Source organism: Nicotiana tabacum, chromosome 5, assembly GCF_000715075.1.
Source record: "Nicotiana tabacum cultivar K326 chromosome 5, ASM71507v2, whole genome shotgun sequence".
In the NCBI taxonomy this organism is placed as follows: Eukaryota; Viridiplantae; Streptophyta; class Magnoliopsida; order Solanales; family Solanaceae; genus Nicotiana; species Nicotiana tabacum.
The window spans coordinates 14,026,310-14,098,398 of NC_134084.1; the positions used below are offsets into that span (position 1 = coordinate 14,026,310).

Here is a 72,089-nt window from a genome sequence, read left to right on the forward strand (position 1 = left end):
TTCCATCAAAACCCTAGATAACAAATTAGCTATTCATAATAGTATGTAAAAATAAAATACTAAAAGTCATAACAAACAATGAAAAATAGGAAGAGGAAGGAAAAAATCGTAGAAGAATTCCCCGCCTTGCTCCTATTGTGTCACTCCCTCCTTAGGTAGAATCTATGTCAAAAGTTAGTCTCCCCCCTCAAAATACCATTTTTCCATGTATATATACCAAGTAGGGTCGGACCCAAATAATTATACCTTCTCCTACGCGAAAAAGGACAAGTTTCCAGGCCTGGACATCCGCGGCGGTGATCTGGGCGCGGTACGGACGCGGTACTTTTCCTAGTGTACTGCCTCCGTCCGCGTCAGGTCTGCGGTCATGGTTTCGACCACATTGTTTACCCTGTTCCGTTTGGAATTTGGAAAAACGTAAAACATGAAAGTTGTAGCCATTGAGTTAGCTTTCCAGCCATATATTGTGGAGCCCAAACGGAGTTCTGAGTGAAAAGTTATGTGAATTTTACTAGACAGTGCGCAATATGCCTACTCGATTCTTCGTTTTGTTGCTCTATCATCCCTTAATCCTCGAATATGATCCTGGCTTATTTACTTGGGATTTTACTCAGACTTCAAATCTCCAAATCACTTGAATTCATTCCATAACATCTATATAGCTCGAAATCACCCCTACAAGGCATAAAACACACAATTAGTGCAAGATAGTAGCAATTAAAGCTCAAACTCAATTAAAGTGCAGTAAATTTGAGTGTAATAATCGACTAAAATACGTAATTATAGCCTATCATCAGTCCTGCTAATCAAGGGGTACTCAAGATGAACATATTGCCGGTCTCCATTGGAGGAGCAAGCACAAGTAAAACAAATTCCAATGATACCGTAACAACCAGGGTCTTAAGGGAGCAAAGCAATGAAACAATGATTATACGAGTTGAGAAAGAAAAGCAGAATCAGACAAGACCACCAATTTTGGAAGGTCATGAGCTAGTTTATTGCATGAGAATAAATTAGCTGCAAAATGAATGGATCTAAGATATGTACCACCGGTGATACAAGAGGGTGAGGTAGTAGTTCAAATTCTGGAGGAAGATATAGTTAAGGAGAAGCAGAAATGGAATCGAGCAATAATAATTTACGTAGTTGGAAATACTCCAACTATAGGAGCTATTGAACGATTTGTTGCTGCTCAATGGGAAAAAATCAGAAAGCCTAAAGTATTATTCCATAGTGATGAATATTTTACAATTCTGATGCATAGTTTTGAAGAAAGAGATGAGGTATTGATGAATGGGCCTTATACTCTGAACAATAGACCTATAATACTAAAAGCATAGGCCGAGGGGTTTGATTACAATGAAGAGGTTTTGAAAACTATTACGCTATGGGTAAAATTTCCAAAACTCCCATTGAACTACTAGAGTAACATGGCTCTTAGCAAAATTGAAAGTGGTCTAGGGAAGCCTTTGTATGCTGATGCTTGCACAACTGTGGCTGATAGGATTTTCTATGCTCGGATTCTTATAAAAATGGATATAATAAGGACTCTATTAGGGACAATTAAACTGATTGATCCTAATGGTAAAGTGATTGAGCAAATGGTACAATATGATTGGAAACCTCAATACTGTCAAACTTGTTGTCAAATTGGACACTCATGTCACAACCAGAAAATGCAGAATCAAGAGGTGGGACAACAAACATATGGTATGCAGAATCAGAAAAAGATATGGAAAGCTGTGAGGAAGTTAGACCCAAAGACTGATAAAATTGATACAAGAGGTAGATTCCTAGAGCAAAAGGAAGAGAGTAGTGAAGTGATCCAGAGTAACAATTCAAATGAAGAACAATGGCAATTGGCAAAAGGCAAGTCTACATCTAAGAAGAATGGAGATGGGAGAGGTGAGAAGGAAACCAACACTGGTAATGCTTTCAAAGCCTTGGTAGACATTGCACAAAGAATAGTTCAAATGATAGGGGAACATGACAAGGAGAGTGAACTGCCTAGAGATAGAGGCAGGGGTGGTAATATGAATCAAAGAACTATATACGGATAGATATCATAGTTTGGAATGTTAGAGGACTGAATAAGGTGTATAAGCAAAAATAACTAAAAAAATTTATTGGGGTTAATAAGGTGGTACTAATGCTTGTCTTAGAGAATAGAGTTAAAGAAGCAAAGGCCGAAGCTGTCATAAAGAAGGTGTTCAATAATTGGAGAAGGATAGCAAATTATACAAATGCTCCAGGTGGTAGAATATGGATTGTTTGGGATCAGACAAGGGTGGATTTTGAGTGCTATGAAGTGCATCAGCAATACATAATAGGGGGGTTACAGAGGTGCAAAGTGGTAATAAATTTAGGTTTTGTGCTATTTATGGTATGCATACTATGCAGGATAAGAAACTGTTATGGGAAGATATGGGAAAAACTATAGCTGGTATTACAGATACTTATGTGTTAATTGGGGACTACAATACCATCTTGACTAATGAAGATAGGGTACAAGGGACACCAGTACATGAATTTGAAGTGAAAGATTTAAAAGAGTTCATCTAGAGAAATGGATTAACTGAACTAAAAACAATTGGAAGGAAGTATACTTGGACTAGTAATCATGTCCACAATACAACTGATAGAATACTTTTCAATGCTGCATGGATCCAAAAATGGCCTGTAATGGAAGGGAGGGTATTGCAACCTAGATTTTCTGATCACTGGCCATTAAGTATAACAATGGAGTATGAGCAACGGAGTGGAGGGAGACCTTTTAATTTCTTTAATTGTATGGCACAACATAAAGAATTTGAGGATGTTGTGTATGAATGTTGGAGGCAAAGAGGTGGAGAAACAATAATGAACAAAGTATGGAGGAAACTCAAGATACTAAAGAACAAGCTGAAGCAGATGAATAGAAAAGAATTTAGCAACACTGTTCAAAGAATTCAAGCAACAAGAATAAAGTTGGAGGGGATTCAAGAGCAAATGGATGGACCTGGAAACAGTAATGAAAGAATAACACAAGAAAAAAAGGCAAAGAAGGAGTTAGCTAAATGGATTGGAATTGAGGAAAGCATAATGAAGCAAAAATCAAGGATCAAATGGCTCAAACTGGGAGATGCAAATACAATATATTTTCATGCTTGTGCTAAGAGTAGGCAAGCCACTAACCATATTGGTAGTTTGTTTAATAATGCATGTCAATTACTAAATACAGCTAAGGATGTAGAAGCTGAAATTCTAAAATTCTATTAGCAACTACTTAGAACAGCAGCAGTGCAATTGCCAGCAGTAAGTTCAGAAGTGATGAAGCAGGGGAACAACCTGAACAGGCAGCAACAATTAAGTCTAATAAGAGTAGTAACTGAAGAAGAAGTCAAGCAAGCACTTCAGGATATTGATGATAACAAAGCCCCAGGTTGTGATGGATACACTGCTTTTTTCTACAAGAAAGCATGTCATATTATAGGGAAGGAGGTGACTCAAGTTGTATTGGAATTCTTTGAGAACCCATAAATGTGTAAGAAAATCAATTGTAAAACTATAACACTAATTCCAAAAGTAAAAAACCCCTGTAATATTAAAGAGTTCCGACCTATATCATGTTGCACTGTTCTATATAAGATCATATCCAAAATTTTAACATCCAGATTGTAGGATGTTTTGCCAGAATTGATAGATAACTGCCAAACAACTTTTGTATCAGGCAGAGTGATCACTGATAACATTATAATGAGCCATGAATTTATCAAAGGTTATGGGAGGAAGAATACATCACCCAGATGTATGCTAAAGATTGACATGCAGCAGGCTTATGACTCAGTAGAATGGGTGTATGTGGAATAGGTAATGAGGTTGCTGGGATTGCTATAGAAGTATGTAAAATGGGTGATGGCCTGCATTAGCACTGTATCATACTCAATCATTGTCAATAGAAAGCCAATCAAGCCATTTGAACCAAAAATAGGACTAAGGAAGGGAGATTCACTCTCACCATTGTTGTTTGTCATTGCGATGGAGTATTTATGTAGACTACTGAAGCAACTAGAAAGCAGCAAAAAATTCAGGTTCCATCCAAGGTGTGGTAAAATGAATCTCATACAACTGGGATTTGCTGATGATCTACTGTTATTCTGCAAGGGTGAGGAAAAATTTGCGGTGGAAATACATAATCAGTTTCAAAGATTTTCTAAAGCTTCTGGACTAGTGGCAAATACAAGCAAAAGCAGTGTTTATTTTGGTGGTGTAGACAACAGGGTGCAACAAAGGATCCTGGAATTACTAAAGGTGATCTACGCTTTAGATATCTTGGTGTCCCCTTGAGTACAAAAAGATTATCAACAATCCAATGTGAGCCACTGATTGATAAAATGCTGAGTAGAGTGCAAAGCTAGACAGCCAAATTTCTATCCTATGTAGGGAGAGCAACTTTGATCAAAAGTGTATTGGGTACAATCCAAAATATCTGGGCACAATGTTCATCTTGCCAAAGAAAATTATACAGTTCATTGAGACAATATGCAGAAGGTTTTTATGGTTGGGGAATGTTGAGCCAACAAAAAAAGCATTAATACCTTGGGACAAGTTATGTGTACCTAAAGCAACAGGGGGACTAAACTTCACAAACATAGAGCTGTGGAACAAAGTAGCCATATGTAAGTTGCTATGGAACATATGTAAAAAGAAGGAGAAAATGTGGGTGCAGTGGGTTCATACGTACTATATAAAAGAGAACTGTATATGGGACACAGAGCCAAAGAATGCCTCCTGGGTAATTCAGAAGATATTCAAAGCAAAGACACAATTTCAAGAGGCAGGATATTCAGAGGAGGAAGTGAAGCAGATAGATAGTTTTTCTACCATAAAGCTGTACAAAAAACTACAAGGGGACTTCCAAAAGGTGCCATGGAGAGGTCTAGTATGCAACAATAAGGGAATGCCTAAATGGATCTTCATCCTAAGGCTGACAATTCTAGACAGATTAGCTACCAAAGATAGACTTGCAAGATGGGGGTAAGTTGATGAAACCTTATGCACAATATGTCAAAGGAGCAATGAAACAATACAACATCTATTCTTCGAGTGTGAAGTATCATGGGAAATATGGCAGAAATTGTTATACTGGCAAGGGATCATGAGAAGGAAGAAATAATGGCATGAAGAAGTGCAATGGGCAATGAAGAAAGCAGCAAGAAAGAGTGTTGGAGAAGAGCTATACAGAATGACTTTAGCTACAGTAGTTTACTACGCCTGCCAGGCTAGGAATAATAGTATATTTTAAAAGAAACAAATCAATGTATTGGGTATAGTGAAAATAATAGTACAGGAGATTCATATACGTGCTCAAAATTGTAAAACACTGAATGCCTATATAAGTACTATGAACTGGTATCCAGTATAATCTAGGAGGGGGTGTAGTTGATTTGGGGGTAGTGAAGAAATCTTATGGTGGGGCTTCATGTCCAACAAAGTGCAGAGTTTTCTTTTTTTGGTGTATGCTATAAATATTTAATTGGTAATAAAGTTCCTTAATTACCAAAAAAAATGATCGAATATTTGGCATTGTTGATACCGGGTCTGTACTTTGGTTCTGGAGCCCGGTATAGGTCCAATATAATATTTTTGACTTATTTGTGAAATTTGGTGGGAAACAATGTCGGTTTGACGTGATTCGGACGTCCGGTGGTAAAAATAGAGATTTCAAAGCTTTCTTGAAAATTTCATTTGATTTGGTGTCCAATTCATAGATCTAGGTGTTATTTTGGCGATTTGATCATGCGAGCTAGTTTGTATGATATTTTTAGACTGGTGTTCACTTTTGGTTTGGAGTCCCGAGGGGTTTGGGTGTATTTTTGAATCATTGGCTGAGAGACTAGTAAAGTGAAGAAATTTGGAAGTTTGACCATGGTTAATATCGGGTTAAGACGATCTCTTTCAGTGTTTTGAGTGAGCGAGTAGGTCCGTAGCGTATTTTATGATTGAAATTCATATATAGTTTGTGTTTGGGAGGTTCTGGATGAGTTTTGGTGTGGTTTCAGATCATTTCGGAGAAGTTTGAGTTTTGCTGGTTTTTGGTGCGACACCGTTCATTCGCAATTGCAAACCTTTTATGGCAATTGCGAAAATATTGTTCATTCGTAATTGCAAACCTTTTATGGAAATTGTGAAAACACTGTTCATCTGCAATTGCCAACCATTTATGGCAATTGCAAAAACACTGTTCATTCGCAAATGCGAAGTTTTGTTCGCCAATGCGACATCTGCAACCTGTTAAGTGCTGAGAATTCCGAGTTTTTGCTTCATTTTTTATATTTTTGAACCATAGCTTCGAGGTGAGGTGATTTTGAGCGGGGAGTTTTATGCCAAATTATTCGGTAAATATCTTTAATTAATTACCAACTATATTTTATAATTTTATACAAGATTTAACATCAAATTGATGGGAAAACTATGAAAAAATTTGGGGATTTTATCAAAGTTTTGAAAAATGAAATTTTGAGATATTAGAGTCGAATAAGACTCAGATTTGAAAACAAAACACATATTTGGACTCGTGGGGCTATGGGTAGTCAAGACCTACTTTTGGACATGGGTTTTGACCGGGCGGGCCTGGAGTTTGACTTTTGCTAACTTTTTAGAATTTGAATAAAAATCATAGCTTTATTAATTGAAATTATTTTCTCTTGCATTATGTGGTGTATTCAAGTTGTCATTGGCTAGATTGAGTCGAGCGGAGGCGAATTTGTAGAGGAAAAGGCTAAGTTGAGTGTTGAGTTAACCAGATCGAGGTAAATATTTTGCCTAACTTTGTTGAGAAATTTTTTCCTCCTATTTGTCATTGTTTGCTACATGCGGGGGTGATACATATATGAGGTGACGAGCATATATTTATGTGCCAGGGTTAATCATGTTCGGGGGTTGGATTATGTTACATTTATATTTGTAGAATTTCGTGACCTCTTGCATCATGCCTTACTTGACTATTAGATACCAAGAACATGATATTAAATGATAGAAATCAAGACTTAGCTTATTATAACTTGATCAAAATTGACGGAAATACTGAGAATTCATTGATTTGTCTAATTCAGTTATCTCCATGCTAAATCATTACTACATTACTACGGCCAATATTCTTGAGATACTAGACTATATAATTGTGTTGTGGATCATTAGTGAGATTTGTGGAAGTATTTGAATAATATAGTTCTTGAAGGTTGTTGAATCATTATTGACTTGGAAGGTTGTGATTGGGAATTGTTTGGAATATCTATTAAAACACTCTCCTTGATGTCATTTATTCTTCCCACCTTGTTTGTCATTGTTATACATATGCTTGGTAAGGAAGAGTGTAAAGCACGAAGGGTGATGCCATGACATTGTTTATACATTATCATGTGAGGGAGAGTGTAAAGCACGAAGGGTGATGCCATGCCACATTATTGAGCGTAAAAGCACGAAAGGTGATGTTGTGCCACGTTATTGAGAGTAAAAGCATGAAGGGTGATGCCGTGCCAAATTATTGAGAGTAAAAGCACGAAGGTTGATGTCGTGCCATATCATTTTAGAGTAAAAGCACGAAGGGTAATGTCATCATTTCATTCATATTGTTATGCTTGTATGTTATTGTGAGGTCATGGAACGAAGGGTGTTTCCGTGCAGGTGAAGGCGAGGGACATGCATTATGATGTGATATCTGTTTCCCGCATATACATTTGTTCCCTTACATTGAGCTGTTATTGTCGCAATTAAATATTTTGAGTGATATGTTGTTATTGTCCCGTACTTGACCTCTATCTCAATTGATGTTGTGTTGTCCATGTCTTTTACTTGCTTATCTTGCATATGCTATGCCTCTTTCCTGTGTTGAAATTATACTCATGTCATACCTATTCTGTCGCAACCTAGTTTAATCATTCCATCATGCCAGTCATTCATGCCCTTACTTGTTAAATTGTAAAGATCATGTGTTTCCTTCTTATTTGTCATATTTGTACTTAGGGCTCCAATATACTAGTTAATTAACGTTGATACCCCCTTGCTTTTCAATTGTTGTTATTACTCACGTGCTTTCGGTTTAGTCGTTTACTGTTGTCCACATGTATATCCTGGTCCACTGTTGTTACTTATGTATTTTCTACTTTAAAATTCCTATTATTATGTTTATGTGATATGGTTGGTTCTGTTATACGTTTATTTGGAAGGATGAGTTGAACGCATGAAGGGTGTTGCCGTGCTAATTGAATTGTACATAAATTTATTTATACATGGTGAGGATGAGATAAAAGTACGAAGGGTGTTACCATGACATGTGATTTGATATTTTGGATATACTTCTCATACTAGGAAAGATCGTAAATCTTCTACTGTGGTTCCTTTTAGTAATTGTTGACTATCTCACCGAGTTGTATATAATACCTTTATATATTAAGCTTTGAACTGCTTTTACTGTTAATCTAATGTACATGTTACAACAATAAGCATCTTTTAACTAAAAGCCTCATCACTACTTCGACGAGGTTAGACAAAATACTTACCAGTACATGAGGTCGGTTGTACTGATATTGCACTTCTGCACATTGTATACAGATTTTGGATCGGAGCTGCTTGTGACGTCGGGTGCTGGTTCGGAAGATGTTTGTGCATTTGAATATAGCTGACACTTGTCCTTGGTAGTTTAGGTTATTGCTAATCTGTTTATGTAACCTTCAAACAGAACGTCTTTTTATTTGTATCAGTTTTGAAATATCAATTCTTAGAAGCTCGTGATACGTACTACCAATTCTTGGGTAAATTTGTAAATGTTCAGTTATCTATTTTCTATTCTCTTATAATCTCAGTTGAGTTGTATTTTCTGTTAGTTGGCTTACCTAGCAGGGTGAGATAGGTGCCATCACGACTTGTGGTTTTTGGGTCGTGACAAGGTGGTATCATAGATCTAGGTTCATAGGTTCTACGAGTCATGAGCAAGTGTCTAGTAGAGTCCTGCAGATCGGTATGATGACGTCAATACCTATTTTGTGGAAGTTACAGGACATTTAAGAAAAAAATTTCCCTTTCTTCTTTCCTTATCGTGCGGCCTTGTTTCAGCTTGAAATTTACGATTTTGACTCTTCCCAATCGCTCATTTATGATGTTGTGCGCTCAGTAATTTCTATGTGCCAACGATCGGTAATGTTGTAGATGGATTATGACGAGCTATGGATTCTTAATTATCATCGTGATGCATTGTCTAGCCGCTGAAGCAGATGTAGTGTTAAATCTCGTAGTCGTTCATTTGTGGTGCGAGGCGGGTTTATATGCCCGGTTGGTAAGCACAGATTTTTCGATTTCAGTACAACCAGTGGGCCATCTTTTGCATGATGAGTTTGGATTGTGTGTCTCGTATGAGGTTTCCATTCACTAGAGTGCACATGTTATCATTTAAGAGAATTTGGGGAGGTTGTTTGACTATTGCAATGATGGGTAAGTATTTGTCAGAGTCTTCGGGGTGTTCTATGATAAGCATTTCATGAGTTTTGAAGTATTAAGCTAAATAGTCGTGTAGTATCGGGGCATGCTGCGAAGATATGGTACTTTGGGTTGCTGATGAGGTGTTCTACGGCTTCGAGCTAAGTGATGGAGACTGCTAATGACGATCGGATTGTAGGATCATGGACCGTATCAGTTTTTGGACCGAGAGCTTTCATGGTTATTTCTTTGAATAGGCATATGCTGGTGAAGCACGGGTTTCACAACGCGTATTAGCTGCGTATTGAAGATTAGAATAAGATGAGTGGATTTTAGGACTTTTGAATTTGTCTACGGAGAAGTGAATGGTAATCGGATCCGCGGTATTTCCTTGTCAAGAAAGGTCTACAAGTCAATGTTGGGGTGATGCAAGAAATGGCTTCCCATGCCCAGAAGTTTCCTCAGGGGCGATCATATCAGATTGAGTTATTTTCAGGTTGTCAGTCTGCGTGACTCGATTGAGTTAGAGGCAATTGGTTTTGATTACACGATTATGTGTTACTGAGTTCCGGAGAATTTATTATAGTTATGACCACGGTCATAGTTAATATTTTCTACAGGTATAGGAGCTATATTGCGTGTGGTGGTGTTCTCCTGGATTAAAATAGATGGAAGATTATCGGTTGGTAAAGTGTTCAATTTACTTATGGTTTAGAGTTGGCTATGCGATTTTCGTAGTGTTGCGGGTAGCATGTTAGAGGCGATGCGCCGTGTGGGGTTGAAATCTGCAGGTATAAGGTTGCAGATAGTTTTGGAGGGAAGGATATGAGTTCTTGATGGCACAGACAATTTCAGGTGTTTAAGGTTTTACTGGCACTACATGTTCCTATCGGAGTAGAGTTCGCATGTTGGCAGGTACCAGGTGTTTTGACTTATGGGTGTTTTTTCGTGAGATGACGGAGCATGAGTTACGTATCAGCCATTGAGTAGCGATGTTGAGATTGGGTATGAAAATTCTGGTATTCGTGAGGCTCAGAAACTGAACGTTCTTGTTGACAAACTATTCCTGGATTGTAAGTTAAGAAGAAATGTAGAGGATTGGATGATTGATGGTACACGTTATGGAAAGTTTGCTATAGACTTTTGGAAGGTTTATTACATGTTTGAGGAAGATCGGAATTTGGTTTGGGGATTATTTCGAGCCTAATGAGAATGTGTATTCTGTATCGGATCGGACCTTTTTGTTTTGCGTAGTTGTTGCCACGTGTATATCATTAGGTTGAATGGGTGTCATTCACGCCTTGATTTATGTTATATGTTTCTCTCTTATACTATGGCGGGTTGTGAGGGTTACATGATTCCGCACGCATATTGTGATTCAGTTTAGACTTCATGGCACATGGGTAAGGTGGCCTTTATGATGTTGATATGCTTATTGCACTATAGTTGTACTTGTCCTTTTCAGTATTGTTTGTTCCTAATGATTTTCCCCATAGTTATATTTTTGTGCACTCTATTGTGCTTGATGTTGACGCATATGTGATTAGTGAGCCCTAGTATTATAGCTCGAAGGGTACCCTATGTGGATTGATATGATGGGATCAGGTTGCATGCCACAACAGTACAATGATGAAATGTGGCTCCTTATTTCTATTTCGTGTATTTTTCTTCCACCTTGTTGAGAATAGTTCTTAGTAAAATGCTGAAATTTCCCTGCCTGCTTAACTTGCTTAGTAGTTTTCTTATTTATCTTTCTTACTGTTATCTGTCATGTCTGAATTATTACTTGTTAATGTACGGAACCGGGCTGTGTGTGGCTCTATATGATTATTGTTGATGCTTGTCGGTGTGGCTGCTCGTCTTGGCTGAGATGAGGTTTCTAGACCTAAGATTAATGCTATTTTATTGGGATAAGGAAGGTTTGGAAGAATAACACTATATTTTGTAGAGCATGTGGACAATGGCCTTGGTCGGGCGAAAGCGTTTCTTGGCTTATTGATCAGATGAGTGGTTAAGCAGTTATGCATGTTTCTTTCATTATCGGTAGGGTATGAAGGTTTTGAACGAGGTTCTAATCGATATGAGGTTTGCTACTAGCACCATATTTGTTTTGGATTTGTTTTAGGAAGAAACAGTGGTCAGCAGATCCTACTGTGACTATCGATGTTCTAGGGTATATCATGTGATTACATCTTGGGTTATGGTTGTGACTTGATACAGCTTGTTCAGACCTGTACAATGTATAGATGTGGGATTCGGGTCTTGCAATGAATTCTGGATGATAGAGATTGAGTTCTAAGGTTTCAGGACCAAGGTTGAAATAAGGATCTCTAATTGTGTTGTGTTGGTGGGCTTATGTGGAATAGGGTGACGTGGGATCACCCCCAGGTTATGCATAGTAAGGTTACACGGTGATTTGATAGCTTTGGAACGACTCTTGGCACGTTCAAGGACGAACGTGTGTTTAAGTGGTGGAGGATGTAACGACCCGATTGATCATTTTGAGTATCTGCACTTCGCTTGGTAATTTAGAACAAAACACTATGCTTTGAAGCTTTTAAAGCCTCATTCTAGCCTTTTGATTTGCGTGCGCAGTCTGAGTATTGACCCGGGAGGCTTACATGCTAAAAGGTTTTTGATAAAAACTAGGATTTTTTCCTAAAAATTTAATTTTAGTTGATTTCGGTCAACGTTTTGAGTAAATGGATCCGGACCCATGTTTTAACGGTCCCGGTGGGTCCGTATTGAAATACGGAATCTGGGGTATGCCCGGAATCGAATTCTGAGGTCCCTAGCTTGAGTAATGAATTTTTATTGAAAATTAAAAGTCTGAAAAATCTAATGTTTTAAGAATTGATTGAATGCTCATTGTTGATAGCGGGTTCGTATTTTGGTTCTGGAGCCCGGTATAGATCCAATATAATATTTTCTGGAGCACGAGTAGGTCCGTATCGTATTTTATGATTGAAATTCATATACGGTTTGTGTCTGGGAGGTTCCGGATGAGTTTCGGGGTGGTTTCGGATTATTTCGGAGAAGTTTGGGTTTTGCTGGTTTCTGGTGCGACACTGTTCATTCGCAATTGCGAACCTTTTATGGCAATTGCGAAAATACTGTTCATTCGCAATTGTGAAGCTTTTATGGCAATTGTTCAAATGATGTTCATCCGCAATTGGCAACCATTTATGGCAATTGCAAAAATACTGTTCATTCACAAATGCGACATCTGCACCCTGTTATTTGCTGAGAATTCCGAGTTTTTGCTTCTTTTTTCATATTTTTGAACCCTAGCTTCGAGGTGAGGCAATTTTGAGAGGGGATTTTCATGCCAAATAATTGGGTAAGTATCTTTAATCAATTTCCAACTATATTTCATGATTTTATACAAGATTTAACATCAAATTGTTGGGAAAAATTTGGGGATTTTGTCAAAGTTTTGAAAAATGAAAATTTGAGATTTTAGAGTCGAATAAGACTCGGATTTGAAAATAAAATACATATTTGGACTCGTGGGGCTATGGGTAGTCAAGACCTACCTTTGGACCCGGGTTTTGACCGGGTGAGCCGCGGGTTTGAGTTTTGTTGACTTTTTAGAAATTGAATAAAAACCATAGCTTTATTAATTAAAATTATTTCTCTTGCATTGTGTGGTGTATTCAAGTCGTCATTGGCTAGATTGAATCGAAGGTAAATTTGTAGAGGAAAAAGCTAAGTTGAGTGTTGAGTTAGCTGGATCGAGGTAAGTGTTTTGCCTAACTTTGTTGAGGGAATTTTTTCTTCTATTTGTCATTGTTTGCTACATGCGTGGGTGATACATATATGAGGTGATGGGCGTATATGTATGTGCCAGGGTTAATCATGCTCGGGGGTTGGATTATGGTACATTTATATTTGTAGAATTTCCTGACCTCTTGCTTCATGCCTTACTTGACTATTAGATACCAAGAACATGATATTAAATGATAGAAATCAAGACTTAGCTTTTTATAACTTTATCAAAATTGACGGAAATTCTGAGAATACATTGATGTGTCTAATTCGGTTATCTCCATGCGAAATCATTACTACATTACTACGTCGATATTCTTGAGATACTAGACTATATAATTGTATTGTGGATCATTTGTGAGATTTGTGGAAGTATTTGAATAATACAGTTCTTGAAGGTTGTTGAATCATTGTTGACTTGGAAGTTTGTGATTGGGAATTATTTGGAATATCCGTTAAAACACTCTCCTTGATGTCATTTATGCTTCCTGTCTTGTTTGTTATTATTATACATATGATTGGTAAGGAAGAGTGTAAAGCACGAAGGGTGATGCCATGCCATTGCTTATACATTATCATGTGAGGGAGAGTGTAAAGCACGAAGGGTGATGTTGTGCTACATTATTGAGCGTAAAAGCACAAAAGGTGATGTCGTGCCACTTTATTGAGAGTACAAGTACGAAGGGTGATGCCGTACCATATTATTGAGAGTAAAAGCATGAAGGGTGATGTCGTGCCATATCATTTGAGAGTAAAATCACAAAGGGTGATGTCGTGCCATTTTATTTATATTGTTATGCTTGTATGTTATTGTGAGGTCATGGCACGAAGGGTGTTTCCGTGCAGGTAAGGACGAGGGACATGCATTATGATGTGATATCTGTTTTCCGTGTATACGTTTGTACCCTTATCTTGAGTTGTTATTGTCGCAATTAAATATTCTGAGTGATATGTTGTTATTGTCCCGTACTTGACCTCTATCTCAATTATTGTTGTGTTGTCTATGTCTTTTACTTGCTTAACTTGCATATGCCATGCCTATTTCCTACATTGAAATTATACTCATGTCATACCTATTATGTTGCAACCTAATTTAATCATTCCCTCATGCCAGTCATTCATGCCCTTGCTAACTTGTAAAGATCATGTGTTTCCTTCTTATTTGTCATATTTGTACTTAGGCCTCCAATATACTAGTTAATTGACATTGATACCCTTTTGCTTTTCAATTGTTGTTATTACTCATGTGCTTTCCGTTTAGCCCTTTACTGTTGTCCACATGTATATCCTGGTCCATTGTTGTTACTTGTGTATTTCCTTCCTTTGTATTTCCTATATTGTGTTTCTGTCATATGGTTGGTTCTGTTATACGTTTATTTGGAAAGATAAGTTGAACGCACGGAGGCTGTTGTCGTGCTAATTGAATTGTACATAAATTTATTTATACATGGTGAGGATGATATAAAAGCACGAAGGGTGTTACCGTGCTTTTTGATTTGATATTTTGGATATATTTCTCATACTAGAAAAGATTGTAAATCTTCTATTGTGGTTCCTTTTAGTAATTGTTGACTGTCTCGCCGAGTTGTATATAATACTTTTATTTGTTATGCTTTGAACTGCTTTACTACTAATCTAATGTACAGGTTATAACAATAAGCATCTTTTAATTAAAAGACTTGTCACTACTTCGACGAGGTGAGACAAAATACTTACCAGTACATGGGGTCGGTTGTACTGATACTGCACTACTGTACATTGCATGCAGATTTTGGATCGAAGCTGCTAGTGACGTCGGGTGCTGATTCGGAAGATGTTCGTGTGTTTGGATGTAGCTGCCACTTGTCCTTGGTGGCTTAGGTTATTGCTAATCTGTTTATGTAACCTTCAAACAGAAAGTGTATTTATTTATATCAGTTTTGAAATTCCAAATCTTAGAAGCTCGTGATTCATACTACCAGGTCTTGGGTAAATTTGTAAATATTCAGTTATCTATTTTCTATTCTCTTATAATCTCAGTTGAGTTGTCGTTTCTGTTAGTTGTCTTACTTAGCGGGTTGAATTAGGTGCCATCACGACTTGTGATTTTTGGGTCGTGACACGGATGTGGCCTTCAAGTATCCAATTCATTTAAATTCAGTATTTTCAATGTAGTGTGTAAGTTTATGTGTAAAAATCTACCAAAATGCTAATAAATAGCAAATATAAATCCTTAATTGTAAATATATAATGAGTTATTAAATACTAAAAACCTTTAAACGTGGACCTATAAAACTTAAATTTTGAATATGCATGTATTCTTCCCCCTAGTTGGAAAGTATGGTGGAGTTCATAGCAACAGACTAGATGTGTTATAACTCACAAAGAACCAGCACGCTCGGCTATCAGGGATGGATCTAGTGTATTAGTTATGGGTTCCCGTGAACCCAGTAATTTTTGTCTAGATCCTGTATTTATATTGAAAAATTCATTAAATATATAAGAATATTTAGCTTGGAACCCAATCCATTAATCCAGTTATTATAGTATATTAACTTGAGATTTTTGTAGGAACCCATAAACTTAACATACTGGATCCGTCTTTCTCAGTTATTATGTATGTATAGTTGGGCTTGGCCGGTGTATGCCCGAATCTGATCTCCTCTTGTGAGCATCTGGTAATCAGTGATGAAGTCAAGAATTTATATAAGGGGATTCAAAAAAACGCTAGGACATTATAGCTAGATTTGAATCTATGACCTAAAGTAACTTTTGAACTCTCTTTGTCATTACATTCTGATTTTCTTTTTATGTCAAGGATAATAACAGAATATCTGAAAACAAGGGATAGCACCAAATAATATTAGTATATATATCTTTATCCATCTGTTGTTATCTGTATTTTGAATGTATAGGAAGTTGTTTCTATCTCATTCATTTGTAGGACTCTTACCACTGTTGTAGTCTATATAAATAGAAAAATTGTCATCAATAATTGTAGACACAATTGCTTCATCTTTATGGTATCAGAAGCCCCTACTCTAACGAGAATTTAGATTCTTAATTCCAGCCATGGTTAACTCTGAAAGCTCAACTACTGTATCCACCACAAACTCAGTTGACATGTTCACCTCCAATATTACCCAAGTTGTCCAGTTTCACCCTTCCTCTCAGCTTCCCATAAAACTATCTTGCAGTATTAATTTTACCCCTTGGAAAGCCCAATTTTTCACACTTATGTGTGGACATGATCTGATGTCATTTCTTGATGACACCAGCACCTCTCCACCCAAAAAGATAACCAAAGACAACAAAGAAATAGCCAATCCAGAATATAGACTTTGGTTCCGCCAAGATAGTCTCATCCGAAATGCTCTAATGGCATCTGTTGACGCAACCATTGCACCTTCTATAGCTGCTGCTGAAACATCTCAACAAGCATGGGAAATGCTTTACACGACTTATGCAAATAAGTCCCAAACCCGAATATACAGTCTCCGCGATTTGTTGGCCAAGACGACAAGGGACTCCAAATCATTATCGGACTATCTTCGAAAAATTCGATCACTAGCTGATGAACTTGCAACTGCTGGTGCACCAATCAGTAATGTTGAACTGGTAGTCAAAATACTCAGTGGCTTAGGCCTCGGCTATCGTGAGATAAGCGCTGCTATCTATGCTCTATACACACCGATTTCATATGAAGAATTGTTTGACAAACTTTCAGATCATGAATTATTCCTTAAACACGAGGAGCTCAAGAAGAATACCCTTTCCATCACAGCTAATGTTGCACAGAAGGGTTCAAACAACCATACCTCAGATCACAACAGTAACAAGTGATGGAATAACTAGCAGCCACAAGCACAACATATGAACAATCGTTTACAACAGCCCTACAATGGTCATCCATTTGGTATGAATCAAGTATCTGTATATCGGCCATCCTATTGGCGACAAAACTTCCGAAGCAACCCACATGGACATGTTCAATGTCATCTTTGCGGAAAATATGGCCACACTGCCAATGTCTGTCGTTCGTGTTCTCACAACCACAATGAAGCCAAGGCACTTCTTGCTACACGCCAAGGCCAACAAAATAATAACCCATGGGTTCTTGACACTGGAGCCTCCCATCACATCACTGTTGATTCACACAATTTGATGTCGCCGCTTGACTACACTGGCACTGAGAAATCTGCATGGGTGATGGTAACAGTATCCTAATTACTTACACTGGCTCATCTACGCTTTTCACTCCCACTAAAGACTTTTATCTCCATAATATTCTTTGTGCACCTCATATTAAACGAAATCTCATTTTAGTTTCTAAGTTCTGTAATTAAAATCGTACATCTATTGAATTTTTCCCATCTTTCTTTGTTGTTAAGAAGCTGAACACGGGGGCTCCATTGGTTTGAGGCCAGAATAGGAATGATCTATATGAGTGGCCAACATCAAGATATCAACCACCATCTGCCCTTACTGCCACAACCAAGCCCAGCTATTACCGATGGCACCAATGACTTGGTCACCCACATTTTAGAGTCCTTCAAGATATTTTAAAGCGTCATTCTCTACCTTGCTTAGGAAATCTTAATTTTCAATTTTGCAATTGTAATAAGAGCCATTGTCTCCCATTTGGTCATATTTCTTTGAAGAGTTCTCATCCACTAGAAATTATTTTTACTGATGTTGGGGTCCATCGCCTATTCTTTCTCTTGATAAGAAGTTATATTACATTATCTTTGTCGATCACTATACCAAGTATACGTGGCTCTACTCTTTCAAATTTAAACATGAGGTTACTCCCATTTTCTCCACTTTCAAATCACTCGTTGAAAATCACTTTAATCAAAAGATAAAAACAATATACTCAGATGGAGGGGGTGAGTATGAAGGTCTTCAAACCTTTCTACATGCACATGGCATCCAACATTTATTTTCCCCCATATACACCCCAAAGAGTAGCATTTGTTGAACGACGTCATCGCCACATTATTGAAATCGCTTGTACCTTACTTCACCAAACATCCCTACTCTCAAATCTATGGACTTTTGCCTGTCAAGATGCGATCTATTTAATAAATCGCCTTCCGACGACCATTCTGCAAAATAAGTCTCTTTATCATTGCATTTTTGGCACTCAACCAAACTACCTCACCATTCGCACATTTGGTTCCCTCTGTTATTCATGGCTTAAACCATATGCAAAAAATAAATTGGAACCAAGATCCACCCCTTCTGTGTGTATGTCGGATTCTCCTCCAAGCATTACTGTTATCAATGTTTTGACCCAATTTCTTCCAAAGTTTATTTGTCGCGCGATGTCAAATTTTATGAAGACATTTTTTCCTTTCAAAGTATGTTTTCATCAGTTAAACATAATAAGCCAAACATTGAGTGGCATGATCTTATCACCACTGAAGCAGTCTCGCCAAGTCAGTCCATTTCAACAGAAGATCCTTTTCCTAATCCACCACCCATACCTATAAAAGTCTCACAACAAAATAGTGTTCCAGCCATGGTGGATGCTACTCTTACAAATCCTTCCTCCCAGCCAAACAACCAGGACTCACGTGTGTCAGAATCCTCTACTGCATGTAAGTCTTCTACCTTGTGTTTATCTGACTCTTCCTCCCTCTCCCCTCATACAACATCTGCTTCATCAGAAAATTTTGTCTCTGAATCTTCTCCATCTGCCGAACATCTTGCTTCCAATCATACTAACAAAAACCCATCTATGCCTCCCCCACTATCTCACGTAATCACTCGTTCATAGAATAACATTTTTAAACCGAAAATAATTATGGACTATTTAGCTACTTCATAAGATATTCTGCCACCCAGCACTTGCAAACAAGCACAAAAACACCCAATGTGGCATGTTGCCATGAGTGATGAGTTTCAAGCACTTCTCAAGAACCAAACATGGGACTTAGTTCCTTTCCAATCATCACACATTGTAGTATGGTGCAAATGGCTCTTTCGGATAAAATACAAAGTGGATGGGACGATTGATCGGTTCAAGGCTCGCCTTGTTGCAAAAGGCTTCACCCAACGACCATGTATTGATTACCATTCTACATTCAGTCCTGTTGTTAAACCAACAACAGTTCGCCTGGTTTTGTCAATTGCAATAAACAGGGGATGGCCATTACACCAATTAGACGTCAACAATGCATTCTTGCAAGGAACACTTGATGATGAAGTTTATATGTCACAACTCCCAGGATTTGAACATACTGATTTTCCCAGACATGTATGTCGATTAAAAAATGCTATCTATGGACTTACACAAACCCCACGTGCATGGTATATGGAACTACGGGAATTCCTCCAAAGTTTTGGCTTCTCTCGCACTCAATCTGATCAATCCCTTTTTGTGTACTCCCAAAATGGTATTATTCTGTATCTGTTAGTTTATGTCGACGACATAGTGATTACTGGCAATAACAACGACATGCTCAATCATGCCTTGTCAGCTTTGGCCAACCGATTCTCCTTAAAAGACCTTGGTTATCTCAACTACTTTCTCGGTGTTGAAGTGATTCCTCACAAGGATGGTCTCATCCTTTCTCAATCTAAATATATTTGTGATCTTCTTCGCAAATGGGATATGTTTGATTGCAAAGGTGTCCAAACTCCACTGAGCACATCAGTCACCTTATCACTGAATGATGGCACACCCCCTACGGATGCCACCCAATATTGTCAGGTTCTTGGCAAGCTTCAATATCTATCATTTACTCGACCAGACATCTCTTTCACAGTCAACAAGCTTTCTCAATTTATGCACAGCCCTTCCACTACTCATTGGCAAGCAGTTAAACGAGTCCTTCGGTACCTTAAACACACAATGTTGTATGGTCTCCTTCTCTGCCACTCGTTCACACCAGAACTTCATATTTATTCTGATGCTGACTGGGCAGGCGACATCCATGATCGAACTTCAACCTCTGGCTATATTCTTTATCTTGGTGGAAATCCTATCAGTTGGTCTTCTAAAAGCAACTCACTGTTGCTCGTTCCTCAACAGAAGCAGAGTATCGGGTTGTTGCTACTGATGTTGCAGAGGCGAACTGGGTAACAAATCTCTTATATAAACTTCAAAGTTTAGTGTCCCGACCACCAACAGTGTATTGTGACAATATTGGCACAACATATCTATGTCAGAACCCCGTTTTTCATAGTCGAATGAAGCATATTGCAATTGATTTCCATTTTGTTCGCGATCAAGTTCAGTAGAACCAGTTTCAAGTTGTACATGTTCACTCAGTTGACCAACTTGCAGACAGCCTCACTAAAGCTCTTGCAAAGGCTCCTTTCCAACGACATCTTAACAAGCTAGGAGTAGTTGACACCACTCCTAACTTGAGGGGGCATAATAACAAAATATTTGAAAACAAGGGATAGCACCAAATAATATTAGTATATATATCTTTATCCATCTGTTCTTATCCGTATTTTGAATGTATAGGAAGTTGTTTCTATCACATTCATTTGTAGGATTCTTACCACTCTTGTAGTCTATCTAAATAGAAAAAATGTCATCAATAAATGTACACACAATTGCTTCATCTTTAAAGGAGAGCCGTGTGGAAAAGTTAAGCTATTACTTGGAGGAACTGAAGCTTCTGACAAGGATGTACTCGTCGTCATTTATTTTTTGCCAGACAAATTGAGACATGGAATCTTTAAGTTTTTTGTAATAAAATTTACTATGTATTTGAAAATTGAGTATATAAAAAGTATTGTTCCCTTCGCTTAAATTTATGTGATGGTGTTTGACTCGATTGGTATTAAGTTTAAGAAAGATAGGAAGATTTTTGAAAGTTATGTCTAAAGATAAATTATTTTTAAATAAGTACAGATGACATTCTTTATTGGATTGACTAAAAAGGAGAGACTGTTACATAAATTGAGACGAAGGGGGTATAAATCATAATAATTAATAATTAAAATATTTAAAAGACATAAAAAAATTATGGTCAAAGAAAACTCTGTTTGACTCTCGAAATTCGAACGGTGCCACATAATTTGGGATAGAGGGAACACTATTAATTATGTGGCACATATATATCATATTATATATAAGTAAATTGTACATTTTACAAAACTAGAAGTGACGAGTAGATTCTTGCAACAAGGACCATTGTCCAATCTCTTAAAATCTAGTCATTTTAACATGCAAGTTGAATGCTATAAGTAGCTAAACTCATAGGAGCTTAGTTGTATTATAGTCATATACTTGCTTATACATAAATTGTACATTTAGAAAAACTTGAAATGGCCAATAGATTCTTTCAACAAGGACCATTGTCCAATCTAATTTTAAAATCTAGTCATTATAATTACATGCAAATTGAAAGATAAACACAGGAGTATTATTGTATTATAGAGTCATACACTTGTTTATAGACAAATTGTACATTTAACAAAACTTGAAATGACCAATAGATTCTTTCAACAGGGATCATTGTCCAATCTTTTAAAATCTAGTAATTATAATTACATGCAAATTGGATGTTATAGATAAACTTACAGGAGTATTATAGTATTGTAGAAACTTGTTACAGATAAATTATACGTTTTGCAAAATTTGAAGCGAGGAATAGATTATTGAAAATATATTTCGTGTACGGATCATTGTCCAATCTTCTAAAATTTACTTATTGTAACATGCAAATTGAATGGGAGCAGGTAACTATCGTTTGACTGGGGCTAAGTTCATTGAATGCAAATTAAATTAGGTTAATTATAATAATAGTGTGTTTCTAAAGCCATGCATGTACGTAATTTAGGTGTTGGCATCGAGACGAGCCAAGCAAAGCTGAATAAAACCCAAATTAACCTAATTTTCTATAATACTTACACAAAGTTAAGCGACTTTTTGATTACTAAAAGTTGTGTAGTGACTTTAGACAATACCTTAGTGATTTCAGTGCAATGAAGTAAGAGTTGAATGACCATTTATGAGATTACTTCGATATATTTCTGGCCAATAATCGTCATGTAGGACGACAAATGGACATTGACCCTAACTCAATTTCAAAACTAGCTCGTGAGGTGAGGTTGTCCAAGACCATATAAAAAGACCACGAAACCTTCATCCTACCGATATGGGACTCAACACTCCTCCTCACGCCCAAGCCTGCTCTGGAGCCAGTGGCGAAGCCAGGAATTTCCTCAAAGGTGTTCAAACATGAAATAAGTAAAAAATATTCTGACAAAGGATGTTCAATATATGTTATTTATCTCCAAAACCTAATATTTTACCTATATACGCAATGCAATTTTCCGACAAAGGGTGGTCAATTGACCACCCTAAGCAAAGTGTGGCTTCACCCATGTTTGGAGCATGGACAACATAAATGGGGACCCAACATCAGTAACAATAAGTTGGGATGAACTTGACACTGATACTATGATAAGAATGGACCTTAGACTTAACTCAACCCCAAAAGCTAGCTCATGACGTGATTCCCAAGACCATATAAAGAGACCATGAAACTCTCATCCCACCGATGTGGAATTGAACACCCCCTCTCATGTCCTGCAAACTGGAGCATGGAAAACATAAATGAGGGCCCAACATCAGTAATAATAAATTGAGATGAACCTAGCTATGATACTATGATAAGTGGATATTGACCATAACTCAATCCCTAAAGCTAGTTGAGGTGAGGATTGTCCAAAACCATATAAAAAGACAACGAAACCCTCGTCCCACCAATGTGGGATCCAACATACTCGTTTCTTCTTGCAAAATGGCACTATAAATCTAACTCAAATGTTTACGAAAAATACAAACTTCTATTAATTACGATTTATATTTCAGAATCCATACTTATGAATACTCTTTCCTTTAACGAATAGCACGTTTGACACACACTATGGCATTTTCAATAACACATCACAAGCCAATATTAGTAGTTCCAGCTAAAGCAACACCTCTCGAGACAAAACATCTATCTGATATAGATGATCAAGGAAGTACTCATTTCCAAATGCCCACAATATTGTTTTACAAATATAATTCTTCAATAGAAGGGAAAGATCCTGCAAAATATATCAAAGATGGACTGTCAAAAACCCTAGTATTTTACTATCCATTAGCTGGTAGGATAATTGAAGGGCCAAATAAGAAGCTTTTGGTGAATTGCAATGGTGAAGGAATATTGTTTGTTGAAGCTGATGCAAATATAGAGCTTGACAAGTTAGGAGACTCAATTAAACCACCATGTCCATACTTAGATATACTGATTCACAATGTTCCTGGTTCAGATGGAATCATTGGCTGTCCTCTTTTGTTAGTTCAGGTAAACAATCAATAAATCTCCTTTTTGGTTTTTTATCTTCCAAAAATTCCATTACATAGGGGATCGGAAAAGAAGAATATTGGGAGCCGAACCTACACTTACTGTGTAGGAGACTCTCCCACCAATACAAAGAAATCTTATTCGTACATAACACTAAATAAATGAATGCAAGACATATGTCATGTATATAGCGTCTTATTCCACTTTTACAGTTTCAATATATTTAAGTTCAATGGCATAATACATAAGTAATCCCTTAATTTTTCCCGAATTTCAACGACAAGGCAGACAACCTTCTTTATTTTTAGGTTACTGGTCCTACTTTTTATAAACGGTTATTAGTAGCTGTCTTTTAGTTGATCTTGTTATTCCTCCGTTTCATAATAAGTGACCTTTTAGCTTTTGGCACACTCTTTAAGAAACTATTCATTCCTAAAGAAAAAAGGTATTTTGACTGAATTACCGTTAAATATAATTTGCATATTGTTAACTTGGCACATTGGGATATATAAATAAGGGCAAATTTTGAACAAATAAAATTAATTTCTTCTTGATTATGTAAAAGGACACTTATTTTAGATCAAAATAAAAACGCCAAAAAATCACTTATAATAGACCGGATGGAGTAGGCTATAAGATGGGCACTTGATAATATCATAAGGCAAAAAAAGGATGGAAGAGGGAGATAAATTTAAAAGCTCAGAAAGCTCCACTCTTGCTCAGAAAGCTCAACTTTTGCATTACAAGATAACAAAAGGAGTGTTTATGTGTCAAGATCGATACTACTAAAATTAAATTGTTAACTGGTTTCACACAATTTACGTTCATCCAAAAGTTCATGTATCTAGAATAACTAAAAAGGGCATATGTGTCATGCCCCAAATTTGAAGAGGCGCAGCCGGCACCCGGTGCCATATTCGGCCCGAGCGTACGAGCGTATCACTCTGTAATTGTGAACTCTAGAGGGATAACCCTCAACTTAGGCCGATGAGGTCATATTATGAATCATCTGAAATAATATCTAAAACCAGCAATACCAAACTAAACATCTACATAGGGCTGGTAAAGCCACAATACTAATATAAAAATGTACAGGACTCGTCTACAAGCCTCTACGGATAATTGAACTGTATTGTGGTTGAGACAAAGCCTCGACCTACCCATCAAACCTGTATATATAAAATGGACTCTAAGATATAGACCTGGTAACTCCTAGGAAGTGAAGCTTACCAACCAAGCTGATGTTTGACTTTGTCTACTGGAAAGGTCTATCCAGCTGTCTATCAGGACCTGCAGGCATGAAATGCAGCATCCCCAGCAAAAAGGACGTTAGTATGAAATATTGTACCGAGTATATATGACAACAGAATAATTGAAAGTTACTGAACTGATAATATAATAACTAAAAGTACCTGGGCATCAAATACAATTTGAAGATATGCTTACCGGTTGATAATGACTCATCTCTCTCAATATACTAAGTAAAATAGATGTCAGGGCCTATAAGGCTCAATATGTGTAACTGCTCTGCCATAGTAGGCTCGCTCATAGTCACTCGGCCATACTAGGCTTTGTATCTCGACCATCTGGGCTCGCTCATAAGCGTTCGGCCATAATAGACTCAGTATATAACTTACCATCTGATTAAAGGTTTTCCAATAGGGGTCTTCCCATCAATTATAGCTCGATGGTGGTAAAAATACTCCAATACTGTATATACATAGACTCTCTGCTCTCTTGGCTGAAAGAAGGCAAAACTAAATTGAAATTGAAGTCCCAAATAAGGGAGAATACTGTAACGTGTGGGACTAGGATAATTTATATAAATTCGGGAGTATGAACTTCTCTTTATGCCTCGTTATCAAACTCATGTAGTTATGAGATCATGCCAAAATGAAGAAAGATTTAGCCTTAACATACATTATCACAATCTTTCCAATCACCAAGTTGAAATCGTCTATTCGTACCTTAATCTACAACAACGATAATAGTACTATCATTAAGTTACGAAAGGTACAACTATCGCACAACAAACGACAAGCTTATTTTGTATTAAAACGGGCAGCAACTCCCTTATAATCCTTACTTCCTCCAAATTCAAGATAACACCAACAACACAAGAACAAAACAATAACAACATATATACATTATTTTTCAACCTTATATACACCACAAAATACTAAAAAACAGCCCAACACACCACAATCTCTTTAAACACAAAACAACCATCGTACTAGTGTCAAACAACCCGAAAATGTTACGACCAACAACCAGTCCACCACCCTGCATTTATGTGGTGTTTCTCCACACCCTTCCTCCTCCAAAACTCCATAAAACAGTAGTAAAACACGCGGCATAACATCAACACAAAATAGTCCACAAAATAGTCCGTTATAAGTAAATAACTCGAACTCACGGCTTCCGATCACCGTCCCGTGAGTTCTTACAAAATGGGTGAAAGAGGATAGTAACCTTACCTTATTTGTTGGATAACTCAGCTCCTATCTTTGTTCTTCAAACTCTAGGTTTTACCTCCAATTAGGGTTTGTGGAAAATTTTTTGGAGGATGTTTGCAGGGGCTTAGGTCTGGTTATTGTGTTATGTAGTGGGTGTTATATTGCAGGGGATAAGCCCTTAATTTGGGCTCTTTGGCTGACCCGAAATAGCCCCTTTTGGACTCTTATTTAAGCAAGTAAGTGACACACCTACTTGTCACCTAGCAACATGTGCGATCTCGCAAAAATGCATATATCTCTCTTCTTTGATATCGTATTGACAAACAGTTTAATGTGTTATACAATAGACTCATAGAGCTTAAATTTTATGGGTTGAACACCCCCATACCTCTAAGTATATTGAGAGAAAATTGCAGTTATATTTGACCCAAATTTTCAGCAACATTTATGAATGTAACTTGGATGACCTTTTCCAACTTTTGTTCCACAACTAACTTGACTTCAAAACATAACACACGACTATCATACAACTAAAGTAACTCATAACATAATCTCCTTATAATATTAAGCAGCCTAGTCTTACCCCAAAAATACATGTTATAACATTCCCAACTTGTCGACTTTCGACGAAACTTATTTTCTTCAATTCGTTTAGCTTCTAAGCCTTCAAACTCTCTTGGTACTTGGTATTCATGATCATAAATATTTGTAACTTCCACATTAACATGATTAACTAACTTTGTAAAATTTTCAAAGATGATTTCATTTATGAGCTTACATCAATTGACTTATAATGCACTCTTACGTACGAAAACATAGAGTGTAACATCATTCCCCCTTTGAAATATTCATTCTCGAATGTTGGTTAATGCGCTTGTCAGTCTCATAACCCCTAGCTGTTACAAATATTATAATATTTCCCTTGCCATCTAGGCAACTGTTCTGTGAATAAATCTGAAGGCCAGTGTATTCCCCCTTTTAGGCCTCTTACTCACACCATAACGTTTTGTCGGAATTCTTCCAATCTCGTAACTATTGCGACATTCTGTTATGTAGCCTCTACGACTTTGTCCTTGTATGTGCTACAAACTCTTTTGTCCTTTTTTCTCCAGCTTTTAGCCAATCTCCAGGCCTCACTTTGGGAACATATACAAAACTATGACAAGTTGTTCCTCCCGGTATATATAGGTGTACTGAAGTTCTTCGCTCGGTACTTTGTTGAACTTACGACTGTTGCTATATCCTATTTCGTAGCCTTGTATATCTATCCTTATGGATTTACTACATATAGGTAGGTTATACTATACCATAACACTTACTTCAGCTTATTATTACCGAGGTTTTCTACCCAACTTCAGGTTACTCTCTCGCTGCTTATCCTATATGTATAAATCTAAGTCCTTTAAATCTTCCTTATTACTAGTCATCTTATGAATGACGGCCTAATCTCATCTCATACTTTGGAACACAAGTCAAAATACATCATATGGAGTTACTCACCCCCATAAACTACACAAGTCAAAATACCTCATACGTAATACATTATCGTTAGGGCTCACGTATCATCAGGGAACATCTGAAGTCATTTGCCTGATCCACCTAGGGACGATACAATACTTCATTAACTGTATTTCATAGCATCCCAATGTGGTTCATCTTATGGGGGTATTCTAATCCTGTGCAATTCATGAAATCCCTTTTTATCTAAATCATTACTCAATCGAAGGCCTAAATTTCATCCACTTATCATTTATCACAATTACACCCTTATTCTACTACCAGGGCAGCATTCCCTCTTTTCTAAATGCTCCTAGTCTTAAACTCCTTCGAGTTCATTCAGGCTATACTGAGCTTTTTATAACTTATGGAAACCATCAGCTTTCTTGTTGTGATGGGTTTAATCCCGAGGACTTACCTATTCTCGTCACCTTTTCACTCACATTTTCTTATTCTTACTCTCGTCTAACTAAAACCTTGCCGCTCTAGCATACTTTATCTTGCAACCTACACATATCTATTTATACGACTCGCAACCTTCCTTTAACTTGATAGCACCACAGATTTTCTTATGTTATTCTAGAACCTCAAACGAGACATAACATCGTTTCTAACTCTTCTTTACTCTCTTAACTAGATCTCTCGGTTCTTAGAAACCATAAGCTAGAAGATATGTCACCGACGACACAACTATCATTTGTGGATACTGAATCACAGCGTGCGTAGCACTCTATTTGAAGTCTGGACTATTCACAACCTTCTGTACTTGAGTATCTCGTACCTTCTTTACATTTACCTTACTTACCTTTAAATCTAGCATCATATTTTCTGTCTCTTTAAAAACTACTCTTCCACATAGGTGGAATTCACATCCACAACTTGAAGCTCTACTATAATACTTGAACCTCTAGTGCATATACAATCCAGTGGGAGCTTCATACTTACTCCTTATGAGGCCGGTACTTTTCTAACTGGCTTTATGGTAGAGCCGTTATACAATATGGATGATGTACTATCTCTCTTGTACCTCTGATATTAAGAATGATTTTGCAGTGTTTTGAATCACGATTTCTATATTTATCTGGGGGTCTAATAATAAGACTCCTGATTCACTTAGATGATGTAACCCTTTAGTTTCCTCTTCTCTCTCAGCCTTTAAGTAGGCTTAAGCTATCTTCTGATCTGCGGCTCAGGGTATTAGTTATTACTTTTGCCTTTGGCGGACTCTATGGAACATCCATAATATAATCTTCTAACAATTCAAGCCTTTGTTGTGAGGTAGACTCAATTCTTTATTTAACTTATACCGTGGTCTCCTATAGCTATAGGAATGTCAACATATATAATGCATGGATAATACTCCAAAATCTTAAGTGCGTTCATAATGTAACTAACTCTGGGTCATTGATCGAATAATTTCATTCGTGCCTTCTCAGCTTTCTTTAAAAAGTAAGCAATTACTTTTCCTGGTCGTCCTGCCACTTGTTGCATGATACTTGGCTTATCTTAGTGCCCACGCCTATTGAAATTTCGTGCAACTCATATGATCTCGAATATTACTTTTTTCCATTCATTAGCCATGATAGGTGCCACTTTCTTTTGGATTGTATACAATGTTGTAGTGAGACTATTGTTACAAGATCATTTCTTCTTTAGGTCACTATGCTTATGTTGAAGCTTTCTTCCTTATTTCCTCATCTAGTCTTTCATTTTATCACTTAGGGAAGACCATCCGACTCTTGTAAAGCTGGGAGCTTTTTACATCGTATACCCGACAAAATTTTTGATGTACTTACTCGCCTATAATTATCCTTAGTTACTTATCTCTGCGCCCTTATGCTCGTAGGGTTACTTCTGAATAGTAATTTTGATTGTCTCCCTAAAGTCACTCTCATTCATTTCCATAACACTTATACATTAATTTTTACTACTCCAACTACTATCTGAATATTTCTCAAGGATTATGATGTCATATCTGCGAGACTGAATTTCCTATGTTGGGTTTCACTACGTTTATCTTGCATGATCTACTAATTTATCTGAGACCTCTTTTCTAGCCATAACTAAGCTCTTCATGAATCAACTACTAACTACTCGTCAGTCCATGCCCATATTTATATTATGTGCAACCTCTCTTGGTTTATGTCTTTTGTACTAACTTACCTTTTGCACTGGCTCCTAATGTATCAAATGTTCATTCTCACTTATTTATCAATAACATCCTGGGAGGGAACCTTTACTGCATCTCCTTGCCATCGTGCTTGTATAATATTCTGGAGTCATAACTTATCTGTAGGTCACCCCTTTTGCCTTTTTGCCGCATTCTTCCTTTACTAGTCCATAGTTACCTCTTCATCTTTGGCATCTTTTCACTTCTTCACTCTTGCTCACCTTGCGGTAACCCTTCTATACCAGGGATAACTGAATTCCTTACGCACGAGGGTGGCACCTAGTGTAACTGTCACACTTAGTCCCTTAAGCACAACTCTGCTCAAATTGCTTGCTTTAGGGAAGTGTCTTCCTGAATGACCTTTAAAGATTATTCTTCTGTTGTCTATTCTATCATTTCTGGAACACGATTTCTGAAATTCTTACGATGCCAACTATTATCAAATCCTTCGGTCCCTAAATCATGTTCGATTTATCTTGTTTACTAGCCTATGCTGATTTCTATTACTCCGGGGATCTAACTTAGCCTTCTGGTAATTACGTTGGACTCACCAACTTATTTCTCAAAGTGAGGATATGACTTTATGGCATATACTCTTTTATAGTCTCAAAGCTTGTCATCTCTTATCTTTTTCTTCACTTGACCATAGACTCTATCATCCTACCATATTTTGATTTACCATAATCACTCATTTATCACAAATTACTCATAATACTTTATTTACTCTGTTCTTATTCTCCTGCTTATACTTCTGTCTATCGCATAATTCTGAAAGCTTCAACAAAACATTGTTTCACCTTTAGCTCCCCTGGCTCAATCCACCATTTCGGGTTACTCTAACCCAAGCTGGATTCTGACATCACATCATTCTCTTAAACTATATATGTTAGCTCCCATAGGGCATAACTGAGATGAGTATGGTCAATTGTATATATCTCTGCTACTGTTGAAAGTAACTCAGAATGCTTATATTTCTCTGCCTGAATTGTAAATACTGATAATCTTCACTAACTGGGTACCTCGTACCCTTCTTCACCATGCTTCTTTTACTTGTTGAAAGTTGTACCTACCTTCTGATTCTCTTATTGCTTTTTACCATATAGGTGGATAGATATTCATGCCTTAGGGTCCCTTATCAATAAGCTTACACATCATAGTATACACATAATCTACTGAAGACCTCAAATTTCTCATCATAAGCATCATGTAGAATCAAGTTCCTCTAACTCAACTCTTCCACATCCACATTCAATCTCTTACCAACTATCTTTCTGGATGTAGGTATCGTTGTATTACAAATAAAATAAAATTTAGGAGTTTGAATTCTTACAATTGAGCTCTACCCCACGATCTGGAATAAGATGAAAGAGTGACAGTCCTAAATGCCATGTAGCCTCCTGCTTATAAGTGTGGTGTACAACACACCTATAAACAAGACTCTACTAGACACGGCTTGTAGATTTCCTAGAACAGAACTGCTCTAGTACCAAATTTGTCATGCCCCAAACCTAAAAAGGTGTGGCTGGCACCTGGTGCTATGCTTGGCTCGAGCGTACAGGCGTACCACTCTGTAACTGTGACCTCTAGAGGTATAACCCTCAATATAGGCCGATGAGGTCATATTATGAATCATCTGAAATAATGTCTACAACCAGCAATACCAAACTAAACATCTACATAGGGCTGGTAAAGCCACAATACTAATACAAAAATATACAGGACTCGTCTACAAACCTCTATAGATAACTTAATTGTATCATGGTCGGGACAGGGCCTCGACCTACCCATCAAACCTGTATATATAAAATAGACTCCAAGGTATAGACCTGATAACTCCGAGGAAGTGGAGCTTACAAACCAAGCTGATGTTTGACTTTGTCTACTGGGAAGGTATATCTAGCTGTCTAGCAGGGCATGCAGGCATGAATGCAGCGTCCCTAGCAAAAGGGACATCAGTACGAAATAATGTATCAAGTATGTAAGACAATGGAATAACTGAAAGCTGAAAGTGAACTGATAATATAATAACTGAAAGTACCTGGGGATCAAATATAATTTGAAGATATGCTTTCCTGCTGATAATGACTCATCTCTTTCAGTATAGTAAGTAAAATAGTTGTCTGGTCCTATAAGGCTCAGTATGTGTAGCTGCTATGCCGTAGTAGGCTCGCTTATAGGCGTTCGGCCATACTTGGCTCTGTATCTCAGCCATCTGGGCTCGCTCATAGGCGCTCGGCTACAGTAGGCTAAATGTATAACTTATCATCTTATCAGAGGGTGCCCATTGATTATAGCTCAATGGTGGTAAAAATACTCCAATACTGTATATACATAGACTCTCTGCTCTCTTGGCTGAAAGAAGGAAAACCTAAACTGAATATGAAGTCCCGATAATGGAGAATACTGTAACTTATGGGATAGGATAATGTATATAAATTTGGGAGTTTGAACTTTTCTTTATGCCTTGTTTTTAAACTCATGTACTTATGGGATCATGCCAAAATAAAGAAAGGTTTAGCCTTAACATACTTTATCACAGTCTTTCCAATCACCAAGTTGAACTTGCCTCTTCACACCTTAAATCATTAAGTTACGAAAGGTACAACTATCACACAACGAACGACAAGCTTATTTTGTATTAAAACGGGCAGCATCTCCCCTATAATCCTTACTTCCTCCAAATTCAAGATAACAACAATAACACAAGAACACAACAATAACAACATATATACATTATTTAACAACCTTATATACACTACAAAATACTACAAAACAACCCAACACACCCCAATCTCTTCAAACACAAAACGACCACCGTAGTAGTGTCAAACAGCCTGAAAATGTTACGACGAACGACCAGCCCACCACCCTGCATTTATGTGGTGTTTCTCCACACCCTTCCTCCTCCAAAACACCATAAAATAGTAGCAAAATACGCAGCCCAACAGCAACACAAAATAGTCCACAAAATAGTCTGCTACAAGTAAATAACTCGAACTCACGATTTTCGATCACCGTTTCGTGAGTTCTTACAAATATAGAATGACTTACCATGCATTTACAGCAGAAAAAATAGATTAAAGAGGACAGTAAACGTACCTTATTTTTTGGATGACTCATCTCCTATCTTGGTTCTTCAAACTCTAGGTTTTACCTCCAATTAGAACTTGAAAGGGAGAGAAAATCAATTAGAGTTTGCGAGAAATTTTTGGGAGGATGTTTGCAGGGGTTTAGGTCTGGTTATTATGTTATGTAATGGTTGTTATATTGCAGGAGATAATCCCTTAAATTGGGCTCTTTGGCCGACCTGAAATAGCTCCTTTTTTTGACTCTCATTTAAGCAAGTAGGTGACACACCTACTTGTCACCTAGAAGCCTGCGCAGTCTCGCAAAAATACATATCTCTCTCTAATCTGATATCATATTGACAAACGGTTTAATGCGTTAGATAATAGACTCATAGAGCTTCAATTTTATTGGTTGAACACCCCACAACCCTAAGTATATTGAGAGAAAATCGCAATTACATGTGACCCAAATTTTCAGTACATCTATGAATGTAACTTGTGATGACCTTTTCCAACTTTTGTTCCACAACTAACTTGACTTCAAAACATAACACACGACTATCATACGACTAAAATAACTCATAACATAATCTCCTTATGATATTAAGCATCCTACTCTCACCCCAAAAGTACATGTTATAACATTCCCAACTTGTCAACTTTAGACGAAACTTATTTTCTTCAATTCGTTTAGCTTCTAAGCCTTCAAACCCTCTTGATACATGGTATTCATGATCATAAATATTTGTAACCTCCACGTTAACATAATGAACTAACTTTGTAAAATTTTCAAAGGTAATTTCATTTATGTGCTTACATCAAATGATTTACGATGTACTCTTAAGTACGAAAACATGGGTACAACAATATGAACCTAGACACTTAAACATTTAAGTTCACTATTTCCAACATGCCTGATAATATAACAGTTCTTTTACACTGACTGAAATTAGATTCTTAAACTTATATATAACCTTCTACATGTAGGTTACCCGTTTCAGCTCTGGCGGATTTGCTGTTGGAATCAGACTTAATCACACTATGATGGATGCCTATGGCTTGAAAATGTTTTTAACTGCATTAAGTGAATTTATTCAAGGAGCTTCTACGCCTACAATATTTCCTGTTTGGGAAAGAGAACTCCTAAATGCAAGATCACCACCATGCATTACATGTACTCACCCTGAGTATGATGAGCCAATTGAATCAAGAAATGCATGGAAATTTTTAGAAGACAACTTGGTCCAAAAATCATTTTTCTTTGGAAACAAAGAGATTGAAGCCATTAAAAATCAAGTTTCTCCAAACCATAGTCAAAGTACAAAATTCGAGTTATTAGTGGCGTTTTTATGGAAATATCGTACAATTGCTCTTGGCCTGCACCCTGAAGAGATTGTTCGCTTGACATATATTGTTAATGTACGTGGAAAATCACTAAAATTTGAACTACCACGTGGATATTATGGGAATGCATTCGTTGCTCCAGCCATAGTATCAAAAGCAGGATTATTATGCTCAAGTCCATTATTATATGCAGTTGAATTGGTTAAGAAAGTTAAAGATCATATGAATGAAGAGTACATTAGATCAGTGGCAGATCTTATGGTAATTAAAGGGAGACCAGAGTTGTCAAAATCTTGGAATTTTGTTGTCTCAGATAATAGATCTGCTGGATTTGATGAAGTTGATTTTGGATGGGGAAAGCCTATTTTTGGAGGGGTACCAAAAGCTATATCTTTCATTAGTTTTTGTGTGCCTGTTAAAAATGACAAGGGAGAAAAAGGTATTCTTATAGCTATAAGTTTGCCTCCACTGGCAATGGAAAAATTTCAAGAGGTTGTCTATAAGATGACTTTCAAAAATGTGGAAGGTGTCAACATAATTTCAAAGATTTAAGAGGTTTTCTCCCTTTCCACTTTTTTTTATTTTCCTTAGACATGTTTTGGGAGTGATTAAATCAGAATATGGAGTTTGTAATATAAATTTCATAATTTTCCTATTTGAATGTACTTGTCCATCATGTATATGATATTTATACTAGTTCTTGTTTTAATTTATATGGTTGTATTTGACTAAATACATAGTTTAAGGGGAAAAAGGATGACATTTGAAATACATGGAATGACGTTTTTGTCGCTATAAAGACATGTCTTTTAGGATGAATTGATAAATCTAAATTGTTTTCAAATATAGAAGATATCTTTTTCTAAAGAAAAAAAAAACTATAAAGACACTAGTATCATATAAAATGAAAAAAAAAAGAGTACATTGTAATCCAATATATATGTTGAGATGTTGGCAACAAGTACCCAATAGTAGGAAAGCCGTATTTTATCTGTATTTGATGAGTGTCTTTTGTAAGATAATTTTTCAAACCCTTGTATTTACTTTTTCCTTCTCATTCTCCGTCTTTCCAGCGTTGGAAGAATAATTCAAAGTTAGTAGAAATTTAATAAGTTATTTAGTGTTTGACAATCACTAGTTTCTTTAGTTTATGTCTAGTCTAGTTTTACAGTAAGAATTATATAGGAACATGTTTCCTAGTTTCTAGTCAAATTAGGTTTCGTATTGTTATAAATATAGGGGAATTGCTAACTATTTTTATTTGTGGAGAATTTATGGAGAAATTATAAAGATCATTCAATAGATCTATGATATTATAAGTAAATTATTTTTCCTTCAGCCTGCTTTAGCTTGAGCTATAGCAGTAAATTTCTCAGCTCAACATAACCCATTAAAATGGCCTTGACCTTGATGCTTGTAATTAGTGCTGCTCAGGATAAAATCATATAAACTTTGCTTGAGTCTTTGGTTCAGTGATAAGTAGGGCTAGGCATATATCGGGTATAACCGATAGTCTAAACTGATAAAATGTTGCTGGGTTATCGATATCGGGTTATTGGATAAATAGTTCGATAACGGTTTAATATTATTTGACTATTGCGTTATTGGTTCGGGTCTCGGTTTGTCCAATTTATTAACGGTTTAACCGATAGCCCAATAAGCTTTAACAAAACTATAATTTTACCTACTAAATATATAAATCCGGCGGGATGAGATCCCCTCCAGTGACTTTTTGTCCAGTTTTGCTCAATGGTAGTGCAGATTAATTACATGTGGCAATCCCACTATTTTATGGGCGAGATCTACTATTCTAAATATGATAAAATAATGTTGAACAAAATATAATAAAAAATTTAAACGCCGCTAACGGAACCGTATAATGCAACCGCTTTGCCATTTAGAAAGCTAACCCCTCTCACCCAAATGCAAAATGTGGGCCCTTGATAATGTGATAGTTGAAAGTAATTTTTTCCTTCCTATATCATATATGAAACTTTATTACCAAATATGTACATAGTTTTTAATTTACCTGCTATGTTCATACTTTTTCTACAATTATTGTACCATTCATTAAATACTATTTGTTAGTAGTTGAATCTTCCTAATTAGGCGTGCTACAAATCAGGAACAGAATATTCTAATTGATTTAGCGACCTTCACATCAAATTTGAAACGGAAATCCTTTATCTTCAATTTAAAATCAAATTACATAGACTCTTTTCTGCAAAAACTCTGTTCTTCGATAGTTTTCCTTAAACCACAAATCAAAAAAAGACAAAATCGTCAACAAATTTGAATCAAATTGTAGAAATCAGTTCTGCAAAAGCTCAGTTCGTCGACTTTTTTCCTCAATCCACTGATCAAAAAAGCGACAAAATATTCAACAAATTCAAGTCAAATTGTAGAAATCAATTCTGCCGATACTCTGTTCTTCGTCTTTTTTTCTTAATCCAAAAAATCAAAAAAGCGGCAAAATATTGAACAATACCTCAGCAACGACACGCAATCATGTCCAAAATCTCAATCATGCTACAATTAAATGGGAATTGGGATAGCTATGACGGATTTAGAGATTTTCAAGTTGATGGCATTGTGCTCGATGAGGATGCAAGTTACAGTATGTTGATTTCTACACTTGCAGAGCAATTAATGATTGATACTTCGGAAAAAATTGTAGAAATCAAATACATTGTGAATTAGAATTGTCCTCCAATGGAGATTAGGAATGATATGGGGGTTCGTGTGTATATGGAGACAAAAAGGAGAATAAAAACTTAGGATCGTATCCAATATGTATAAGTGTACAAGATTTCAATATGGAATTGACTATTACCAATGAGAACACAAGTGCAGGTTTGTTATGTTTCAAATTCTATGGAAGTCTGATTTTACGATAATATCTATAAAATTCCTACACTTATCTACAAATAAACTACACATCAGTTTTAGGATGTATAAAGCAATATTGTTTTTATGATTATCTATAAAATTACTACATTTATACTACAATTAAACTACAATCTATGTTTCTAAAATGTTGACTACAAATATTTTCTCTTCATCTACAAAATTCTACAAATATACTATAAATCAGTTTAAGTATGTATAAAACAGTATTATTTGTAAGGGTATCTACATAATTACTACATTTATAATACAATTAAACTACAATCCATGTGGGAAAAAATATTGACTACAAAATGTTCTCTCATCTATAATTTATCTACAAAGATTCTAAAAAATTGTAACGACATTGTTTATCTTTATTTTCATGCAGGTTCGTCTGGGACAATAAAGTTACTTGATATGCTAGCCTCTCCCGTCATAGAGGAATATCAAAGTGAAATAATAACCGAAGGTACACAAAGTGTTATCGAAGAAGGACAAGTGTATCAAGACAAGCAAACAATTGCAACTGCAATGAAGCACTATTTGGTCTTGCACAAGTACCAATTCAGGGTTAAAAGATCTAGCCACAGAAGGTATGAATATATTAATGGTGAAAAGATCATTATAAACAGTATTTTCCTTATGATATGTGCTTTTTCAAACATTGTAGATGAAAAGTAGTTATATTGTATAGTTTGTTACTTTATGTTAAAACAGTCATTTTGTTACATCTACATTGATAACCTGTATTATAAATGTAGTTTTTTGTAGCTACTGGCTTATATGCATTGGAGAAAACTGTAATTGGCTTCAAGGCAACATCAATTAATGATTCTGTAATGTTCAAGGTCAGGAGTTTCAACCGACAACACACATGCACCTTAATGGACGATACATTCATACAGCGCAAACGTACTACAGTTGTAGTTGGTAGCATGATCATTCCAATGTATTGTGATCCTAAGACAATTTACACACCAAAGGACATACAAACTAACATGTTGTCCCAACACGGAGTGAACCTAAGCTACATGCAAGCATGAAGAGCAAAGGAAAAGGCTTTACAGTTTTTGAGAGGTCATCTGGCTGACTCCTACAGCAAATTACCAAAATATTTTTATATTCTTGAGAAGACGTATCCTGGTTCAGTTGTTAAATTGAAGAAGACAACAGATGAATGCTTCTTATATGCATTTGTTGCTCTTTGTACATCAATAAGTGGTTGAAAATAATGTAGACCAGTTGTAGTGGTTGATGGAACATTCTTAAAGTCAGCCTACAGGAGGATTATGTTGACAGCAAGCACAATGGATGCAGCAGATAAAATTGTAGTTATTTTGTAGTTATTTTGTAGTTATTTTGTAGGCAGTTTATAAATTGTAGATACATTGTAGATACTTTGTAGATATATTGTAGTTTATATGTATTTGTATTTTTATATGCATTTTCAAAGCTGCCAGTTAATTATTTTTTGACTAATAATGTAGGTACAATATTGCCTTTGGCATATGCTGTGGTTGATTTGGAAAACGACGCATCGTGGAAGTGATTTTTTGAGCAATTCAAGCAAGCATATGGTGAAAGAACTTCAATGTGTGTTGTTTTAGATAGGAATGAGAGTATCCTGAAGGCAACATCAATTGTCTATCCGGGCGTGCCACACTACTCTTGCATGTAGTATATTTGGACAAATATAAGGGCAAAGTTCAAGAAGGGTCATCTGTAATTAAATAAATTGTACTTTGCTACAGCACGGTCATACACTCTGGATGAGTTTAATGAAAGGATGTCGAAGATTGAAGAGATAGACCCGCGTATTGAATCATGCTTCTATGATATTGGCTATCATAAATGGTCAAGAGTACATGCAACGGTGAATAGAACTTGGACTATGACATCAAAAATTGTAGAGTCGTTGAATGTTGTAACAAAAGATGCAAGAGAGCTGCCAATATGTGATCTATTAGAGTATATGAGGACACTTCTTGAACGTTGGACGAACGAGAAGTTATTGAAGGCAAAGGGTACTTTCACATTCCTTGGGTCCAAATTCAACAAAGAATTAGAGAACAACAGAACATTATCTCAGAAACTTAGGGTAATATCTGTTTATTTGGTGCAGAAAAATAATATTTTAATATACAGTGTTTCCATATTGTAGATAAATTATAGACAAATTGTAGTTAATTTGTAGATTGTAGATAATTTGTAGATAAATTGTAGATAAGTTATAGATAAATTGTAGATAATCTTTTTTTATGATTGTAAATATTTTTCTTTATGTTTGTTATGTAATTGTAGGTGAGTGCTTCAACAGATCATATCCATACTGTGATAGATGGTGTGAAGCGGTACATTGTGTGTCTTGAAAGCAAGAAATGTAGTTGTTGTCAGTTCCAGCTTGATGAACTTCCATGTGTGCATGCTTTGGCAGCTTTAAGGCACAGGAATGAAACTTATGAAAACTATTTCTTTCCGTATTACACAAAGGAAAGCCTACTGCGTACGTATGAAATACCAGTAAATCTCCTTCCTGATGAAAGAAAATGGAATGTGCCACAACATATATCTGATGAAGTAGTAAATCCACACGGGAGAGAAAAGGCAGACAGGAAGACCTCAAAAGGAAAGATACAAAACATATGATGAACTAAAGTCAAAGAAGTACAAGGTGTCATGTGGAAACCGTGGAGGTGAAGGGCAAAACAAAAGATCTTGCAAGAATGCGCCCAAAAAGAAATAAATATCATGTAGTTAGAATAGTATTTCAAAATAATTGTTAGTGTGTTCAAGTTAACAGAATTTTGTGTGTAATCGTTTAAGTTTTTAAATATCTTAATGTAGTTAATTTCAATTTGTTTTTGTGTTTGTTAACATGTTTTTCTGTATTGTGTCAAGCATCTACCTCCATTTTTGACATTCTGTTCATAACAGTTAATATTTATTATCTACAATATGACTACAAGTTAAATAAAATTAATTTAACTTGAACTGACAGTTATATACAGAAATTAAATACAGCTGGAGGTATTCCCGACAAAGTATATACATATTCAACTATAAAATTATATACAATCTCAACATTCAGTGTTTCCAGATTGTAGATAATTTGAAGTTTTTTGGTAGATAAATTGTATTCTAACAATATAATAACTACGTTTAAGATAATGAAAAACAAGTGATGTAAATATTAAACAACTGGAGATAAAACCACCAAGTTATTTTCAAGTGAACTACTACACTGGATAGAAATTAACAAAACAAAAGGTCTACTACAATAAAAACACAAATGAATTGTTCAGAAAGTTGTGTACTATACTTCTCCTACAAACTAGCATCAACTAAATTACATATACATGAAACTACTTCTTCTTTCTCTGGACACTTGTTTTCTCATTCAATGCAGGTGCACCCTTCCTCCTTGCTAGTATGCCTGTAACCTCACTTTCACTGATTGACCCATCTTTGTAACGACCCGACCGGTCGTTTTAAGCTCTAGCGCGTCGTTCAGCAGTTGGAAGTCATGAACAACTTCATTTTAGGTATATTGACTTGTACGTATGGTCAGAATTGAATTTCAAGAAATCCGGAGTCAAATTGGAAAGAAACTTTTCATTGCGGCAACTTTAAGTTGAAGAAAATGGCTAAGATTGGAATTTTGAGTAAACGACCTCGGAATTGGGATCTGAAAGTTCCAGCATATTCGAATGATGATTTCGGACTTGGGCGTATGCCCGGATTTGGTTTTGGATAATCCGTGAGCATTTCGGCGTATATTGTGGAAGTTAGTATTTTAGAAGAATTTCATAAACTTGGGTTGGAAGCCATTTCAGAGTTATAGATGTCCGTTTGGGATTCTGAGTCTGGGAATAGCTCTGTATGGTGATTCTGGAGTTGTGAGCGTGATCGGAAGTGAATTCGGATGTCCGGAGATCATTTTGAAGTCATTTGGCTAAATATAGGAATTTGAAGGTTTTTGAGAAAATTCGACCGGAAGTGAAAATTTTGATATCGGGGTCGGAATGCGATTTTGAAAGTTGGTTCAAGTCCGTAATATCGAATGTGACTTGTGTGCAAAATTTGAAGTCATTCGGACTAGTTTTGGTAAGGTTTGAGACACTTAGTCTCTCTTAAGGAAGCATAAGTCGGAAAAGTCAATCGGATATTGACTTATGTGTTAGAGGGCTCGAAATGCAAATTTTATGGTTCAGATAGCTTCGTTAGGTGATTTGGAAACTTAGGCTTGAATTCGATGAGTTTTGGATAATTTGATATTGTTTGAGGTGTTTTGATGATTGGAGCAGGTTTTAATAATGTTATGAATTATGTGGGCATGATTGGTTGAGGTTTTAATGATGTATTTTCTGCAGCAGTAAACAGTAACCGCACATGAACAGTAACCGCGAGGGTGAACAGTGTCGTGAACAGTACTTTCGAAATATTAACATTTCATCCGCGAACCCAACCCATTTTTCCACCATTTTTGAGCAACCTTGAGAGCTTTTGGACGGGAATTGAAGGGGTTTTGACGGGAAGTGATTGAAAGAAAGTCCTATGAACTAAATACATGATTATATTGTGCAATCATCCTTGAAATTCATGAAAATATAACCAAATTGTAAGAAAATAGGACTTGAAATTGAAATTCTAAATTTGGGATTTGAGGGGTCAAATGGACTCCGATTCTTGTGAATTTGGTATGTATAGACTCGTGGCGATATAAGGAACATTTTGATGTAAAAATTTCTGGATTTTGAGAAGTGGACCCGGGGCTCGGGTTTTGCAAATTTCGTGAATTTCGATATTTTCGATTGCTTTCGATTGGGTATTGTCCCTTTAGCATAATGCGACATATTCGTTGTGATTTTGGGCAGATTCGATGCACGTGGAGGCCAATTCGAGGGGCAAAGACGTCGCGAGCTAAAGAAGTAGCCGGTTCGAGGTGAGTAATTGATGCAACTGTTGTTCTGAGGGTTTGAAACCCCGGACTTTCACATAGTAACGCTATATTGAGGCGTGACACGCATCCCATGGCAGGTGCGGGGTCGTATATGATTGGGGATTGTGACTTGGTCCATCCCGAGTGATAATTATAGTATATTGGCGACTGATTCGCACATTGTATTGATACTTATAATATGTTGGCGACTGATAAACACATGTATTGATGATATTTGGGCTTAATGCCACGTCTGGGGGCCTTGTGCCGACTTGTAGAATCCTCCGGGGATTAATATCATTTAATTTCAGTCCAAGGTTTTAATTATTGTTTTGCAAACTTAGCCGTAATTCTAAGTGTTGAAAACTCAAATGACATTTTAAATGTATTTCGGGCTGGAAACTTCTATTTTGTAAATGCCCAAGGGGCTTATTATATTATTTTCTGGACTGATTATAAAGTGACTTGAAACAATGGTAACAATGACACTGTATGATATACTCGAAACAGTGGTAACAATGACACTGTATGATATACTTGAAACAGTGGTAACAATGACACTGTATGATATACTTGAAACAGTGGTAACAATGGCACTGTATTATGTAAATTGGTCAGGTAACAATGGGCTGACCGGTCAGGTAACAATGACTGACCAAGATATTGCGCTTGGGCTGTAGGAGCCCCTCCGGAGTCCAATGACACTGTATGATATACTTGAAACAGTGGTAACAATGACACTGTATGATATACTTGAAACAGTGGTAACAATGACAATGGCACTGTATTATGTAAATTGGTCAGGTAACAATGGGCTGACCGGTCAGGTAACAATGACTGACCAAGATATTGCGCTTGGGCTGTAGGAGCCCCTCCGGAGTCCAATGACACTGTATGATATACTTGAAACAGTGGTAACAATGACACTGTATGATATACTTGAAACAGTGGTAACAATGACACTGTATGATATACTTGAAACAATGGTAACAATGGCACTGTATGATGTAAATTGGTCAGGTAACAATGACTGACCAAGATATTGCGCTTGGGCTGTAGGAGCCCCTCCGGAGTCTGTACACACCCCAGTGAGCGCCGTCGACGATAAATAAATATGGATGGCTCGGGCTGCACGCCGCAGTGGGTACTGGAATGTACCATCATATGCATTGCATTGCATTCATGTATTTGTATTTATACTGTTGTTTAGCTGCTCAGTTCCATATGTTGCTGTATATTTGGATTTTAGCTTACTTTGTGTATTTACTGGATTTTCTTATCTTCGGACTGTAGTTACTTTTATTACTCACTGGGTCGGAGTACTCACTTTACTCCCTGCACCTCGCGTGCAGCTGCAGGTATTGATCACCCGGTAGCGGGATATTAGCTCATTGAAGGTATTACTATTGTAGCTGAGCAAGGTTACCGCCAGCGTTCGCGGCACCGGACATTGTCTTTAGAATTTCAGAATTTAATTTTGTATATTATTGGCCCTGCAGTTGTGTTCAGGATGTCTTTAGATGCTCGTGACTTGTGACACCCCGGTCGGGTTATGTTGGGCTTTAAACACTGGTTATTATTGTCGTTAAGCTGTATTTATTTATTCATTTAAGTTTAATAATTGTTAAAGATACGATTTGGGTTAGTTGACTGGCCTTGTCTTCACGAGAGGCGCCATCACGACCGGGTTAGAAAATTGGGTCGTGACAAGATGGTATCGGAGCCTAGGTTACATAGGTCTCGCGAGTCATGAGCAGGTTTAGTAGAGTCTCGTGGATCGGTACGGAGACGTCTGTATTTATCCTCGAGAAGCTGCAGAACCTTTAGGAAAACTTCACATTCTAGAATTCTTATCGTGCGTTCTTGATTCAGCTTGAAAAGTAACTCTTGAAATTCCTTTCACGCGTTCGCATGTGCGCATGAGCGCTCAGTATCAGATGTGCCTTGATGGCTTGTGATTCCCTGATTGAGGGGCGAGACGTGATCTCTATGAGTTGATGTTGGGCTAGTCTGAAGGACTTGAGGCCAGATCTTTGCCTATGGCTGGAGTGCCGAGGTGCTGATTGTGTGAACAAGTGTTTTTGAACTTATATGTTCGGTAGTGTCCCCGTTAGTGGAAATGATGGTTGTGGCTATGTGAGGAATATATTAGTACTGCAAGGCATATCCATATGAATTAGAATCGATGATAAGGGGTATGTTGAATGATGGAAGAATTAGTAGATGCTTGAAGTCTTTCTTGATTCAAGTTATAGCCCGAGTTAAGGGCGTGTAAAGAATCTTTTTAGGACTCCTTGTTGGGAGTGAAGTAAATTTCATGTTCCGGTATGAGTAAAGACTCAGGAAGATCAAATGACTGCGTAATGCTTATGGTGGTGGAAGGTATACGGAAATATTATATTGAGGCGAAGCAGGTGGGTTATCTCCCGCGAAGTTTGTTGAGGTGGTGTGATCCTCATGTGAATGACAGAAGATCTTATGTGAAAATGAAAGGTACGTGTTAAAATTTAAAATTTAGGATCGCTTAAGAGAGTGGGCTTAACTGTTGCGGGGATGAATGCGAGACTTGCAGAAGATTTACAGTACTAGATGATCCGAGTTTTCACAAGCTTACAAATGATTTGAGTTTAATCTCACTATGGTATTGTGGCATCAATAGAGTAAAAGTGTTATGAGCTATTGAGGGTATCTTGATCTATGGCTTCGAGCCAAGTAGAGGTAGTGGAAAGATAATGTATTTACTAGACCAGTTGTGGTTCCGACGGAAGATGCAGACGTATCATGAGATCACCTAATGAATCAGGTAAAGGTCAGGATGTTAGAGGTGGAGGTGAGACTTTAGAGGTGGAGACACAGTCCGGTGATATATTTTCTATGGTATGGCTGAGGTTGCTACACCAGACGACATCGTTATAAGTACGGTCTCGAATTATTATAAAGTCAAAATTTCCTTAACTTGATTCGGTTTTGAGTACCGAGGAAAGTTCTCCTATTGTGCTCCACTTATGAGTGAGCTTCGTAATTCTTAAATCTACATATGTGAATACTTCTGTTGGGGAGATTATATGGAGATAGCTATGTCTATCATTATGTGTTGGTCACTAAAAATAGTTGTGAGGCTAAAAGTGACCTTTGTTAATCAATTCGATGAGTTTGATGTAATTTCTAAATAATTGATTTCAGTTGAAAATTATATGCCCTACCGGTAAGAGGGATCATTGTATGTTGTGATTTTGTTTAACCGAAATTATTTGAAAGAAGGAAGAAAGGAAATGAAAAATTTTAGTTGGCACAATGTGCAAAATACTTGTGATTCAGAGTTGAGGATGAGATCCTCACATTTTTATATGATATGAAATATTTAAACCGGGCTACAAGCTGCGGAGAATGTTATATAAGGACGAGGTTCTTGTGGTGAAAAAAAAATGTTATGTGTTTAAAATTCTCCCTTATGAAAATTAAAAATTTGTACTATAGTACTTATAGGGAGTCATGCCTATGAGGCTTATTTGAAAATTCTTGTACGAATATCTCTGTGCATAATTTGCCAAATTGTATTGTAATTATTGAGTTTTAGCATATGAGATGAGTTCCCAGGTGACGTTAAATGTGACTCATTAATCTGAGTAAGTAATAATGAGGTCTTCATGCCTCACATTCTGTTGTCAGTAATCTGAAAATTTGAAATGAGGTGATGGTTAATATGAGATTTATTGATAATGATGGAATTATTTATGAACAACTATTAAGACCAGAAATGTGGTTATGATCATACAAATGATGCGTTTTATGTCAAAATATCATTAGTGTTATTGATATACTTGTGGTACTTGTTGGGTTGTGGACATACTGTTAGGAATTGTTTTGGTGTTACTCTGACAGTTGCATAGGCCCAATTACATGGGAGACTCTGCCGAAATATTTGAAAAATCTGGGAGTTAGTCAAATCTGGGGACTTAAGAAAGTTGAAATGTTGGAAGAATATCTAAGATCTATATGAAGTCGTTCGGTTCATTTGGTTGTAGATTGTGGGGTGTTGTCCCGGCTATGGTGGTAGTTCTTTCATGTTATGAGAAGAAATGACTTATTACGGGTCCAGGAAAGGCTATCAGCCTAGTTTAGTGCGAGCAGAATCGACCTGAAGTGGGTGAATGGATTTAAATAGTATTATGGGCTTCATGTAAGTCAGATGTGTTCATTTTAGTATAGCGCTCCTCAAGGAGGGGTGTTGGAATATCATATATTGTTCTGTGTTCGTCAACTCATGTAATATTGTGATTGTGCCATGTGTGCTATGAAACAGGTTGATAAATTCCTATTCTCTAGGGAAAAGTCTATATTAGTTGTGTGAGTTGAGCAGTCCATTTCTGAATCATTTCCTTATGTATCTTGTTCGCATTATGGCCTATTGGCACATTTTTGCATCATATGAGACCGTTGGTCATTGTCTGTGGTGATTGGTTGTCTGAGCAGCTCGTACTAGGTGATGCGAGACTATTGGTATCGGGGACCATTGCAGTGGGATTATGTGAGGTATATTACAAGGCAGTTACCAGTATTTGGGTAGTAATAAGGTGATGATTTTAGTCAAAAAGGAGAGAATTAATGTTTGGTTAACTCTGCAATTGGTTAGAAATTTCTGCACATCTCCTCCATTGTGGTTGTATAGTCAGCATTATAACAGAATGTATTAGTATATCATCATATGCATTGGGAGCATCATAGTCGTGGAATTTTGGCTATTAAGGTTCATGGAGTGTCATTGTGGTTAGATGGTGAATTATGCGATGCATGGTGCTAATTCAACAAAGGTACGCAGTCGTGTTCTGGTACCTTGTGTGGTAGTTGATACAGTGTTTATATACAGGGAACAGGTCTGGCAGATAATTTCAGGTGTTGGAATTGGGTTCTAAGCTTGTTGTATGGATAAAAGAGGATATATGCAGATTTGATAAAACTAATGTGTCCATATGAGTTGTGGTAGCACGGGCAGGTGCACGAGGTGTTAAACAGTGATTTCAGATAACTTAAGAGCAGTTCTTGGAACGTTCGAGGACGAACGTCTATTTAAGTGGGGGAGAATGTAACGACCCGACCGGTCGTTTTAAGCTCTAGCGCATCGTTCAATAGTTGGAAGTCATGAACAACTTCATTTTAGGTATATTGACTTGTACGTATGGTCAGAATTGAATTTCAAGAAATTCGGAGTCAAATTAGAAAGAAACTTTTCATTGCAGCAACCTTAAGTTGAAGAAAATGGCTAAGATTGGAATTTTGAGTAAACGACCTCGGAATTGGGATCTGAAAGTTCTAGCATGTTCGAATAATGATTTCGGACTTGGGCGTATGTCCAGATTTGGTTTTGGATAATCAGTGAGCATTTCGGCGTATATTGTGGAAGTTAGTATATTAGAAGAATTTCATAAACTTGGGTTGGAAGCCATTTCAGAGTTATAGATGTCCATTTGGGATTCCGAGTCTGGGAATAGCTCTGTATGGTGATTCTGGAGTTGGGAGCGCGATCGGAAGTGAATTCGGATGTCCGGAGATCATTTTGAAGTCATTTGGCTAAATATAGGAATTTGAAGGTTTTTGAGAAAATTCGACCGGAAGTGAAAATTTTGATATCGGGGTCGGAATGCGATTCTGAAAGTTGGTGCAAGTACGTAATATCGAATGTGACTTGTGTGCAAAATTTGAAGTCACTCGGACTAGTTTTGGTAAGGTTTGAGACACTTAGTCTCTCTTAAGGAAGCATAAGTTGGAAAAGTCAACCGGATATTGACTTATGTGTTAGAGGGCTCGAAATGCAAATTTTATGGTTCGGATAGCTTCGTTAGGTGATTTGGAAACTTAGGCTTGAATTCGATGAGTTTTGGATAATTTGATATTGTTTGAGGTGTTTTGATGATTGGAGCAGGTTTTAATGATGTTATGAATTATGTGGGCATGATTGGTTGAGGTCCCACTGGCCTCGGGTGTGTTTCGGATGCCCAACGGGTCATTTTTGGTAGATTTTTGCCGTTTTGAGCATAAATGTAATGATCTAAAGGTACATTTATAGTTCTAGAGATTCAAATTTGATTTCAAGACTTCCAGAATTTAAATCATGAATTATAGGACTGATCTGGAAATTTTGGTTTAATTTCATCAAGTCCCGATTGGGTTTTTGACGTGAAATGTGAGTTAATTGTTTAACGAGCGAAATGGGTATTTAACTGGTCAAACGAGCTCCGAATTGAGTTTCAATTGAAGGGTTGTGTTCATATTATTATTTGTGACTCATAGGAACAAGAATCGTCTAATTACGAGTTTGTATGATGGAGTTAGAGCTATTTTAGTAAAAACAATGGTTGTGCTGCAAATTTCATAAAAAGCTGCTATATTTTCTGCAGCAGTGAACAGTAACCGCGCTGGTGAACAATGATCAGTGAACAGTGTCGTGAACAGTGACCCCGTGAAGTGATTGAACCGTAAGTCCTATAAACTAAATACATGATTATATTGTGCAATCATCCTTGAAATTCATGAAAATATAGCCAAATTGTAAGAAAATAGGACTTGAAATTGAAATTCTAAATTTGGGATTTGAGGGGTCAAATGGACTCCGATTCTTGTGAATTTGGTATGTATAGACTCGTGGCGATATAAGGAACATTTTGATGTAAAAATTTCTTGATTTTGAGAAGTGGGCCCGGGGCTCGGGTTTTGCAAATTTCGTGAATTTCGATATTTTCGATTGCTTTTGATTGGGTATTGTCCCTTTAGCATAATGCGACATATTCGTTGTGATTTTGGGCAGATTCGACGCACGTGGAGGCCAATTCGAGGGGCAAAGGCGTCGCGAGCTAAAGAAGTAGCCGGTTCGAGGTGAGTAATTGATGCAACTGTTGTTCTAAGGGTTTGAAACCCCGGACTTTCACATAGTAACGCTATATTGAGGCGTGACACGCATCCCATGGCAGGTGCGGGGTCGTATATCATTGGAGATTGTGACTTGGTCCATCCCGAGTGATAATTATAGTATATTGGCGACTGATTCGCACATTGTATTGATACTTATAATATGTTGGCGACTGATACACACATGTATTGATGATATTTGGGCTTAATGCCACGTTTGGGGGCCTTGTGCCGACTTTTAGAATCCTTCGGGGATTAATATCATTTAATTTCAGTCCAAGGTTTTAATTACTGTTTTGCAAACTTAGCCGTAATTCTAAGTGTTGAAAACTCAAATGACATTTTAAATGTATTTCGGGCTGGAAACTTCTATTTTGTAAATGCCCAAGGGGCTTATTATATTATTTTCTGGACTGATTATAAAGTGACTTGAAACAATGGTAACAATGACACTGTATGATATACTCGAAACAGTGGTAACAATGACACTGTATGATATACTTGAAACAGTGGTAACAATGACACTGTATGATATACTTGAAACAGTGGTAACAATGGCACTGTATTATGTAAATTGGTCAGGTAACAATGGGCTGACCGGTCAGGTAACAATGACTGACCAAGATATTGCGCTTGGGCTGTAGGAGCCCCTCCGGAGTCCAATGACACTGTATGATATACTTGAAACAGTGGTAACAATGACACTGTATGATATACTTGAAACAGTGGTAACAATGACACTGTATGATATACTTGAAACAGTGGTAACAATGGCACTGTATGATATACTTGAAACAGTGGTAACAATGGCACTGTATGATGTAAATTGGTCAGGTAACAATGGGATGACCGGTCAGGTAACAATGACTAACCAAGATATTGCGCTTGGGCTGTAGGAGCCCCTCCGGAGTCTGTACACACCCCCAGTGAGCGCCGTCGACGATAAATAAATATGGATGGCTCGGGCTGCATGCCGGAGTGGGTACTGGAATGTACCGTCATATGCATTGCATTGCATTCATGTATTTGTATTTATACTGTTGTTTAGTTGCTCAGTTCCATATGTTGCTGTATATTTGGATTTTAGCTTACTTTGTGTATTTGCTGGATTTTTTTATCTTCGAATTGTAGTTACTTTTATTACTCACTGGGTCGGAGTACTCACCTTACTCCCTGCACCTCGCGTGCAGCTGCAGGTATTGATCACCCGGTAGCAGGATATTAGCTCATTGAAGGTATTACTATTGTAGCTGAGCAAGGTTACCGCTAGCGTTCGCGGAACCGGACATTGTCTTTAGAATTTCAGAATTTAATTTTGTATATTATTGGCCCTGCAGTTGTGTTCAGGATGTCTTTAGATGCTCGTGACTTGTGACACCCCGGTCGGGTTATGTTGGGATTTAAACACTGGTTATTATTGTCGTTAAGCTGTATTTATTTATTCATTTAAGTTTAATAATTGTTAAAGATACGATTTGGGTTAGTTGGCTGGCCTTGTCTTCACGAGAGGCGCCATCACGACCGGGTTAGAAAATTGGGTCGTGACAATCTTCCTGCTTCTTTGTAGCATAGTCCCATAGGAGCTCTCCATAGCGTCTACGATGTTGGTCAATATCAGAAAGGTCTTCTGCGGGAATTGACAAATCTCCAAGGCTAACATACTCCGCAAAGGCAGTAACAAATACACCACAATTGTTGCAGAACACAATTTTTTTTAAATATTTACCAAATGATTAGAAATAAAAAAAGAATTAAATGCATAGAAAGCGAGAATAAATTTTTTATAGTGACCCTTCTTTTTGCTGTGGAATCTCTCCAACGATCCACTAAATGTTAAGAGGGTCGGTAACAGGTTTCTCGATGTATGCCTTTGTATTCTAATGTCTTTACGCTTCCCATAGAAACCAGTGCATGACAAATACAAAGGGATAATAACAGAGAAATTTTCGACACAGGATTCAACAACTTGATGGTTGCATGAAGAGACCATGGAATCATACGCATAAAGTTGCCTGTCTGCGATGTCGAAAATGACCACACCCAATGGAATTTTTGTACAATATTGACGGACATGATGACATAGTCAACTTCATCCCATGCAATATTGGCAATTAGTCTATACCCCAAAATATATTCTGCAACAACATCTTGGGGTTTAGCAACCGAATACTTCTTTTGTGAAGGTGAATTTATGAACTTTTCATAAATTTGTTCTATCCTGGTCTTGAACAAACATTCCGTTGTGGTAAACCTGTTTTTGTTATTGGGGCCATACTTGCCTCTTTTCCTCAAGTAATACATTAAAACATCAATGTGTTGCAACCAAAAATAGTTGGCATATAAACAACAAGTCAACTTCAAATAAAACTACATTATAACTACAATTTACTACAAAATAAAAAATCTACAATGATATCTAAAAACAGCTCTACAATTTAAACTACAAAGTCAACTTCAAATAATCTAAAAATAACTACAATTTATCTACAGTTACTGGGCAAACATGTAACAACAACATCTACAATCATGTCTACATTATACGCAATTATATATAGATATATATATATCAGAATTTACAAATTTGTAGATATTTTGTAGTCAGTTTATAAAATGTAGATACGCAATTATATATATATATATATATCAGAATTTACAAATTTGTAGATATTGTGTAGTCAGTTTATTAAATGTAGATATGTTGTAGATATTTTGTAGATATATTGGAGTTTATATGTATTACCTGCTCAATTCCTTTTTCTAATTTTCTGATCTTCTTAGCAATAGACTCTGTGTCCTCTTCTCCATCTGTTTGTTTGGGTTCCAACGTAGGAGGATCAGCATTGGGAACCTCAGATGTTTGTTTACCTTCTTGAACTTTGTACTCAATTTTGTCGGGCAAAATCAGCACTGCAATCTCTTCTCCAGATTCACCTATGTTGGTAAACTGAATGAGGAAAAATAAATTAGTTTGATCAAGGCAGAATATGTAGAATAATTGTAGATATTTTGAAGGTAAATGTATAATCATCAAAAAAAAAACTTTACCTTTATCCACTCAGGCTTTATCATCTTCTCTTCAAAGGCAGCTAACCAAATATGTCCCTTACTAGCTGACCATCTTAGTATGTGAGGTATTGAGTTAGAACACCTCGTAGCTATATCAGTGCTGACATTAGAGTAACACTCATAAAGCCATACTTGCAATGCTAGTGAGCATCCCCGTATGAGATAAGAATGTACATACGGATTTAGTCTGTACCTAACAGATTCCATCATCTGGGTGAAAGATTTAATACCCTATGGGTATGACTCATACTACACAGATTCTACCAAATAGAACCTAAAGTGATCTACAAAAGAAACATGATCTTTGTCCGAAGGACAAATGAAAAATTCTAAAAGATAAAGGATGCACAACTTCACCGCATCCTCATGGTTTACCCAGGATCTAGTGGTTACTATCTGTTTCAAATAAGACTTCTCCACTCTTAATTTGTTTGAAAAATAACTGCTCATTATTTTCCTAACATAAGTGGGAGTATAACCAAAATCAGTAACCTGGGTAACACATCTTAGACCAGTAATTAATGCAAACTCACTCAATCCAAAATTTAATGTTTCACCCTTTAACTGTACAGAAAAATATGATGCATTGGATTTGGTCAATTCATACTTCATCAGAAGATAAATGGCTTGGTTTTTCATGCATATGGTGGGAAGAGATATTAAGTATTCAAAACATTTCTTTTTGAAAAGCTTCAACCCATTTGAGGATAGAAGCTCTTTAATCTGGCTAGGAATGCTAGGATCACACAAAGTGTAGAATCTAAGCACCTCATAATCAACATTATGTGGGGCAAAAAAGTGTCCATTATGCACAAATAATAAATTATTTCACATTAATAAAATGCATAAAAAGGATACGTTCATCTAAATTTTATCTACAACATAGCTACAAATGATTACATAATATCTACAATTTAAAACATTTTCTACAAAAAGGCAGCAACAAAAGATAACTACAATTCTGCTTCAAATAGTATAAGTTACCTAACAATATAACTACAAAAAAAACTACAAAATATCTACAACTATAAAGGCAAAACATCACAACTACAAATAATCTTCAAAATTAAGAAAATTACTCTACACTTGTCTAAAACACGTATAACACAGATTTTACCATCATAAACCAAACTAAAAAATTAGAAACGAAACTAATAAATGTTTACCTTCACTAATGATTGGTTGCGAACAATTTTAGGGTGTTTTTTTGAATGTTTCTTCATTTTTGGATTTTTCGAACCAGGAGACACCTTTGCTTTCTTTCATGTTCGAAGATTAGGGACCTCTTCTTCAAAGTCGTCATCTACCAAAAGCTCTTTTACTTTTCGTTTGACTTTTTTGCCTGGTGTAGAAGTTTCTCCAGCATCTACATCATGTTTTTGTTTGGTTCTCATCTCGACTCTGATTTGTCAGGGAGAGGAACTATGAGTAGTCTCTGCAATTGCATGTGGAGATTTAACTTGCTTTTTCGGTGATTTTGGTGATAAAACACCCAAATCAAATGAGGGTATATCAGCTACTGCTGATTTTTTAGGACTTTGTTTTGAAGCTTTGTTGTTCTTCATTGATGAACCTCAACTGGAGTAAAATGGAGAACCAATTTTGTTGAAGGGTTTCTTCAATTTTCTGTGATTTTAGAGGGAGAATTTGGTTTCAGAAGATGGAAAATGGTAAAAAGAACGTAGGTATGGGCAAAACGTGGGTGGGTTGAGGGGTTAGGAGAGAGAAACGTGGGATGAGTGGGGATACTGGGATATGCAGATTCCTTTAATTAAGGAGTAAAACGTACAATTAATTATACCTTTAATTAATTATGGTATAGAATTGATAATTTGGTATACTAAGTGTAATTAAGTCAAACCTTGAACATTGAGGGTAATAAGGTTTCTTATGTGGCATAGGAATGTAAAAAATCACAAATTTTTTTGAATCGGTAATGTTTAACCTTTTTAAAAGTAATCTCACAAGTATCACTACATTAATACTGAGATTCATAAATGTATTCAAAAGATATAGCACTATACATCTTATTATGATACCATTATTTTTTAGTTCGAATATCTCAAATATAATAATAAAATTAACTAAAACTAAATTGACATGAATCATAATAAATTATTATTTTTGAAACTATGATCCTTGACTCTCGAAAATAGTTTCCTGCAAAATTTTAATACATATATCTGTTAATATATAAATATATAAATTAAAATTAAAAATTAAATTCATTTAATACAAACCTGATCATGAGGTAGAGAATATGAATTTCATGCATTTACAAAAGTATTAAAACTAAAAGATTCGTGTGCAAATAATAAAAATAGGTGAATTAAAATTTGCAAACTTGTTAAAAGAATTATAATAAAAGGTGTTTTAATATTATCGTCAACATCTTGTTGGGAAGAAGAAGTCATATCCTAATTCTAATACTCATGGAGATTTACTGAACTTGATAGAGAAGAAGAAGAAGGGTGAAGAAGAAGACCAACATGGATAGCATATTCTGTCTTTAGCATTAGGGAGACATAATTAATGGATTAGGGAACATAAATTAGTGGGAATGAGGGGACATAATTAATGAGGTTAGTAGGTATATTATAATATAAGGGGACATAACTTAGTGGGTTAGTGTGGGAGGAATAAATATATATGTTGAGTGTATAATGTATACATGTACAAAGCAAGAAATGAAAACACACGGAAGTTTTCAAATCTGATTTTTTCATTCAATTTCTTACATGGTATCAGAGCATATGTGTTTTGATTCTAATTCTTTCTTGTTTCTAACTCCACTTCCTGTACCTTTGAATATCAGTTTACCAAACTCTTTCAAGGTGATTGTTACTCATATAAGGAGTATTTCTATTCTGCCAGGTCATATCCTGAACAATGTGTTACATGTTCCGGATTTCAAATATAACTTATTATTAGTTAATAGGTTTTGTGTTCAGTTCAAGTATAATGTCCTATTCACATCTATTGGGTGTATGTTTCAAGACCTTTTAATGAAGAGTCCATAAGTTTTTGGTGAAGTTAGAGAGGGACTCAACTTGTTGGAACCAAATAACCTTAGGTCTAAGGGGTTGTTCAGTAGTAATGTATTTTCAATTCCAAAAGAAAAGAATCCCGTTTCAGAGTCTGTTTCCTTTTCTAGTCCAATTCAAGTTAATGGTGCTCCTGATGTTAAACTTTGGCATGTAATATTGGGACACCTCCCATTTTTAGCAATGAAACATTTAGATTTCCTTCGTTGTAGGTCAAATTTTGAGTTTATATGTGAAGTTTGTCATAAGGCTAAGCAAACCAGGAATCCTTTTCCTGTCAGTAGCATAAAATCCAAGCATATATTTGAACTTATACATGTAGACACATGGGGACCTTATAAATCAAATACTTACAATGGATTCAAATATTTTCTTACTGTAGTAGATGACTATAGTAGAGGAGCATGGATATTTTTATTAAGTGCAAAAAGTAATGTTTTTCCTATGCTTAAATCTTTTTTGTCTATGGTTGAAAGGCAATTCAATATGAAAGTCAAAATGATAAGATTTGACAATGCATTAGAATTGGGAAAAGGCACACAAGAGGCAGTTTTCCTAGCATCAGAAGGAATGCTACACCAAATGTCTTGTGTAGCAACTCCTCAACAGAATGAAATTGTTGAAAGAAAGCACAGAAACCTCTTAGAGATTGCAAGAGGATTAATGTTTCAATCCAAGCTACATTTGTCATATTGGGGTGAATCTATGCTAACTGCCACACATCTTATTAATAAAATACCTTCTAGTGTTCTTAAAGGAAAGACACCATATGAGGTTTTATTTCAAGAGAAGCCCAAGTATGATCATTTAAGGAATTTTGGATGCCTCTGTTATGCTTCTACAATAGCCCAGGAAAGAGGTATATTTGATGATAGGGCAACAACTTGTGTTTTGCTTGGTTATCTGCTCCATCAGAAGGGATATAAGCTATTAGATTTGTCCACAGGAAGAGTATTTGTGTCAAGGGATGTGAAATTTCATGAATCACACTTTCTTCTTGTTGAAACCAGCACATCAAAACATCATATATTTCCAAGCTCAACATTTACTACAGAACCTACCTATTCACCTTCATCACATGATCAATCCACACCCATCTCTTTAGAACCTGAAGTTTGTGATATTTTCTCCTCACCATCACCAATATATTCATACACTCCCTCTCATCACCAATTGTCTACTAGCCCAATTCCTTTTCAGTCAATCATAGATACACCACACACTACCTCACCTGTTTCTATACCTCAGCAGCCTACACCATTGAGAAAGTCAGGAAGAGTTTCCAATCAACCAGCCTACTTGAAAGATTATGTATGCAATAATATCATGTTCACAGATGTAGCACCAGCTTGTTTCACTCAACCAAGTAAGCCTAGGGAGTTTTGTTTCTTTTCTCTGTCACCCAACAATCAACATGTGTTGCAATCCCTCTCTACTCTCACAGAACCCAATAATTTTGGACAGACTTGTCAACATCCATGTTGGATAAAAGCTATGAAATCGGAGATTAAAGCTGTAGAAGATAACCACACATGGGATGTGGTTGAATTACCTAAAGGAAAAAAGGCTTTACCTTGCAAATGGGTGTATAAGGTAAAGCATTTGTCGGATGGAAGAATTGAAAGGTTGAAGGCAAGGCTAGTAGTCAGAGGGGTATCCAAAGAGAAGGAATAGATTATAGTGGGACTTTTTCACCAGTGGTGAAAATGACAACCATAAGGTGTTTACTCACTATTGCAGCCAAAAGAGATTGGAATGTGTGTCAATTAGATGTCAACAATGCATTTTTACATGGTGATTTACAAGAGGAGGTGTACATGAGGTTTCCAACAGGCTTATCACCTCCTAGTCCTAAGCCTGTTTGTTTACTAAGGAAGTCTTGTATGGTTTAAAACAAGCTTCTAGGCAATGATATGCTAGACTTGCAGGAGCTTTGAGTTTTAAGGGGTATTCTTCATCATTAAACGATTACTCGCTATTCTTTAAACGAACAGGAAACCTGATTTCTATCCTAGTTGTCTATGTAGATGATATACTACTTACTGGAGATGACTTGGAAGAAATTCAACATATCAAGGGTTTTCTACATAGTGAATTTAAGGTCAAAAATCTAGGAGATATACATTATTTTTTAGGGATGGAAATTCTGCGAGAAAAGGAAGGTTTTATTGTAAGCCAAAGAAGATTTACCTTAGATATGCTGCAGGAATTTGATGTATCTCATCTGCCTCGAGTCAGTTCTCCACTTGATCCTTCCTCCAAGCTTGAAGCTGATGATGGACACCCTTTGCAATATCCAACAGTATTTCGTCATCTAAGTTGGCAAGTTGAACTATCTCACTAACACTCGTCCGGACCATTCTTTTGCAGTCCTTACCCTCAGTCAATACATGCAGAGACCGTGTAAGTCTTATTTCTTTGCTGCCTTACGAGTGCTCAAATATTTGAGTTGTGATCCAGGACAAGGAATTCTTCTCTCCGCAGAACACTCATTCTCCTTGCTTGCATTTTGCGATGCTGATTGGGCCTCTTGCAAGGATTCTAGGAGGTCTGTAAGTGGATTCTTCATCACACTAGGAGGAGCCCCTATTTCCTGGAAATCAAAGAAACATGTGTCAATCTCTCTATCTTCTGCAGAGGCAGAATACCGATTTATGAGAAAAGTTATTGCAGAACTTACATGGTTAGTTCGACTCCTTAAAGATCTCTCTGCACCAGTAACTCTTCCAATACCTCTTCACTCTGACAGCAAGGCAGCCATTCACATCGCCTGTAACCCCGTCTTCCACGAACGCACAAAATATGTAGAAATTGACTGTCATTTTGTGCGTCAACAGATCCTTTCCGGTTTAATTACCCTTTCTTTTGTTCCATCTAAAGACCAACTGGCGGATCTCTTCACAAAGCCACTTTCTGGGGTTTCTCACTCCGAAATTTTGAGCAAGTTAGGGGTCACAAAGTTACCCTCCAACTTGAGGGGGATGTTGGGAAGAAGAAGCCATATCCTAATTCTAATACTCATTGAGATTTAGTGAACTTGATAGAGAAGAAGGTGAAGAAGAAGAAGGGTGAAGAAGAAGACCAACGTGCATAGCATATTCTGTCTTTAGCATTAGGGGGACATAATTAATGGGTTAGGGAACATAAATTAGTGGGCATGAGAGGACATAATTAATGGGATTAGTAGGTATATTATAATATAAGGGGACATAACTTAGTGGGTTAGTGTGGGAGGAATAAATATATATGTGGAGTGTATAATATATACATGTACAAAGCAAGAAATGAAAACACACGGAAGTTTTCAAATCTGATTTTTTTCATTCAATTTCTTACACATTTGAGTAAAGCTAGGAGATGTTCTTGAGAGAAAAAACTATGTTGGGATAAGTTCATACAAGTCATATTTTAAGAAGCACTTAATTCAAAATTATTAAAATATTTTTGACATTATGCCTCTTTTTTGACATTATAACGATATGTGAAATATTTTAATTATGAATTGAAACAGAAGATATATTATACCTGATTGATATAATTCGTATTATTGAGTTGAGCTCTAGTAATAGGTGTTAATTCATCTAATAAAATTATTCCAGTAATTTTTTTATTGTTACGTTGCTCAAATTGGTGGGCACCATATGCTGCATTGTGCAGCTTTAAAGACTTGACTTTCAAGGGGCATGCCGTTACATTAAACGTTTCCGTTAGTGGCTTTTAAATTTTTTATTATATTTTATTCACATTATTTTACCATATTTAGAATAGTAGATCTCAGCCATAGAATAGTGGGATTGCCACATGTACTTAATCAGTACAACCATTGAGCAAAACTGGATAAAAAGTCACTGGAGGGGATCCCATCCCTATAAAGCCACAGGCTTCATTCTTTCAATTCTCTCCGCAGTTACTCTTCATCTTCAGGCCTTAATCCTCAGAGTAAGTTTTAAACTTTTCTAAATTTCTCATTTTAATTCTTCAGTTAAGATTATTAGTTTTAAACTTTAAAAATAAATAATTCAAATTTTTGGTTTTTCTATTTGTTTCTTTTGTTGCACTGATTCATTAGTATTTACAATATTAGGATTTATTATTTTCTCGTGAATTATGTAGGCCTGTAGTGAGGTGGTTAGTAAGATTAGATTATTGAATGTCTTATTCCTTACTCCAACTAACTTATAACTTTGAAAACTGAGATCATTCATTAAGATTTCTAAAAAAGAAATTTAATTGCTCTTTTTTTAAGAGTAAAAAATCAGTTTCTTTCCCTTTACAGTATGATCACGATTTCTATTTAAAAAAATGAAATTTTTGGATATTTTTTATTCTTATCGGGTAAACAGATAACCGAACTGCTAAGGATTGACTAACCAATACCCGATGCCCGATAACCGACACTTTATCGGTTCGGTTATCAGTTTAGCATATTTATAAACTGATAATCCATATGCCGAACCGATAACATTTACGGCCGAACCGATGCCCGCCCCCGGTGGTAAGAGAGCTATAAGTGAATGTATAAATATAATTAAACGTACATTACAAGTTCGATCCCTGACGCAGAACAAAAAGAATCAATATCTAATTGGAGAAGGATAACAAGACGAGCTTATTATCCACTAAATCTCGAACTGTTTGCAAATTGGTCCTCGAGAAGACGCGAATTCTCGGCTATAAAAAAAAGTCAGATAAAATGTCTAGCCATTCCAACAAAATTCTTTGATGGCAAGAGCACGAACCCTCTCTGGTACTGTTTCCAAAAATCAATTCATACCAAACACACTTCACTTTTGATGTATATAGCCTACTGCATAACATGGTCATTGAAACCAAGCATGATTCTACTGTTTCAACCAAAGCGAAAAAAGAAAAACCAACGAACTGCTTGTTCCTCGTCATCTTGATGCGAATAGTTGTACTTACCATTGAAAGTGTAATTTTAAAAAATAAATTAGCGGAATTCCATTTACAGTTACATGAACAGACCAATAAATTTGGATAGTAACGGAGTACGAAAGTCTTGAAGTTGATAAAAGATCCTCTTCACTTCAATTAAGATTCTATAAATAGTTATATACCAACTTAAGATTCCACATTGTTGATGATTTCTCCTGAAAATAGAGACGAGAATGCATACAAGTTAGTCAAAGTTATAGGGATCTACTACAGCTCAAAAAACTCGAAAATTATGCAGATAAACGTATTCGATGAGATTGATCACTCTTTCCTAACCAAATAAAACCATTTAACCTACCCTACAAAGGCATCTAAACAAAAGTTTTAACTTCTTTTCTGATCACTGAATGAGACTTAAAAGAGTATGGTTAAGAAATGTAAGTGAATATATTATTCCGGTTTACACATCAAAACTTTGTGTTCGTTACTTCTGAAAATCAAAACGACGAAGTTCATATTCTTCAGAACTACTTGAATTAGATGTAGTATATTTGGCAGACCAAAAAGATAAGGTAATAATATTGACAATCAGAAAACTATACCATGCATGGATTTGATAAAGTAGTCCAGTTCTGAGATGCATATTGCACTCTGAACCAAAGGCAATGGTTGTTGAAACGCAAAAAAAGAGAAACGGTGATGATCAGGATCATTTCTAGGCTTTGCAGTCTCAACCAGCCTCATCAATCCTTCTCTATCATAACATGGAAATGTGTTTTGACCAGCAACAGGAAGCGCCTTATCCCATGCTGAATTCAGGATCTGCAGAAATGGAACGGTGTTCAAGAGGTAAGAAAAGAAAAAACAAACTCGTGCTATCCGAAACATATGTCCTAAGGTTTCTGTGAGTGCATGTGGAGGTCGAAATGAGTTTCATCTTCTAATGGAATTCATTTATGGCCCTTAAGAGAGTTCTCAAATGGATGTTAGAAGTCAATAACCTGCCAACTCAAACCATCTGGATCTGCCAACGCATCATCAGTTTCTGGAACCTGAAATCCTGAGCAGATAAATTTTACTGTCATGGAGTGCTTTTTGAGAACTTCAAACACTGGAGAATAGCCGTCCTGGTTCGTGGGGTTGTAATATCCAGCTGTGACCTCTGCCGCATGGCTGCTCGTTCTGTACCACCAATAAATTGCTGGAATCTGCAGAAAAGGAAACTCATTTACCAGGAAAAGATACACTTGTATGAATCCAAGTTCTTCATTCAACATACTGTAAATTTTTTAGACAATTTAATACTTTGTGTCATTTACCTAAGATACTAGTGTCAACGTGCACCAGCTAAGCTCAATTTCACTTATCAGAAGAAACCCAAAAGGGATTATTAATTCCGCTTCATGAGTGCAAAACAAAATTATATTTGACCAAAAACATTCACATTTTTTGAACTAAATTTTTTTTTGCAACTTTTAGCACTCCTGGGCAGTTTTCAAATCTCTAACTTCTTTTATTAAAAAACATGATATTATCTGAAGTAGAGATAGCATTTCAAAAATTGGTCAAATAATTCTGGCCTTTGCCCAGACACCATGCATAGCGGGAGCGCATAGTGCACCGCGCTGACCTTTTAAAGACTATTGATTTGGGATGAAAAGAGCATAAACAAATACCATTTGAATAATTGGAAATGTATGTATGCCATTTGTGACAAAGAACAAAAGCCCAAATATAGGAAATAAGCAGAACGAGGTCAAAAAAGTATGATGAACTGAACTAGCCAATATACGTACCTTCACAACAATCTGCACTCCCTCAAAAGCAAGAGTTGCCAGGGAGAGAACATTATCAGCATGATCTATTAAGACCTGTCTATACCAATGGAGGAAAAATCGCCCATAGTAGCTATCATAATCACCTCGTTCACAGAAGAATCCAGTTTCATGTGGCTTGGAATTGTAATAACCAGCGTTATCAGGTCCCTTCGCCCAGAAAGAGTGTCCCCTTGATGTTGCAGCTTTTCGCAGATTCTGCAGAGAATATTTATCGTAGCACTGGAACAGGTAGAAGCCAATTAGAGGATCCATCAAGACTGCATAATGGAATTTCACTAAAAAAGCAAGAAGCATTAGTGTATCGATCACGGAGATAATGGGAGAATTAAGGCTGTCCAGGATACAGAATTCTGTGGCATGTCTCACAGGTTCAACCATTGCAGAGATATTAAATTAGATGCTGAAATAAATTAACCAAATCAAACAAAAAAATCCTTTATTCAACAAACTGATAAATCTAGTTATAAGAGTTCCCACTAATCTTCTAAAGGGTTTTAAATGCATATTCAGGATGTAAATATAGTAGTTATCCGGTTCAACTCCCGCTTCCGTCGGCTCAACTCCAAATTTGCACTCGAGGTATTCCTTTGGCTACAAATATTACAATTAAAGTAAGATAGAAACTGATAGTCACTCCATCACTTTTATGCAACAATTTGACGCAAGATGGATAGCCATATCAATAGAAATCATAACATTATATGAAATTTCTACATAGGAAGACAACTAATCACTTTATAAGTTTGACAATTTAACTACATTAAAATGATTGACTTGGGTTAACGAAGAACCAATCAGTGTCAGACTCGAGCATTTCAGGCACAGCAAGGTTTATCAAACAGACCCAGGGAACAAGATCCGATCTTTTTCTAGAGTTATAGACAGTGAAGACTAAGTAATATGACCAAATCACATAACAACTATACATCACAGCCTTCCTATAACAAGTACCTGAAACTCACCAATACCAGGATACCTCCACCCCATCCTTTCAGAAAAAGAAGGGTACTTTAGCTCCCCAGACGCTCCAAGTCCAATTTCAACAGCAGAAATTAGGCCATCAGCGAACAAGTCATCAAATTCAGTTCGGAAGCTTCTCATCATGTCAAAGTAAACCTGCAAAATTGGATTTTAAACTACAACAACGCAGTAGGATCCCACAAGTGGGGCAAAATTGGATTTTAAACTAGTGATCAAAAAACTAAAGGTTTAGTCACAATGGAGAAGATTACTGTACTTTTTTCTTTTTAGTTTTTGCTTTAATTTCGTCTCATCTTCAACGGAGTCAATCATACGGAGAAAACACTCTTTATGTAGGAAATGATACAGACAGCTATTGCGAAAGCCACATTATTTTTCACTCCTAAAACTAGTCTTGTGGAAAGTTCCTTGGAAAATACAATTTATTCATAATTCGGTTGACAATAGGATTTACATGATTGGGTAACATCTACAAGAGAGATATTCCCTTCCCAAGAATCAGGGAATGTTAGCTTTTCTCTCTTGAAAAAATAAAGGAAAATTCAATACCTCGATGGCAGTTCTACCTCTTAATACTCGTTCTTTGTCAATGCCCCAGGATAGGCATTCAGTGTTCCTTCTGCCTTGACGATCAGTAAAGAATATATCCTGATTGCCTTTTCCTATCTCCATAACCCACTGAGGAAGGGATATGAACATGCCACTGGTATCAATTCCTCCATATTCATGAAATGCCATGACAACCTTTGTGGATTTTAAAAAAAAAAATCCATAAAACACTCAATTATTGGAAAATCCATAAATATGTCTAGATAAGCTAGAGCTCCAGAAATGTCTTGATGTGAACATAAAATGCGAACATTTACCAATTCCCCTCAAGGAATGGAGCAAATGACATTCCAGAGTGTAGATGTAATGATGCATCTTAAGAATGGATGGTTTGGAACACACAGCAATGAAAAGAGCAGGAAAGACCAGGGTTCCCACAAAAAGATGACTCGTTTAAAACTTGTTAGGGATACCGAGGCCTCAATATGAGTATAATATGTTTATGAGTTTTCTAATACCTGCAATTTCAATTTGAAATCTCGGATTATGTTGAACAATTCCCTGTAGCCAGACCACTCGTATTTCTGAGGTACCCAGCTTTCAACGATGCCCCACCAGCAATTTACCATAACCCCATCGATTTTTAAAGACTTAAGCTGCTGCAGCTCCTGTTTAACACTATCAGGATCCATCAACTGGCAGAAATTGTTGATTAGACCACTCTGCCAAAAACAAAGCCATGACTTAGATATGGATAATTAGAAAGTCGAACATGTGAACACATGATGCTGCATAGTGGCAACTAGATGATAAATAATCAGTTTGTGCTTTCTTTTGAATGTTGAACACGGAAAGTCATTAACAAACGAGAGAAGGAATCTTGAAACTTGGCGCGTCCACCTTATACATGTATGAAGAATAAAAATACTTTAAGGAGAAAGCTGCTTACAGAGAGCATAACAAAAACAGGGACGTATTGAGTTCCTGATAAACCAATTCCATGCTCCCCAGAGTGAAGTTCTTGCATGAGCTGCAACAAGTAACTTGTTAGTTTTCCTTTTCCATTTATCATCCAATGGGAGAACTAACGTAGTCCAACCACAAATAAAAACTAGCTTACAAACTATACAAGCAACCATGCTGAGCAACCATGCCAAATCAAGAACAGCTGAGTCTGTCATTTGTTACTATTAGGAGAACTAATGTAGCCCGGCCACTAATTAAAAATAGCTTACAAACTGTACAAGCAACTATGTTGAATTAAGAATGGTTAAGTCTGCTCTTCGGTTCTAAGATAAACTCATAGTACTAGAATCTTCGAAGCTTGAAGAGTTGATCATAAAATAAACTTCCAACATCACTGTGAGATTTTGAAAGAAGAAAGTCAGCATTAACATCTTCCCATGTAGGAGAAAAGATAAACCACTCTATCAGATATGTCCGAAGTGGAAGAAGCAATTAGTACATCAAATATGCCATCTCACATTGACGCAGCTTAAATAGCATGAACAAAAGATGCAGAGACACAAAAACTTTTGAGAATTAGGGGACATGACAACAACCAGGACAAGAAATTTATAACTTTATACCAATGCGGATCGAGGATTTAATCTTTTATGGTAACTTTTTAGGTTTTTAGCATTGAACCCATTATATTTTAAAGTTATGCATTCATATATACTATCTTTTGTAATTTTAGTGGATTTTTACACATTTATTTATAATCCGCATCGGAAGTATTGGGCTCAAATGAACCTCGCACCTTGAAGCTGCATCGACCCTGACATTATTTATATCTTTAATCTACCCAAAAAATGTACAGATGACCTACTCGATCAATTTCATGGGTTCCTGCATGATGCTTAAGTCGTTCAATATCACACAGAGAGAGAGGAGGGAGGGGGAGAGAGAGAGATTAAAAAGCGAATAAAACAGTCCAAAATACAAAAAAGAAGATAAACCTAATATTAAATAACTCAGATTTAGTAGCAGAGTCTCCTTTCCCCCCTTTGAGTTGGAACTTATCAAATAAGGGGATGGAGGATGCTGTATCTTCAATCTTCCTAAGTTCTCATTTATGCCAAAACAACCAATTAGTTTTTTCTTAAGAGTGGCATACGGCACTCTAATGAAAATGGTTAGGACGGTGTAATACATCAAGATAAGTAATAAACCCCAAAGCAACATTGAAGATTATCCTTAACATACAGTATCCTCAGCTTACAAGAACTTGGAATTTACCTGGCCCGCCTCTAAACATTCTGTAGAATTCATTGTACTGGTACATGTAAATTTATCAGCCTTCGTGTCACTTTCTGTGACTACAATAGAATCAAAAGATGCTGGCGATAAACTCTCATTGATCCTTGGCACTGATGGATGACAGTCCACGGATGCTCTGGTTGAACAATTTCTCAAAGAACTACCAGAAACCGGACACTCAACAGACATCACCTGATAAGGCCCCTGTGCAATTTATTCAGTAGTAATGAAAATTAAGACATCATATTTGGCGACAGTTTAAAGTTTAAACAGAATATCAAGAAGATATCGCATCCCAATGAGAATAGATGCTATCTTTGCAGCAACAGAAGCAGTGCAAGCAAAGCATGATTTTTAGTCAATACTTTTCCAATTCCCCTCCCCCCCCCCCCCCTTTTTTTTTTAAAAAAAGACGTTATAATCTAAATTTTCTTTCCAAAAAGGTAGTGTCTGGGCCAGTTTGTGTGCACCTCGATTTCTACCACCAAAAAACAAAGGTATCGGTAACTCTATCCGCCAAGGCTCATGAAGAAATCACCTAACGTTTTTATTCTGCCGGAATTTGAACCCTCATCCCCATGGGTTTCAAACATTTTAATGACTGCTAAGCTAAACTTCCTGGGTAAACGTGATCTCTATCTCATTGAAAAGGTAAAACGGCATTGTTTAATGGATTAAGTGGAGTACCCTCTATACTACGAAATGAATAGAGGTACATAACATAAACACTAAAAATTATCAAACGTAAACTATAAAGTCCGAAACTTTGGCAAAACATTAGGTTAAAATTCAAACTTCATAGCAAAATTACGCTGGTAACTGTGTTAGATAATAGACTTTGGACCAAGCTCAACCCAAAAGCTGAGCTCGAGATTAGTTTAACAACAAACAATTCGGATAATTTAACACAATTTAGATAATTTATAAAAGAACATTGCCATTGAGTAATAGCACTCACCATATTGGAAGCATTATTATTAGTAGTAGTAGGAGGAGATTGTCTATAAGTGGTACCATCAGGTTCAACGGTCCAACCGGCTTGACGAGCAAGTGCAGCGAGTACATCATTCATATCAGCACGTACAGGAAGCGGGAAATTCCCGTACTGACGGAGTCCGGCGAGCATTCGGCTCGTAATTGCTCGCCGGTGACGTTCTCGTAGCTTCGTTCGCTCTTTCTCCTTTTCTCTCTCTTTTCTGCTCTTGTTTGTTACTCCGGCGGCGGTGTTTGTGGCGGCGAAGCCCCGAGGACGGCGAGGTTGGGGTTGAGGAGGGGGATTCGGGTTTGGATCTTCATTCGGGTTGGGGAATTGGGGATCCGGATCTTGGGTATTAGGAATGGGGTGGTGGGGAATGTGATTGTTCATTGTTGCATGTCTTCTTCAATGGGCTCTGCGTTTCAAGTTTTCTCACGCGCGCACACAGTCACTATCTTATAGCTTGGATTTTCTGGTTACATAATTAAATATTTTTTATTTCAGTTCCCCTTTTTTCATATAGTATTACCTCTTTAGTCCTATCCACTATTCACCGGCCCCATTAATTCAAATTTAAAATAAAATTCACAAATGATTAGTATGTTTAGCCTTTATAAATTAAAAATTGTCACTTTAATTTCCACATTTTAAACTCCATTATATTTTTGTGGAAATTGAAACTCTATTACATTGGTTAATTTTAAAAAATAATTTTAAGAAGTGTCAAGTGAGCATTTGTTTACCCTAAAATTCGAGTAACAATTAAATTTACATTGTGGTTTTAAGGATATGTGATTTAATCCAGTACCAATTGATAAACAAGGAATTAAATAAATAAATTAGAGAACAAAGTAAATCAAATCACTATGCAAGCCAAATCTCGACATCGATATGTGATAGTCTCGAGGTGTGATAATAGGAATAGCTAATTATAAAGCAACTCTGATGAACAGTAAGTGAAGTAGCAAGAAAGTAATGAGCATATATTTTTTTCTCAGTGAACAATGTTGGTTACAAATGAATGAGGTCCCCCCTTATATAATAGGGGAGTCCTAAATAAGGTACACTTCTAATTATAGTAGGAAATCATATTTGACAATTGTTTAACCGTCGAAGACCAATCCATTCCGAAATTCACACCGTGATCTCCGATCCGTTGTGGGTATCTCGCTCTTTTTGTTACTGAATCATATCGGCATCATCTCGAAGCATGCCTTCTTCTGACCTCGGTAAGTGATATCGGCCTCGACATTGGAAAGGAACTTCGACCCCGAGCTCGATGTCCTGATCTTCCGACGTGGTATCACTTCTTCCACCGAAGAACAAAATCGGGTAGCCCCGATTTCCACCGTATACAGATAGTCCCCTCGTTTCATAGAATAAAATGATTAGAAACGACTTGAGCCTCGATTTTCTGGAGACCTCGATAATGACGCCATCCCTGTGACATAAGGGCTTGAGGTGACCGAAACGTCCCGTCGGTTCGGTTCCCCAAACCATTAATGCTTGCCAGTGACGGTCGGCCACTAGTGCCATCGAACCGTCGTCGTGAATCTATAAATACAGGTTCCCCATTTGAATCAAAACTTTACCTTCATCTTCACCAAGTTTTCTAGGTCTTTTCCTCTCTCCATCTCTTTTCTTTCACCGCCCGTTGATTCAATCTTTTAGCACCAAAAATACCAAACTCCACCTCTTTCCGCTTTCTTCCACCTGAACCAATGGCGAAAACCTCAAAAACCGTCCCACAAAAGGAGAAGGCTTCTTCCTCTTCTTCCTGGCCGACCGGTGATAAAACGCCGGTGGAACTGCTCCCTTATGAGTACGTTCCCAGCCTCTGTGTTTTAAAGAAGGACTTCAAAGTTGAGAACCCTCCATCGATCCCTGGTTGATGTGAGCACATGTCGAGATACATTTGCTCGATAACGGCGAAACACCTCGAGAATGTGAAGAGAGATTGTGGCTGGGGGGCTGATGTCGTGGTACAGATCCACGATCCCAAAGAGAGCATTACCACTCACGTGGAGGGGTTCCTGAGTGTCTATGCTTACCCCTTTACACTGGGTCCTATCGACCCAGTTATTATTGATTTTTGCAAGAGGTACCAAGTCACCCTCGCCCAGGTTTACCCCTCATTTTGGCACATAGTAATCATGCTCCGTTTCTTTTCTAGCAAGGCCAAGGGGCTGGAGTTCACCCTCAACCACCTGATACAGTTATATCGACCTCGACTTTATCGAAGGTTGATCAAGATCCAACGCCGAGCGACGAAGGCCTTTTTTGCGAGCAGCGATAAGGACAAAGATCAGGGTTGGATGAGCCGATTCGTGCGGGTTAGGACCTGCGACATCCTCATAGAGGAGAAATTGTCGTTCCTAGAGAAGTGGAACCCCGAACATAAGTGATGTTTTTTATCCATTAGTCTTCGTGCTCCATATTTTGCTTTATGTAATGCCTTCACCTATTTTTCAACGGTTGCTTGGATGCCTTACGCGGTTCCCGACCTTGAGGACTGAGTCCGGAAGCTGGCTGCAACTTCCTCCCATGCCGAGGGCTGCTGGCGTGACTTGGAAAGGGGCAGATGGGAAGCCAAACATCATCGTAAGTTTATTCCGTAAACTTTCGATGTCCTCCTCCACTTTTTTTTGTAACATTTCTCTTTATTTATATTTGACTTTCTTTTATGCATCCATTGGATATGTCGCCGAAATGAGGTTGGCCTCGCCAGGGAAGAGATCGAATCCCCGGCCCCAAAGTGGGGGAAAGATAATAAGAGGGAGAGAGTCTCAGAGTCTGAGGATTCTCAACCTACAAGGGCTCCAATTCAAAGATGCAGGAGAAATCACATCCCTGCGACTATAGAGTCGGCCTGCCATTTGGGAGAAGAAGAAGATGAAGATGAGGGAGACGACTCCACGCTGGTGTTTCGAGCAAGGAAGCCAGCTGAGGTCGCCAAACCTTCCAAGTCGAAGGCGATTGTCGAGACCCTGCCTTTTGACGAGGAGGCTTCGAAGAAAGATTCGGGAAAAGCCCCAAAATCGCCTGAGGTTGAGATTATCCCTCAGGCATCAACAAGCACGCTAGAGGGGGACGGTTCTGGGACCCATAGGGTTGATCAGAGCACCCCGAGCAATTCGCTCGGGGCCATGACAATAGGTCACTCTCCTTCTCTATCGGCCTTTTCTAAGGAGGCCATAAAGGATACTCGGGCTTTGCAGATGCCTGATATAGGCGGAGTCCCCAGTGAAGAGGATCCTTTCCGGGATTGCTTTACCGGGGTTAATGATGCCACCGATCTCAACGATGCATCCACCCTTTTTAAAGAGGCCCAATGCCCCCAACGCCTTTTATCTCGAGTAAGTACTAATTCTCATTGTTGCAATTTCTCTTTCATTCTTCTCCCTTTATCCTACCTTATATCTTTATTTTTGCGTAGGCTTTCACCAAGTTTAGGGCCGATCTGAGTCAATGCGAGACCGAGCTCCAGAAGACCTCGGAGGAGAGGAATGCTTTGAAGCTCCTTTGCTGTCAAAAAGAGGAGGAGCTTAGAGAACCTTTTGTCACCACCCAAACCGAAGGGCCGCGACGGGCACCTAGTGCCTTACTCAACCGAGTACCAACATAACATATATTTCTTATTATACTATCATGGGTAAATGAGCCAGAAAACCCGTCATTATATAACATGAATAAAACATAAGGGAATACTGAACATATGATGACCCAACATGATATACAAACTTATACATGTGACATACGGGCCTATAAGGCCGACATGACCATTTGTAAACTCAAAATATAAGCCGACAAGACCATACAAGTATCCATACAACTGATATCTGTCTACAAGCCTCTAAGAGTACATAAAATCATAAAGGTCGAGACAGGGCCCCGCCATACCAATCAATACATATCCAAAGCATACTGACCAAATAGGCAATTCTGGAGAAAGTGGAGTGCACAAACACCTTCCGCTGAGCTGATAGCCTACTTGGAGGACTGTCAACCTATCAATCAGGACCTACGGGCATGAAATGTAGCATCCCCAGGCAAAAGGGATGTTAGTACGAATAAAGTAACGAGTATGTAAGGCAAAAAAACATAAATAAGAACAGTAATGTAAAGAGAGATAGAGAAGATATAACCTGTAACATCTAAGTGCCTCTGGGGGCTACTGATATGAAATGCATAATACATATATATACATAAACTTTTAAAAACATACGCCTCTGTGGGCATTATCATCATCATATCGTACCCGGCCTCAAAGAGGACTCGGTAAAAACATACCCGACCATCATAAGGCTCGGTAGAATCGTACCCGATCAAATGGAGCTCGGTAAACCCAACTAATCAATGGTTGCACAATAGGTGTCGTACCCGATTGACTATAGCGTAGCTCGATAGAGTAAAATAGATACATATATATATAATGCATGCTAGACTCATGGAATCACGTTCTAAACCTTTGGGAGTGACGTAAGGTCGTTGCACCTATGGTTAACATTATGGACATCATAACATCAATATGAACTTCTATAGGATTCAAGGATCATACATACTTGCTTAGAATAACTTTATAAGGAAAGAACAACATGGGCAACCTTAGTTGCTACGAGTAGATCCTTTATGAAATAGCATATTCATTTCACTTTAGATCATGCCAAAATAATGAAGGAAGTGCCTTAACATACCTTTGAAATCTTCTATCCAATCTTCAAGTAAGCTCAATATGATCTTCTTACGTCTACAATGAGTAAACCAACTTTCGTCATCATCATATAAGCGTTGTAACTCTCATATTTGGAAACCAATATTCTACAAGAAAATAGACAGCACCTCCCTTATTTTTACTAGATCCCATATGTTACCAAAAGTCACCAAACAACCCAAACAACAACAATATAATTCACAATAAGCTCTTCGATTTGTTCAACAACCATTTTGAGCGGCAAGCTCGATTTACGATTAATAAAATATGGTTTGAATCCAATTCCTTTTCCATGAATCTGCCTACAACATATATAACATCATACTTATACTTTCCATATTATTTTCAACCCAAAACATCATAAGCATAATCTTCAAATATAGTCCACACACCTAGCACCTTAACCTTTATCGCTAACATCTTATTTTTCATGTTATCTTCTTCAATCCACTGAATTAGCACATAGATAAGCTTAACAACAACAGTCAAAACAGAATAAAAATATTTATAAAAATTTCCATCCAGAACAAACCATATATATAGCCTCAATACAGCCCACAAAAAAGATAACGATTCCTTATGCCATGTCAATTACTATCTTGTAGATTTTCACTCAAACAACTCAACCAACACATGATTGATCTTAAGCACAACCAAGAACATGATTTAATTACCTTAGGTAGTAGACACAAATTGAAATCCCCAGCCGGTGTAGCTCACAACAACCCTCAATCATACCACAACCCTATAAGAGTTGTATTCTCTTCTTGAATTAACTTTTGTGTACATGTTGGTATGTAAACACTTGTATTTCGCCTTGAAACTCTAATATACATGAAAGAGGTAATCATTCTTAGCTTAATCATAAAGAACAACACAAAATCTGAGGTTACTTACCTTTGAAGAATCCTCCAAAATAGCCACAAGATGAAGAACTACGATCTAGCAAGCACCACGGGATTTCTAGCGTTGGATTAC

At 37.0% G+C, this 72,089-nt stretch overlaps 3 protein-coding genes across 3 annotated transcripts; 2 read left to right on the forward strand and 1 right to left on the reverse strand.

Moving 5' to 3' along the window:
- The first annotated feature begins 2,739 nt into the window (after positions 1-2,739).
- Positions 2,740-3,519, forward strand: LOC107786696 (uncharacterized). Its single transcript, XM_075252744.1, has 2 exons — positions 2,740-3,181; positions 3,275-3,519. Exons 1-2 carry the CDS (start codon positions 2,740-2,742, stop codon positions 3,517-3,519), a joined length of 687 nt encoding a protein of 228 aa, XP_075108845.1.
- A 19,577-nt stretch (positions 3,520-23,096) lies between these two features.
- LOC107786697 (methanol O-anthraniloyltransferase-like) lies at positions 23,097-34,609 on the forward strand. The gene is made up of 2 exons (XM_016608217.2): positions 23,097-23,522; positions 33,701-34,609. Exons 1-2 carry the CDS (start codon positions 23,097-23,099, stop codon positions 34,607-34,609), a joined length of 1,335 nt encoding a protein of 444 aa, XP_016463703.1.
- A 25,189-nt stretch (positions 34,610-59,798) lies between these two features.
- Positions 59,799-66,860, reverse strand: LOC107786698 (beta-amylase 8). The gene is made up of 10 exons (XM_016608218.2): positions 66,383-66,860; positions 65,404-65,628; positions 64,112-64,192; positions 63,681-63,884; positions 63,163-63,357; positions 62,584-62,748; positions 61,591-61,851; positions 60,796-61,002; positions 60,397-60,616; positions 59,799-60,009 (listed from the first exon to the last, which is right to left on the reverse strand). The coding sequence occupies exons 1-10, from the start codon at positions 66,788-66,790 to the stop codon at positions 59,981-59,983; spliced, it is 1,995 nt and encodes a 664-aa protein (XP_016463704.2). The 5' UTR covers positions 66,791-66,860; the 3' UTR covers positions 59,799-59,980.
- Positions 66,861-72,089: the final 5,229 nt, after the last annotated feature.

Coding starts and splice junctions, on each gene's coding strand:
- LOC107786696 (XM_075252744.1), top strand. CDS start 2,740: ATGGAGTATGAGCAACGGAGTGGAGGGAGACCTTTTAATTTCTTTAAT. Junction 3,182..3,274: donor GCAAGCCACTAACCATATTG/GTAGTTTGTTTA, acceptor TACTTAGAACAG/CAGCAGTGCAATTGCCAGCA.
- LOC107786697 (XM_016608217.2), top strand. CDS start 23,097: ATGGCATTTTCAATAACACATCACAAGCCAATATTAGTAGTTCCAGCT. Junction 23,523..33,700: donor GTCCTCTTTTGTTAGTTCAG/GTAAACAATCAA, acceptor TTCTACATGTAG/GTTACCCGTTTCAGCTCTGG.
- LOC107786698 (XM_016608218.2), bottom strand. CDS start 66,790: ATGAACAATCACATTCCCCACCACCCCATTCCTAATACCCAAGATCCG. Junction 63,885..64,111: donor CTGTTTTTGTTATGCTCTCT/GTAAGCAGCTTT, acceptor TGTTTTTGGCAG/AGTGGTCTAATCAACAATTT. Junction 61,003..61,590: donor GAGTGCAGATTGTTGTGAAG/GTACGTATATTG, acceptor CCTTTTCTGCAG/ATTCCAGCAATTTATTGGTG.